The 72089-nt window shown below is 46.2% G+C and overlaps 1 protein-coding gene and 2 non-coding genes across 3 annotated transcripts; 2 read left to right on the forward strand and 1 right to left on the reverse strand.

Moving 5' to 3' along the window:
- Positions 1-20689: 20689 nt before the first annotated feature.
- LOC140208775 (U2 spliceosomal RNA) lies at positions 20690-20872 on the reverse strand. The gene has a single exon (XR_011888930.1). It is a non-coding gene; the product is annotated as a U2 spliceosomal RNA (small nuclear RNA).
- Positions 20873-26390: 5518 nt separating this feature from the next.
- On the forward strand, positions 26391-26581 carry LOC140208795 (U2 spliceosomal RNA). The gene has a single exon (XR_011888941.1). It is a non-coding gene; the product is annotated as a U2 spliceosomal RNA (small nuclear RNA).
- Positions 26582-34599: 8018 nt separating this feature from the next.
- LOC140208680 (uncharacterized) lies at positions 34600-38915 on the forward strand. The gene has a single exon (XM_072277538.1). It carries the CDS (start codon positions 35085-35087, stop codon positions 38724-38726), a length of 3642 nt encoding a protein of 1213 aa, XP_072133639.1. The 5' UTR covers positions 34600-35084; the 3' UTR covers positions 38727-38915.
- Positions 38916-72089: the final 33174 nt, after the last annotated feature.

Here is a 72089-nt window from a genome sequence, read left to right on the forward strand (position 1 = left end):
AGGACCATTACTTTCAGAACTGCATTTGGAGCCGGTTAGAAAATTTGAATTAGATGCAGACGAAACACAGCTTTTGTTAGTTTTACTGTTATCAATGACTTGTATGTTATCCTTGTTACACTCCTCAGCTTGTTTACGGAAGAAAGAAGTTAACATTGTTTGCTTAGAAGCCATAGGGTTGTTAGTGAGAAAAATTTACTTTTGTATCAGCGAGTAATCCACGGACCACCACAGATGTAGCCTTACTAATACGACTGAGTCAGAGCAGACAGCAGGGCCCACAGCGCTTAGCAGTGTTCCTAAGCAGGTATAAAAATAACAGAAATAAAGCAAGTAAGTTTTTTACACTTTTAGCTATCTACATTGGAACCAAGTAATCAAGTATGAAAAAAAACGTCTAATGAAGTTTTGCTAAAGCCACGAATATTGCTGAATATTAGTATCAAAAGTGGAAGGTTGGCAACTCTGCCTCGTACCGTTTCTCTCACAGAAATGTTTGGACAGGAAGTGTATCTGTGAGTGTCGATACTCACAATATCCTCACACGTCGGGTACTACATGGTTAGACCTATACAGATTCTGTTTAGTCTTTAAATGTATAAAAAGTTAAAGAAGCTTGAATCTTTACATAAATTGTTGTCGTATCTATACGAATAAAAAATATCGTATTTGGAAGTGATAAATGTTAATAGGGGAGGAGGGCAACCATTTGGGAGGTTTGGAAATGCGTTTTGTCTCGTTTATTGCCTCACTAATTTACTCTTTTTCCTATCAACACGAAGAGACAAACAGCCTCTTTCCAATCAACTACAGTTGGTGGAGCTCAGCCAAGGGGTTGATGCGCTATTAATGACAGTTGAAATGATGTAAAACTAGCTTATAGCCTAGAAATTTTTTTTCCCCATTTGCCTTGTGAAAAAAACTAAATTCACTTTATCCAGGTGTAGAAGAAGATTTTGGATGATTACCTTGAATTCTTCATCAAAATCAGGCCGAAGATAAGCGAGCAGTGAATTTTTCTTTCATTATTTTCTGCTTTTAACCTTAGGTTTCGATGTTCATTCCTTGCTTAATACAGCTGCTACCTGGAATCCAATGGTACCCGTTGGAAAGAGCGGAAAAACACTCACACTTGTGTCCAGTCATCCCTCGGCTGGAGAGAGACTGAGGATCTGTGAAATGGCGGGAGGCTACAGCAGGGCATGCTGGGAAAACAACGGGTCGAGCGAGGACGAACTTCACAAATACCTCAATAAAAAACAGTCACAGCTCCAGGATTTCACCAAAAACGATCAAATATCCTATCCTAATGTTATTAGTGGTATTTTCCCCACCAATCACCACCCCCTATCCCCAACCCCCACCTCTGTAAAATTCCCCCTATTTAATATGCGGCCGCTGTTAAATTCCCCGCTTGTTCATTTTGACGTTTTTTTACCGAGGTGCCGGAGTGGTGCCCCGGTGAGCTCCGGCAGCACTGCACCCCTGTTTAGATCCAAGTAAAATGGACCCGGGGATCAAGCTGCCCGGGTTTGTGAGGTGTTGAGCCAGTATTTCTGGTCTGGGATCAAATGTTTGTTTCTGGAGTTCCTCTGGAAGCAATGCTGTTAACCTGAGGAGAGAATGAGTTTGTATTCCATCCCTCACAAGGACAGGCTGTGATTAAATGGGCTGTTCTGTGTTTGCACCAGCAGAAATAGACCTGGGGGGGTTTCAGTGTTCAAACTGTGTTTGGAAATTCCTCCACGCTGTCACTTGTCTGTCAGACAGTGGAAATCAAACAGAAACTCAACTTGCTGGAGATCTGCACTAAATTCTGAACCCATTCTGACAGAAGATTGTGAACCTGAATGGTTAAATTTGTTTCTCTCCCCACAGCAGTTCCTTTCCTGTTGAGCGACTCTGGTGATTCCAGTTTCTTTCTATTAAATTCACTCTGGGATGGTTTACATTTCCTGATTGTCTGTTGTACTTGGGAATGTGTTCAGTGCAGTTGTTGCTGACAAGGTTCACATGAATAATCTCAGGAATGATCGGTTTTATGTGTGAGGAGCATTTGATGGTTATGGGGCTGTGCTCAGTGGAGTTCAGACGGGGTGGTGAAAGGGGAGGTGGTTAAGTAAACCTACTGAATGCTGAGAAGCCTGGATACAGTGGACATGGAGAGGATGTTTCCATTAGACGGAGAGTCTGTGATCTGACAGCACAGTCTCAGAATAAAGACGCTTCCCTTTAAAACTGAGATGAGAAAAATTTCTTCAGCCAAAAGATGGCTGATCTGTGGAATTTGTTGCCACAGAGGGTGATTGGAGGCTGCCATTTGGGTATATTTAGGGCAGAGATTAATATATTCATCATTACTAAGTAGCTTCAGGGTTACAGGAGGAAGGCGGGAATATGGTGTTGGAATAAATCTCAGCCATGGTTGAGTGCTGGAGCAGACTCGATGGATGGAATCACCTAATTCTGTTCCTGCATCTTATATCTTAGCGATGACTGAACGATGACTCCTTCCTATCCCTCATCAGGTTTTGTGACGTGTCAGGGGCAGTTACAGATTTGTTCACTGAGATCATTAGATTTGTCTTCAATGTTTAGATTTCAGTGAGCAGAAATATTTTGTTCTCCTTTGTGTTGTTAACGTGCTTCATCATCTTTCATGTTAAAGTTAGACCTGCGGTGAGAGATTTATTGGAAGAAAAGCCCACAACTGGAAGAGAACCACGACTGAAGATGAGGGAACAGCAGCAAGTGACCCAGCCCGAGGACTGAGAGCACCAACTGGAGAGAACCCTTCTGACTCAGGGTTTCCATTGATTCAGTCCGGAGCAAGTTTGGTGAGTCTCATTTACTCAAACACTGGTCCTTTAGACATTACATATCTGTACAGAGTAAGGTAGGGAATAGTTATGGTGAGACTAAATGTGCCCAGAAATACCAGTTATGCCTCTGTCAGACCCAGTTGCAATCACTCCAGGTCTGGTAATGTACTGTCAGTATCCCAGCTCTTTAATCTCACTCACATTCCCTCAGTGTTTGCTCATTTGAAGAACTTGCATCTTATGAAGTAGCTTTTGGTCTGTTCTGAGTGTGGAGAGGGAAAGAGGGGTGTTTATATTACTATCTTGCAAAAAGAAGTAATTGTTTGACATTACTTGCTGCAAACTCACTCCCCATACCCTGTACATTCTCAACCAGATTATTGACATAGATGACAAGTAGCAATGGGTGTAACCCTGGGGAACTCCACGAGGCGCGGGCCTGGACTCCAATAACCAGCCTCCCATCATCACCATCTGCTTCCTGCCATCTAGCTGTTCCCAGACTCTGGACTCTGTGACAAACACAATGTTAGCAGCAAGATTAGACAGAGATTAATATAAAGAGAGATTTGTTGCTTCCTGGTGCGTGGAATGCACTGCCTGAGTCAGTGGTGGAGGCAGATACACTAGTGAAGTTTAAGAGACTACTAGCCAGGTATATGGAGGAATCTAAGGTGGGGGCTTATATGGGAGGCAGGGTTTGAGGGTCGGCACAACATTGTGGGCCGAAGGGCCTGTACTGTGCTGTACTATTCTATATTCTATATCAAGACAGAAACACCTCCTCCTCCGTCATCTGTATAGGGTCCATGATCGCATTGCTGTTTCGCCTCACTGTAAAGACGCTGTATGTCTCCTGAGTAAACATAAATGCAAAAAATCCATTTTAAATCTCCCCCACCTACGTCAGCTTCATGCATTAATGCCCTCTCTGCACTTCAAGAAGACCAATTTTGCCTTTTGGTATACTTTTGTTTTGAATATATTTGATGAAGGAGTTGGTGCTCTCCTTTTCATTATCTGCTGGAGCAAACTCGTGCCGTACTTCAGCCCTCTTGATTCCCTCCTTTAGTAACTCTTGAATTATTTATACTTATCAGTACCTCATTTGTTCTTTCCTGCCTATACTTGCTATGCACTCCTTCACCAGGGTCTCAATATCTGTCAAAACCCAAGGTTCCCTAAACATGTTAGCCCTGCCTTTTATTCTGTCAGCAACATTCAAACTCTGTACTGGTCGTCATTTATGCATTCCATCTCTGTACTCTTAAAATAGCAGTTTTGAAGGCCTCACACTTACCAAGCACAGATTTGCTCGAAAACAACCTGTTCCAATCCACGTTCACCAGATCCTTTCTGATACCATTAAAATTGGCCTTTTCTCCAATTTAGAACCAGACCTACCCATTTCCATAATGATCTTTAAACTAATGGTATTATGATCACTAGATCCAAAGTATTTACCTGCACAGACCTCTGTTACCTGCCCCGTCATGTACCCTAATAGTATTTCAGTCTATAGTTATGACCTCAATATATTGATCAAGGGAACTTCCTTGAACACATTTTACCAACGATATCCCAAACAGCCCTTTAAAGTATGGGTGTCCCGGTCAATAAGTGGAAAGTTACAACTATCTAGCATCATAACCTTCTAAGTTGCCTGTGATTTCTCAAACAATTTGATCCCCCAAATCCTATTGACTATTGGGCACTCTGTAATATAATCCCATCCCTTCCTTATTGTTCAGTTTCACCCATAAGGCCTCAGTGGATGAGCTTTCCAGTTTGTCCTGTATGAGCAATGCAGGGACATTTTCCCTAACTAGTGATGTCACTTGTCCTTCTTTAATCCCTGCCACTCAATCAAATTGTGTCTAACGCAACAGAACCCTGGAAGACTGAGCTGCCAGTCCTGCACCTCCTCCAATCAAATCACATTAATGCTTGCAATACTGTAATTCAATACGCTGATCCATGCTCTAAGCTCATCAGCCTTTCCTACAATACTCCTTGCAATGAAATAATACACATTTGGGAACATTTGTTTCACCATGTTCTTTCTTTAGACTCCTGACTTTTTATGTTGGATTAACAGCATCTTTCCCACACAACCACTCCACTATCCACTCTGGTTCTTCATCCCCTTGCAGCTCAAGTTTGACACCTCACCCCATCCCGATGCAGTGTTAACAACCCTTCCCGCAAGGGTATCAGTCCCCCTCCAGTTCGGATGCAAAACGATCATGTCTGTCCAGGTCCCATCTTCCTTGGAATCATCCAAACATCTGCAGCACTCCACAATGCACCATCTCATCAGCCACACGTTAGACTGTATTATATCCTATTTCAGGCCTCACTAGCATGTGGTATGGGTGGCAATCCTGAAGACACAACCCTGGATGTTGTGCACTTTAACCTATCACCTACATCCATGAACTCACCTTGCAGCACCTCTTCACCCTTCCTGCCCTGTCATTGGTGCCGACGTGAACCTTGACCTCTGCTCACACTACCCTTAAACATGTTTCAGACTGGATGCGAGATTTCCTCGACCATGGCAACACACCATCCAGAAATCTTGTTCTCATTAATAGTGATGGCAGTCACTGCTGCTTCCCGTCACTCACGGGCCACAGTGAAGAGATATGCAAAGTATGCATTAGCTATACAGGACCCTGGTCAGACCCCACTTGAGCTCAGCTCTGGTCACTTCACTACAGGAAGGATGTGGAAACTATAGAAAGGGTGCAGAGGAGATTTACAAGGATTGGGGAGCATGCCTAATGAGAATAGGTTAAGTGAACTCAGCCTTTTCTCTTTGGAGCGGTGGAGGATGAGAGGTGACCTGATATGGGTGTATAAGATGATGAGAGGCATTGATCGTGTGGGTAGTCAGAGGCTTTTTCCCAGAGCTGAAATGGCTAGCACGAGAGGGCACAGATTTAAGGTGCTTGTAACTACAGAGGAGATGTTTTTTTACGCAGAGTGGTGAGTGCATGGAACTGTAGTGGAGACGGATATGAAGGGGTGTTTTAAGAGACTTCTGGATACATGGAGCTTAGAAAACTAGAGGGCTATGGGTAACCTTAGGTAATTTCTAATGTAAGTACATGTTCAGCACAGCATTGTGGGCTGAAGGGCCTGTATTGTGCTATAGGTTTTCAATGTTTCTATGTTTCTAAAGTTCACCTGCTATTTCTTTGTCTTCCATTACTAGCTCACCAATATCATTTTCCAGTGGACCAATATCAACTCTCAACTCCATTTTTTCTTTTTATGTAACTGAACAAAAACATTTCTTATCCTGCTTGATATTATTGTCTAGTCTCACCTCATATTTCATCTTTTCCCTTCTTATAGCTTTTTTAGTTGCCTTTTGTTAGATTTTAAAAGGTTTCCAATCATCCAACTTCCCACTCAGTTTTGCTTCCATATTGACACTCACTCACTCACGGACTAATCACAGGACACACAAAAGGTGAACAGTATAGATCACCAGCATTTCATCCGAAGTTGCACTGGTGATGTTGCCTAGCTGGGTAACGAAACATCTGCAAGTGAACAAGCCAGCTCGGCGAGCCACTAAACAGGATCTGGGTTATTACACAACACCCAATCTAAGCGAGCCTTTCCCCAAGTAGGCTCAAGCACAATCGCAATAAATCCCCTGTCCTGCGACCCGACACCTTAAGTATGCTTGATTTTCCCATTGCCCTTGCATATTGAAGTTCGTCAGTACAAATGTGTCATTACCCTTATTACATGCCTTTTCCCTTTGCAACTCAAACCCACATCTTGGCGACTATTTGGAGGCCTGTATATGATTCCCATAATGTGCTTTGTTACCCCTGTAATTTCTTATCTCCACCCACAAAGAGCCAACGTCCTCTGACTTTATGTCCCCTTTTTCTGAAGGTGTAATTCCATCTCGAAAACATAGCCAATGTCTTCCTGCCTGTCCTTTCGAAACAAAGTATATCCTTTGATGTTAAACTCCCAAACAAGATCTTCTTTCAGCCACAACTCAGTAATGGCCACAACGTCGTACCAACCAAAATCGAATTTTGCCTCTGTGGTACAATTTAACACTTGGCTGTGTCCACATTTAAACCTGCTGGCTCATCTTCAGCTCTATCATACTGGTTTCCATTGCCCTGTCATATTAGTTTGAAACACTCCCAACAGCTCCAGTAAATTCGCCTGCAAGAATATCGGACCCTGCTGGAATCCCTGCCCCTTGCTGTATTCTTCGGCCACACACTTATCTGCCACCTCATTCTATTCCTATCCCCACTGTCGGGTGGCACAGGCAGTGATCCCGACATTACTACCTTTGAGTTCCTGCTTCTCAGCTTCCTTCCTAACTCCCTGTGTTTTGTTTTCCAGACCTCTTCCCTGTTCTCTTCCTATATCATTGGTACCAATATTTATCATGACTCGTGACCTTTCCTTTTCAGGATATTATGGACGTGTCCAGTAACGTTTCGGACCCTGGCTCCTGAGAGGCAAAGTAGCATCGGTGTCTCCTTTTTGAGTCCACAGAATCGCTTACCTCTCCTGCTGACTATAGAGTCCCGTATTACTGCTGACATCCTCTTCAGATTTCTGCTGTTCCGTGCAACATCCGGGAGTTGCCTGAGTTCATGTCCCAGCTCCTTGGAGCATAGGATACCGCAGAGGTGTGGTGGGGCTTATTGCCTGAGTTCATGTACTAGCTCCTCAGAGCAGAGGAGACTGTAGAGGTGTGGTGAGGGTGTATTGCCTGAGTTAATGTAACAGTTCCTCGGAGAAGAAGAGACTGTAGACTACTGCGGGGTGTGTTACATCGTGACTGGCTGAGCTTGGAAAAGGAAATGGAAATAATGTTCCTTTTCTGTGGCTCAGTACTGACAGTTTCAACCTAAAGAAGTGTCGAGAGTATCCGCTCCATTATGAGAAAGTAAAAGTCAGTAGAGCAAGTAAATTGCCCCCCGACCCCCACTGTTACCCTCTGCGGTGTTGCCCAGTTCAGCAGAAGCTGAGCAGTGAAAGCGGTGAAACCAGCCGCTCCACACAACACTCTCCTCTCCAGAATCACGTGTGCACTTGGTGCTCGCTGGAACACCGGGGAATCTGCAAACTACGAACAGAGGGGAGAGCGGAGGCTTTAACAGCGAATCTGAATCAGATCAGAAATGTTTCGGGGCCATCGTTCATCTTCAGACGCTCTTATCTCTGATCTCCCAATTTCACCCAAACAGTGTCATTAACAATTTTTTTTTATTGGGGTAAATACGTGAGTGTTCAGTGTTCATCAGATCAGGCATTGACCACCTATTTCTGTCCATCCTAAGATGTTCAGCAGAAACACAGGGAGACTCTGCGGGCACAAACTGAAACACTGAGAGTGAACACGATCCTGATGAGGGAGAAGGTGAAGGTTTTCCAGCTGGTTGATCGATACGCTGAGCTCACGGTCATTTCTACTGTTCGAGATCGGAGACTGGTGGAACATGAGCTGCTGGCAAGAGGCAGAGACCACGAGGAGTGCAGAGAGGAACATCTCCGCGGACAGCTGGAGAAAATCGGGATTGCTCATCTGTTTGAGAATAGTTACTCACATAGTTTTTGGGACAAAATGAAAAGATTCTTCACACAATCAACTTCGGGATGTTCAGCAGCAGTGGCCGGAGTCCCAGGGATCGGGAAAACAACAATGGTACAAAAGATTGTTTATGACTGGGTCACGGGGAAAATATACCAACAATTCCAGTTTGCCTTCAGTTTCAAATTCTGGGATTTAAACTCCATTAATTGCAGAATAAACTTGAAAGAACTGATTCTGCATCAATATCCGTATTTTGGGAATGCCCTGAGAGAGGTCTGGAAGAACCCAGAGGGATTGCTGTTTATATTCGATGGATTGGATGAATTCAAGCACAGAATCGATTTTGCTGACAGTCGGAGAGATACAGAACCCAAGCACCAGTGCCCAGATCCTGAATTCAAGTGCAAGGTGTCTGACATTGTGTACAGTTTAATCCAGCACAAGCTGCTCCCAGGGTGTTCAGTGCTGGTGACCACACGTCCCACTGCGTTACATCTATTGGAAAAGGCGGAGATCGGTGTCTGGGCTGAAATCCTGGGATTTGTTGGTGAGGAACGGAAGGAATATTTCATCAGGTATTTTGAAGATCAGACGGTAGCGGCAGCAACCCCTCCTACTGCTGGATCCTCGCTCTGGCATTAAGTCCCTTCTTCACACAAAGAGTCAGGGACCCAGAGCGAATTCCCAAGACCATCACCCAACTATATTCCTACTATATTTACAACATCCTGAAAAACCATGGTCGTGAGATTGACAGTCCCCTGATGTGTTGCTCAGGGTTGGTCAGATGGCCTTCAGAGGAGTGCTCGAGAAGAAGATTGTGTTTACAGGTGGAGATTTGATCAACTACAATCTGCAGCCTTCCCAGTTCCTGATGGAGCTTTTGGAGAGAGAGGATTCTGCCCGGAGCGCGGTGTACACATTTCCCACACCTCACCATCCAAGAGTTTGTAACTGCAGTAGCACAGTTCCTGAATCCACATCCCGGGGATATCCTGTAAAGGGATTTGGGTAAAACTGTAGTGAATCAGATTGTGAAGAATTGTGACAAGTGACCAGGGGATCGGTCAGTAATTCCCCAAGGACAGGAGGGTTCTGTGGTTCCTTGTGAAGGGATGTTGGAGACTTCATCAGATCAGTGAACAACGGCCATTGGTTTAATGGTAGTAAATCACAGGAATGGCCGTGTTTCTCACTGACTGTGACACGTCCATTGACAATGTTCCTTCTCAGTTGTACAAGGCCTTGGTGAGACCGCACCTGGAGTATTGTGTGCAGTTTTGGTCCCCTAATCTGAGGAAAGACATCCTTGCCATAGAGGGAGTACAAAGAAGGTTCACCAGATTGATTCCTGGGATGGCAGGACTTTCATATGAAGAAAGAATGGATGAACTGGGCTTGTACTCGTTGGAATTTAGAAGATTGAGGGGGGATCTGATTGAAACATATAAGATCCTAAAGGGATTGGACAGGCTAGATGCAGGAAGATTGTTCCCGATGTTGGGGAAGTCCAGAACGAGGGGTCACAGTTTGAGGATAGAGGGGAAGCCTTTTAGGACCGAGATTAGGAAAAACTTCTTCACACAGAGAGTGGTGAATCTGTGGAATTCTCTGCCACAGGAAACAGTTGAGGCCAGTTCATTGGCTATATTTAAGAGGGAGTTAGATATGGCCCTTGTGGCTACGGGGGTCAGGGGGTATGGAGGGAAGGCTGGGGCGGTGTTCTGAGTTGGATGATCAGCCATGATCATAATAAATGGTGGTGCAGGCTCGAAGGGCCGAATGGCCTACTCCTGCACCTATTTTCTATGTTTCTATGGTTCACTGTTACCGACACTGACTGCAGCAGGTGGGTCAGAGATTCACACCCGCTTCCCAGTGAGAAGGAGATAAATACCATTGTGAGATTGTCCTCCCTGCCCTTCCCCGTGTGTGACTTTTCTCACTACCAGATACCGTGAGCGCATCTCTTCTGGAACTCTTTTCAGTCTCACCCCTCCCGTACAATCTTTTTCTGTAACCCCTCATCTTGTATGATTATCGTTTCCCCCCGAGTCCTCCTGTGAGACAACTCATCCCTATCCCCCTTCCTCCTGTGGGATCTTTTCCCCAATCCCTTCCTCCTGTTGGATGTCTTCCCCATCCCCCTTCCTCCTGTGGGATCTCTCTTCCCCATCCCCCTTCATCTTGTGGGATCTCTCTTCTCCTCCCCCTTCCTCATGTGGGATCTCTCTTCCCCATCCCCCTTCATCCTGTGGGATCTCTCTTCCCCATCCCCCTTCATCCTGTGGGATCTCTCTTCTCCTCCCCCTTCCTCATGTGGGATCTCTCTTCCCCATCCCTCTTCATCCTGTGGGATCTCTCTTCCCCATCCCCTTCCTCCTGCTGGATCTCTCTTCCCCATCCGCCTACCTCCTGCAGGATCTCTCTTCCCCATCTGCCTTCCTCCCGCAGGATCTCGCTTCCTCATCCGCCAACCTCCTGCAGGTTCTATCTTCCTATCCTTTTGCTTGGCTGGAGTCCCACCACTATCTCCCATCGACACTTTCCCATTCACAAATCTTCCTCACTGGGGGACTTACTTCCATCCTTCAATTCTTGCAGGTAGGTTTGCTGGAGAGGCTCCAGTAGATTTAAACGAGATACAAGTGGCGAGGGGAACCAAAGTGTAGGAACAGATGTAGGGGAGAAGGAAGAAAAAGGAGATAGTAAAGTTGTTTGCACCGTTAGTGATAAACAGAGAGATAGAGGTGGAAAATTTCTTAAATGCATTTATTTTAATGCTAGGAGCATTGTAAGAAAGGTGGATGAGCCTAGAGCATGGATTGATACCTGGAAGTATGATGTTGTAGCTATTAGTGAAACATGGTTGCAGGAGGGGTTTGTTTGGCAACTAAATATCCCTGCATTTCATTGCTTCAGGTGTGCTAGAATCAGAGGGACAAGAGGGGAAGGTGTTGCTTTGCTTGTCAGAGAAAATATTACAGCAGTGCTCTGGCAGGATAGATTAGAGGGCTCGTCTAGGGAGGCTATTTGGGTGGAACTGACGAATCGGAACGGTGTAGTAACACTTATAGGGGTGTATTCTAGACCACCAAATGGGGAGCAAGAATTGAAGGAGCTAATTTGTAAGGAGATAGCAGATATTTGTAGTAAGCACACGGTTGAGAGTGTGGGAGATTTTAATTTTCCACACGTAGACTGGGAAGCCCAGACTGTAAAAGGGCTAGGTGGTTTGGAGTTAGTAAAATGTGTGCAGGATAGTTTTTTGCAGCAACACATAGAGGTACCAGCTAGAGAAGGAGCAGTGCTGGATTTCCTGTTAGGGAATGAGATAGGGCAGGTGACGAAGGTATGTGTTTGGGAGCAATTCGGGTCCAGTGATCACAATGCCATTAGTTTCAATATAATTATGGAGAAGGATAGGTCTGGACCGAGGGTTGAGATTTTTGATAGGAGAAAGGCTAACTTTAAGGAGATGCGAAAGGATTTAGAAGGAGTGGACTGGGACAATTTGTTTTATGGGAAGGATGTAATAGAGAAATGGAGGTCATTTTAAGGTGAAATTTTGAGGGTACAGAATCTTTATGTTCCTGTCAGGTTGAAAGGAAAGGTTAAAAGTTTGAGAGAACCATGGTTTTCAAGGGATATTGGAAACTTGGTTTGGAAAAAGAAAGATATCTACAATAAATATAGGCAGCATGGAGTAAATGAGGTGCTCGAGGAATATAAAGAAGGTAAAAAGAATCTTGAGAAAGAAATTAGAAAAGCTAGAAGAAGATACGAGGTTGTTTTGGCAAGTAAGGTGAAAATAAATCCAAAGTAAATGCAAAGGGTTTCTACCGTTATATTAATAGCAAAAGGACAGTAAGGGATAAAATTGGTCCCTTAGAGAATCAGAGTGGGCAGCTATGTATGGAGCCAAAAGAGATGGGGGAGATTTTGACCAATTTCTTTTCTTCAGTATTCACTAAGGAGAGGATATTGAATTGTGTATGGTAAGGGAAACAAAGAGGGTAGTTATGGAAACTATGATAATTAAAGAAGAGCAAGTACTGGAGCTTTTAAGGAATATAAAAGTGGATAAGTCTCCAGGTTCTGACAGGATATTCCCTAGGACCTTAAGGGAAGTTAGTGTGGAAATAGCAGGGGCTCTGACAGAAATATTTCAAATGTCATTAGAAACGGGGATGGTGCCGGAGAATTGGAGTATTGCTATATATGGTATATATAATTATCTGGATAGACAGGGTCTGATTAGGAACAGTCAACATGGATTTGTGCATGGAAAGTAATGTTTGACAAATCTTATTGAATTTTTTGAAGAGGTTGCTAGGAAAGTTGACAAAGGTAAAGCGGTGGATGTTGTCTATATGGGCTTCAGTAAGGCCTTTGACAAGGTTCCACACGGAAGGTTAGTTAGGAAGGTTCAATCGTTAGGTATTAATATTGAAGTAGTAAAATGGATTCAGCAGTGGCTGGATGGGAGACGCCAGAGAGTAGTGGTGGATAAATGTTTGTCAGATTGGAGGCCGGTGACTAGCGGTGTGTCTCAGGGATCTGTACTGGGTCCAGTGTTGTTTGGCATATACATTAATGATCTGGATGATGGGGTGGTAAATTGGATGAGTAAATATGCAGATGATACTAAGATCGGTGGAGTTGTGGATAATGAAGTAGGTTTTCAAAGCTTGCAGAGAGATTTAGGCCAGTTAGAAGAGTGGGCTGAAAGATGGCAGATGGAGTTTAATGCTGATAAATGTGAGGTACAACATTTTGGTAGGACTAATCAAAATAGGACATACATGGTAAATGGTTGGGCATTGAAGAATGCTGTAGAACAGAGGGATCTGGGAATAATGGTGCGTAGTTCCCTGAAGGTGGAATCTCATGTGGATAGGGTGGTGAAGAAAGCTTTTGGTTTGCTGGCCTTTATTAATCAGAGCATTGAGTACAGGAGTTGGGATGTAATGTTGAAATTGTACAAGGCATTGGTAAGGCCAAATTTGGAGTATTGTGTACAGTTCTGGTCACTGAATTATAGGAAAGATGTCAATAAAATTGAGAGAGTACAGAGAAGATTTACTAGAATGTTACCGGGGTTTCATCACCTAAGTTACAGAGAAAGGTTGAACAAGTTGGGTCTTTACTCTTTGAAGCGTAGAAGGTTGAGGGGGGACTTGATAGAGGTATTTAAAATTATGAGGGGGATAGATAGAGTTGACGCGGATAGGCTTTTTCCATTGAAATTGGGGGAGATTCAAACTAGAGGACATGAGTTGAGAGTTAAAGGGCAAAAGTTTAGGGGTAACATGAGGGGGAACTTCTTTACTCAGAGAGTGGTAGCTGTGTGGAACGAGCTTCCAGCAGAAGTGGTTGAGGCAGGTTCGATGTTGTCATTTAAAGTAAAATTGGATAGCTATATGGACAGGAAAGGAATGGAGCGTTACGGGCTGAGTGCGGGTCAGTGGGACTAGGTGAGAGTAAGCATTTGGCATGGACTAGAAGGGCCGAGATGGCCTGTTTCCGTGCTGTAATTGTTATATATCGTTATATGGTTAACCCTACCCCTCTGGAGTCTCTCACATCAGAAACATTTCTCTCATCGGGAAATGAGGCAGAATATGTGGAGTTCACAGGGTCACATCGACAGACTAAATTACCGACATTCGGTGAATACCCTGGAGCTGGGCAGTGAGGGACATTGATAATGATGGGAACTCCGATCAGTGATTTACCGAAGGGTTTAATGTTTCCTGAAATATTCGAGTGAGAGAAATTCCCTCAGACCCACAGTTTGAATCACTTTGTTGATCAACTTGTTTGTTTGTGTTCAGACTTGGGAGGAATAAACTGGGAGATTCAGGAGTGAAACTGGTGTCTGCGGCTCTGAGGAACCCGGAGTGTAAAATACAGAAACTGTGGTAAGTACCAGACTGTGGGAGATTGTGTTTACAGTCACTGGGTGTCTGACACTGAACATTAATGTGATCAGTAATTGTGTTGCTGATAAACACTGGGGATTTGTACTGTCTCCTGTCTCTCTGTGTCCTTCACCCTCACTCTCTCTCATCTCCAGGCTGGACAGTGTCGGTCTCACAGATTCTAGTGCCGAGGATCTCATCTCCACTCTCAGTACAAACCCATCACTGACGGAGCTAGACCTGAGTGGCAATAAACTGGGAGATTCAGGAGTGAAACTGGTGTCTGCGGCTCTGAGGAACCCGGAGTGTAAAATACAGAAACTCTGGTAAGTACAAGACTGTGGGAGATTGTGTTTACAGTCACTGAGTGTGTGACACTGAACAATAATGTGATCAGTAATTTCTTTATTAACCTTTTTATTGATTTAAAAGTATAAATACAGTAAAGAGGAGAATTAGTTCAAGTATATATATCAGTAACAATATAAACCAAGATTAAGATAGACATTGTCAAAGTCATAGATATTAAACTAGTATAATATATAATAAAAGAAAATGAAAATAACAATTCTCCTCTTAACCAGTTTATGAAGAGAAAGGAAAAAACATTGGGTTTTAAATGAAAAGGGAAAAAAAACACTACACTATAACAAAACAAAAAAAGGGGGACTCTGCATCTCATTTTGAGGATACGACCCAAAAAGAGAGAGAGAGAAAGACTTTCTGATCAAATCTAAAACTTCGATTAAAAAAAGATTGTAAGAGTAATAAATCAAATTAAATGAAAATATTGGATAAAAGGTCACCATATTTGCTCAAATTTAAAGGATGTATCAAATGTCCGACTTCTTATTTTCTCTAAACTTAAACAGGACATAATGGAGGAGAGCCAATAAATGACTGTAGGTGGATTAGAATCCTTCCACTCCAATAAAGTGGCTCTCCCAGCCGGTAAGGTCGAAACGGCTATCATACATCGAGCGGAAACAAGAATATTTCGTAAGCAAATTAGGTTGTAGATCCAGATCCAAGACTTTTGATAGTGTTTTAAAAACATCTCTGCAAAAGTTATCTGGCTTTATACAAGACCAATACGTATGAGTTAAAGCGTCCAGCTCAATATTACATCTGTCACAAGTAGGATTAATACTGGAGAAAATATGCGCTGGTTTATCCTTTGACACATGGGCCCGATGCGCTACCTTGAACCGTATCAAGGAACGACAGGCACAAATAGATGAGTTGTTAACCAAATGAAAAGTTTTACTCCATTGATTATCTGAAAATGACTCTTGAAGAGCGTTTAATTTTATCATCAGATATCATTCGTGAACTCAATAACCGTTTATAGATTAAGCTAACAACCTTTTTTGAAATGGACTCTCCAGGAGGCGCTCATGGTGTGAGGTACATTTTGGCTTCGCTCCATTCCCTTTACTTCTTTTACCCGTAACCACCCTTATTTAATCTGTTTATACCTACACTAATAGGTTTATAACACAAATATATCTTTGAACTTTGATTTTAACTCGCTGGAAATGTGAACCAGAGGACGAGAAGTTAAAAATGGGAAAGACTCCAACAGCAACGGGAAAAAAAAGATGGCGATCCTAAAGCATCTAAGCAAATACCAATAACTTTTGAAATAATGTCGAATCTTCTAGATGAAAAACTTAATCAAAGATTTGCTGTGTTTGAAGAAGTTTTGAAGATGATTCAAGATGATATTAGATCGTTTAGATGTGAAATTGATCAACAGCAAACTAGAATTTCAGAACTGGATGCTGCCCGTTGGCAGAGGACAAAAGATTGAAGCCCTGGAAAAAAATCTGGCTTCAACATCCCATGTTGGAACGTTATAAATCCAAGATTATTGATCTCGAAGATCGATCCCGATGACAGAACTTGCGGATAATCGGGCTTCCCAAAGATATCGAGATGGCCGATCCTACCAAATACTTTTCTCAATTTTTAATGGATATGTTTGGTTCAGAGGTTTTGGAGGCCCCTCCATTGCTCGATCGCGTGCACCGTACATTGCGCCCCAAACCTTCCAGAGAATTTAAACTGAGACCCATTATTATTCTGTTCCATTATGCTCACATGAAGGATCGTGTGGTACGAGCTGCGTAGCGGAAAGATATGATCGAATTTCAAAGTTTCAAATTTTGCCTCGTTGAAGATTTCAGTCCTGAAGTTCTGAGGGAATGGATAGCTTTTAAACCACAGATGTCAGAATTTTATCAAAAAGGCCTTAACCAGCGTTGCTGTTTCCAGCACGTTTGAAAATAGTTCTTGCCGATAACTCTCGTCGTCTGTTTAAATCTCCGGATGAAGCTCAGTTTTCTTGACAATCAGCGTTCCTCTGCTCCGGACTAATTAACGGACTGTTGTTTATTCTCTTTGTTCTTACATGCTGGTTTTCTCAGTAGATCCAGATCCAAAACTTTTGATAGTGTTTTCAAAACATCTCTCCAAAAGCTTACAGCTTTGGATTTTTATAATCTGAGGGCTTTTGCCCTGGGTTTGTAGGGTAGGTATTTTTCGTATTTTCGGATAAGTTTTCTTTCTTTACTGATTCTGTATTTCATTTATTCTTTTTTACTTTTTATTTTTCTTTCTTTGAAACTTTATAGGCCTATATCCTTGCTAAATGTGGATTCCAAGGTATTTTCAAAATTACTGGCAACTAGACTGGAGAAAGTATTGCCTCCAATTATTTCTGTTGACCAGACTGGATTTATTAAAAATCATTATTCCTTCTTTAATATTAGGAGATCAATGAATATTGTTTATACTTCTTCATCCAGAACTCCAGAATGTGTCATTTCACTGGACACTGAGAAAGCTTTTGACAGAGTCGAATGGACATATTTGTTTAATTCGCTTGAGAAATTCAATTTTAGTCCGATATTTATATCTTGGATTAAACTGATATACCTTACCCCCTTCGGCATTTACCAATAATCAAAGATCTCCCTTTTTTCAGTTATTTCCTGGTACTCGGCAGGGTTGCCCTCTTTGTCCATTATTATTTGATATCGCCCTGGAACCTTTAGCTATTGCTATTCATGACTCTCCTAATATATTTGGCATTACCCGCAGGAATGAGATACACAAACTATCACTATATGCAGATGATTAATTATTATATATCTCTAACCCTGAGAAATCCATTCCGGCAGTTTTAGCTCTGCTTCCTCAGTTGAGTAACTTTTCCGGTTACAAATTGATTAATAAGAAGCATAAGGACTTATTGAAGTTCAATTTTTTTTCCTAAATCCTTTTTTAATACTGTTGATTCCAAAAGTTCCTCTTATATATGGCAGAATAAAAATCTCAGATTAAGTAAAAAATACTTACGTAGAACATAGACATAGAACATAGAATAGTACAGCACAGTACAGGCCCTTCGGCCCACAATGTTGTGCCGACCCTCAAACCCTGCCTCCCATGTAAGCCCCCCATCTTAGATTCCTCCAGATACCTGTCTAGTAGTCTCTTAAACTTCACTAGTGTATCTGCCTCCACCACTGACTCAGGCAGTGCATTCCATGTACCAACCACTCTCTGAGTAAAATACCTTCCTCTAATATTCCCCTTGAACTTCCCACCCCTTACTTTAAAGCCATGTCCTCTTGTATTGAGCAGTGGTGCCCTGGGGAAGAGGCGCTGTCTATCCACTCTATCTATTCCTATTATCCTCTACACCTCTATCATGTCTCCTCTCATCCTCCTTCTCTCCAAAGAGTAAAGCCCTAGCTCCCTTAATCTCTGATCATAATGCATACTTTCTAAACCAGGCAGCATCCTGGTAAATCTCCTCTGTACCCTTTCCAATGCTTCCACATCCTTCCTTTCGTGAGGTGACCAGAACTGGACACAGTACTCCAAGTGTGGCCTAACCAGAGTTTTATAGAGCTGCATCATTACATAGCGATTCTTAAACTCTATCCCTCGACTTATGAAAGCTAACACTCCATAAGCTTTCTTAACTACCCTATCCACCTGTGAGGCAACTTTCAGGGATCTGTGGACATGCACCCCGAGATCCCTCTGCTCCTCCACACTACCAAGTATCCTGCCATTTACTTTGTACTCTGCTTTGGAGTTTGTCCTTCCAAACTGTACCATCTCACACTTCTCCGGGTTGAACTCCATCTGCCACTTCTCAGCCCACTTCTGCATCCTATCAATGTCTCTCTGCAATCTTTGACAATCCTCTACACTATCTACAACACCACCAACCTTTGTGTCGTCTGCAAACTTGCCAACCCACCCTTCTACCCCCACATCCAGGTCGTTAATAAAAATCACAAAAAGCAGAGGTCCCAGAACAGATCCTTGTGGGACACCACTAGTCACAATCCTCCAATCTGAATGTCCTCCCTCTACCACCACCCTCTGCCTTCTGCAGGCAAGCCAATTCTGAATCCACCTGGCCAAACTTCCCTGGATCCCATGCCTTCTAACTTTCTGAATAAGCCTACCGCGTGGATCCTTGTCAAATGTCTTACTAAAATCCATATAGATCACATCCACTGCACTACCCTCATCTATATGCCTGGTCACCACCTCAAATAACTCTATCAGGCTTGTTAGACACGATCTGCCCTTCACAAAGCCATGCTGAATGTCCCTGATCAGACCATGATTCTCTAAATGCCTATAGATCCTATCTCTAAGAATCTTTTCCAACAGCTTTCCCACCACAGACGTAAGGCTCACTGGTCTATAATTACCCAAACTCCCTACTACCTTTTTTGGATGGGGGACATTTTGGCCAATTCCCTGCCCTCCCCTTTAATGGCTGCACGCCAGGTTTAATTCCCAACCGTTCTAACGGAACTGGCTCCAGCCTGAAGCTGTCTGTCGTTCGGAGCGTTCCCACAGTGATTAATTTCCGCCTCCTGTCCAGTGGCACAGCTTCCAGTGGATGTGCGGGTTTGAGACTCCCCCACGAGACCCCGGGGAATTAGACAGGAAGAGCCCGGGGGCCGGGGCTCAGTCTGGGACACTGGTGTCCCGGGGCGGGATTATCCCGGGAGAGAATCCTTTTGCTCCCTTTGCTGAGGACGGTGCATTCGGCAGGTCTGGCTGATATAATGATGTTAAATTGACAAATACCTCGGCAGTGACCCTGGATCTGCAGCGATCTCAGACACGGCCCTGAAGTGTGATTTTATAATCATCGGTTCCCCGATGCAGAGTGACGGTGAGAAACGGGACTGATTATTCAACCAGTCTCTCATTGTCACCGGTCAGTTAATTGTGTGTGATTCTGAGTGAGTCGGGAGCAGCTTATTTATCCCTGCACACGAGCAGCTCACACATTGTTTAATTTACATTTGTCATGATGAAATCAATAAACCACTGTAATTTCCTGTCTTGGTGTCGGACTCGAGTCTCACTAGAGGAGAAACAGTACCCTGGGGTTACTGCTGCCCACCGCACCCGGTGAACTGCAATAATGGTGTCAGCTCCTCACACTGGTACGGTAGCGTCTCAGCTCCAGGCTGAGGGATGTCAGTCTGATAGTGTCTGGTCCCCAGGATCTGTTCACTCCCCATCCCGGCTGACCACCGCATCCTCTCACGCCAGATACTCGCACTATCCTGATCCCCACCTTCCTGCGTGCTTTCTTGCTCTCAGTCAAAAACAATAAAGGAGATTGGAAGCTCATATACTGTATAATATCAGACCCACGTCCACCAAGGTCGCAAACAGAAGGGAACAGAAGCAATCAACACGGGCTGAAGCTCCCTCTTTACAGACCTGGCACACAAACCCGGGGCCAGACAGAGTCAAGCTTCCTCCGCACAGACCCAGCTCACACCCCCACAATCAAAGCATCTCATAATCTTATACACCTCTATCAGGCCACCTCTCATCCTCTGTTGCTCCAAGGAGAAAAGGCCAAGTTCACTCAACCTATTCTCATAAGGCATGCTCCCCAATCCAGGCAATATCCTTGTAAATCTCCTCTGCACCCTCCCCATGGTTTCCATATCCTTCCTGTAGTGAAGCGACCAGATCTGAGCCAGTACTCCAAGTGGGGTCTGACCAGTGTCTATATAGCTGCAACATTACCTCTCGGCTCCTAAATTCAATGCCACGATTGATGAAGGCCAATATACCGTACACCTTCTTAACCACGGAGTCAACCTGCACAGCTGCTTTGAGCATCCTGTGGACTCGGAGCTCAAGAACCCTCTGATGCTCCACACTGCCAGGAGTCTTACCATTAACACTACCTGTAAAAGTACAACGAAGGAATAGGGAAAAAGCCTAAGAAGGTTAATGCGTACGGATAACTGCATTCTACTCTTTATTTGTTGTTTAATCTCCCCGAGGGGAGGTGCAGCATTCCGAGGGGCACTGCAATACTGGGTCGATGCACGGAGTGGACGAAGGAAGCCCCTATTCCATCTTCCTGTTCCAAAAATCAATGTAATATATGGTCCCAGATAAGGGACGCATCAGATTTTAAACTGATAAGAACTGATTTTTTTGAAAAATATACTTTATTCAGAAATATTACAAAATAAAATTATTTGCAAAAAACATTTGTTGACCCTAAGTCCTTATAGAATAAATAAAGTTATTTACAATAAATCATGTGTTTACTCTGTCCTTATTCAAAATAAAGATGTTTACAATAAATCATTCATTGACTCTCATTCCTTTACTGATGTTCCATTACAGTCTATACCTTTCCACATTTCCAGCCACTCCATCTTGGATCCCCAGACGAATCTGAAGACAGCCCGGGTGATTTCCGAGCTGCAGGAGCGGGGGACGGGCCAGACCTGCGCCAAGTACAGCAGCCCTGAGAGCACCTCACACTTGATGACCAGGTTCTTGCCCGTTATCGACAGGGAGCGCCCTCCCCACAGTCCCAGTTTCTGTTTCACCTTGGCAGTCCGCTCCTGCCAGTTCTTGTTGCACGCCTCAGCCCCTCCGAACCAGATCCCCAACACCTTCACGTGGTCAGACCTGATGGTGAAGGGGACGCTGGATTGGTCGGACCAGTTGCCAAAGAGCATGGCATCGCTCTTCGTGCGGTTGACCCTGGCCCCCGACGCTAGCTCGAACTGTTCGCAGGTGCCAATCAACCTGCGAACTGACCTCGGATCAGAGCAGAAGAGGGTGACGTCGTCCATGTACAGGGAGGTTTTCACTTGGGTCCCTCCACTGCCTGGCAGCATCACCCCTCTTATGCCCTCATCCCTCCTGATGGCTTCGGCAAAGGGTTCAATGCAGCAAACAAGACAGGGGAGAGAGGTTTCCCACCCATTGACCTGGACTGCACTGCAGATGTCTGTGTCGAGCAGTCTGATCTGATTCCGGATTCCCTCCCCAAAACCAATTTTGGAGAGCACATCCGCCATGTACGTGTGCGATATCCTGTCGAAGACTTTCTCCTGGTCCAAGCTGACCAGGCAGGCGTTCACCCCCGTCCTGCACATCGGCGATGGTGTCCCTCAGCAGCGTGAGGCTGTCTGAGATCTTCCTGCCCGGTACAGCACAGGTTTGGTCCGGGTGGATCACCTGTCCCAGAGCAGACTCGACCCTGTTGGCAATGGCCTTCAACAGGATCTTGTAGTCCACATTCAGGAGAGATGGGTCTCCAATTCCTGATGTCCTCCCTTTCCCCCTTCTGCTTGTAGATGAGGGTGATCGTGCCCTTCCTCATGGACTCTGACATACTGCCGGCCAGAAGCATAGCGTTGTACACTTCCAGCAGGTCTGGGCCCATCCAGTTCCACAGAGCCGAGTACAACTTAGCCGGTAAGCCGTCGCCTCCGGGAGTCTTACCCGACCCAAAGGAATGGATGGAGCCTGTCAACTCGACCAGAGTCAGTGGCTGATCCAGACTCTCCCGCTTGCCGTCGCCTAAGACCTGCGTGATAGATGACAGGAAGTTGCGGGAGGCTGTGGATTCTGTGGACTTTTCATCGTACAGACCGGCATAGAAGGACCTGCAGATCCTCAGTATGTCATTCTACGAGGACACGACTGAGCCGTCCTCTTCCTTAAGGTTGAGGATCACAGAGCTCCCCTTGTGCACCTTCTGGAAGAAGAAGCCTGAGCACGTCTCGTCCTGCTCCACGGTTTGGACCCTTGATCGGTAGATGATCTTGGAGGATTCAGCGGCAAGGTGCTGGGCTTTCGGGCTCTTCACCTCTCGCAGTTCCTCCCCGACATCCACCCCCTTCGACTGCAGAAGGAGGAGTTACTGCAACTCTGTCTGGAGTTTACGCAGTTCCATATAACCATATAACAATTACAGCACGGAAAGAGGCCATCTTGGCCCTTCTAGTCCACGCTGAACTCTTACTCTCACCTAGTCCCACCGACCTGCACTCAGCCCATAACCTTCCATTCCTTTCCTGTCCAATTTAACTTTAAATGACAACCTCAAACCTGCCTCGACCAGTTCCCTCTGCTCCTGGCTTGCTTTCTGGATACCCTTGCGTATGAAGAACTTCTTGATGTTCTCCTTGGTGGCTTCCCACCAGAGAACTGGGGAATCAAAGGTTTTCAAGGTTTTCCAACCTGTGTACTCCTCCTCTAGTCCTACTTGTAGCAGAAAGAGTGAAGATGTATCAATTAGTCGGCCAGGCAGCATCTCTAGGGAGAGGTACAGTCGACGTTTCAGGCCGAGACCCTTCCTTCAGTTAGTCCTGACGAGGGGTCTCGGCCTGAAACGTCGACTGTACCTCTTCCTGGAGATGCTGCCTGGCCTGCTGCGTTCACCAGCAACTTTGATGTGTGTTGCTTGAATTTCCAGCATCTGCAGAATTCCTCGTGTTTGTGCATCAGTTAGTGATCTCCAAACTGAGTTGGGTCTCACTGATGTAGAGGAGGCTACACTGGGAGGAAGAGTGATTATGAAAGAGGTGTAGGGATAGATGTAACACTTATTGTGGTTGCAGGGTGTTTGGCAGACGAGAGTCACAGCGAGAGTGATCCCTGTGATAAATGGAGACGGACGTGGAGAGGAAGATGTGCCTGGTGGTGAGATCCTGGTGGAGATAGTGGAAATTGCAGAGAATATGTTGAATGCAGAGCTTCAGTGAATGGCAGATGCAGAAAAGGTAATCCTATCGTTATTATGTCGTGGAGGGGACATGGGGAGAGGGCAGACGTGCAGGAAATGGAGGAGTTACGGGTGAGTTCTGTATTGATTGCAGTGGGCAGGAAACCCCTTTATTGATTGAAAAAAAGATTTCTTGGATGTCCTAGCATGAAAAACCTCCTCATAAAATCAGATGCAGCAGAGACAAAGAAACTGAGAGAAGGGAATAGTATCCTTGAAAGTGACAGTGTGAGCAGAGTTTCCATAGGTCCATTTAATGTCAGAAAGTAACTGTTGTGGACAAGGTAACTGTGGGAGTCAGTAGGTTTGTTAAAGAGGCCAGAAGGTAATCCGTTTCTGGAGACAGAGAGAGACAGATCAGGAAAGGGGAGTGAGATCATGAAAATGGACCAAGCAAATTTGAGAGAGGGGGTGTATGTTGGTGGGAAAGTTGACAAATCTGACGACAACATGAGGAAATCTGCAGATGCTGGAATTTTAAGCAACACACATAAAAGTTGCTGGTGAACGCAGCAGGCCAGGCAGCATCTCTAGGAAGAGGTACAGTCGACGTTTCAGACCGAGACCCTTCGTCAGGGCTCACTCCAGACTAAGTCTGACGAGCTCCACACGGGAGCTGGAAACAGCATCAATGACGTCATCAATGTGGTGGAGAAAGTTTTACCTGTCTACCTTTGAACGCTCCAAAAACAGCCCAAAATTTTAAAACAACACCAAATTACTTCACTATACTCAATGCGGCACTAGCCAAAGGGCAGATTACAAATCATTTCCTTACTCAATGAGAAAGGTTCAATCTTCTTCCATGGTGTCAGGTAGTTTCTTTGCATCCCAATCGCAGTACTCTTGGCAACTCACAGCAGGCTGGTCCCAGGGTAACTCTGTAACCCAAAATCATAGTCATACTTTATTGATCCTGGGGGAAATTGGTTTTCATTACAGTTGCACCATAAATAATAATAAAACCATAAATAGTTAAATAGTAATATGTAAATTATGCGAGGAAATAAGTCCAGGACCAGCCTATTGGTTCAGGGTGTCTGACCCTCCAGGGGAGGAGTTGTAAAGTTTGATGGCCACAGGCAGGAATGACGCTCTGTACTGCATCTCGGTGGAATGAGTCTCTGGCTGAATGTACTCCTGTGCCCAACCAGTACATCATGTAGTGGATGGGAGACATTGTCCAAGATAGCATGCAACTTGGACAGCATCCTCTCTTCAGACACCACCGTCAGAGAGTCCAGTTCCATCCCCACAACATCACTGGCCTTACGAATGAGTTTGTTGATTCTGTTCACACAAAATAATCTGCAGATGCTGGGGTTGTTGATTCTGTCGGTGTCTGCTACCCTCAGCCTGCTGCCTCAGAACACAACAGCAAACATGATAGCACTGGCCACCATAGACCCGTAGAACATGCATCATAAAGACCTGTGGCTAGTACATTCTGCCCAGGAGATGTGCCCTGGCACTGAAGAGCAATCTCCCTGTTCAATCACAGCTACACTACCATTTAAAAGAAAATGATTAAAATAAATTTGAGAAACTTCAGCCTTGCAAACAGCCAAGCTTTAAAGTTCCCAAACCACAGCGGGAGAAAGGCAAAGAAGTCAGAATGTTACAGTGCTGGTTATTTAACATTCTGTAATCTACAACTTAGTATTCTTCTATCACACCAATAGTGTTGAACGAATAGAGTTCACTGCATAGGGTTATTGAAACGCTAATCTGTGGCTGGTCCTGCAAAAAAAAAAATTGCTCCCCAGGGATGGACGAAAGGAACTGGGAGAATAATATAACGACGGAATGGCAATCTTTTGAAATAAAATAGGTGCTGGGAATACTTGCCACTTCAGTCAGCATTTTGCAGAGAAATAGAGCAAATGTGTCAGGTTAATGGTTCTTAGAACTGATGAAAGATCACTGCCATGATTAAGAATCACATCTGAATCATTAACTGCTTCTTTACAGAATGCTGCATTACCACCAAATCCTTTTTGGCATTTTATGCCTCTTTTCCCCAGATTTCCACCTTTTTTTTTCCTCCTTGGAGACGTAGTAAGTGATACAAGCCATAGGTTGGAGAATGTTGTTAAATGCTGGATGGAGCTGGACAAACTTAGGCAAATACGGAATGTTCATAATTACTTCCGGTATTTGGCTGGTGGGATACGGCAGAAAGGCCTTCGGATGTCAGGAAAGTAGTATACCCACATTCTCCCGATTATCGCCGATTTGTTAATGGAACCAGTTCTGGTCAACAAGTTTTCTTTACCAATGAAGTCCAGCCGGACGGTTAGATTATTTTCTGTGGAAATAATCCATTGACTGCAATGCTGTTATTTGCCACATGCCAGCGCACACTTAAATATTGTCCGAGTTGCAACCCTACCCCCTCCCTTTCATCCGACTCTATCCCGTCCCTCTCCCCGACCAACTCAACTACCCATCGTCCCCCATCAAACGACCTCACTTACCCCATTTACAACCCTCTCCTTCTTCGCAATCCCCAGCCATCGCTTCCACCCGATGTTCCTAGCCACCCTCCTCCCGTTTCCAGAGGACCCCTCCCCAATCACCTGCCCCGCCAGGCTCGCCAAACTTCGCTTCTCTCGCTGCAACGCCTTCCGTAAACGTCATCACGCTTGTAATGACATCAGACGCTAGAGGGCGGGCAGAACAGCTGAGGAGGAGGAGTTTGCATACAAACCAGGGCCGCCTCTCTCATTTGGTTGGCGGAATATCCGCTATTTTACATGATCAGCTGTATTCCGAAAGAGATTTCGCGACAAGGGAGAAAAATACAACTTATGTCAAAGACTGAGCGAAATTACACCAAACCTACTTCAAAAGTTGAAGAGACGTAGGATAAATCGGTGTCCTGTAGACAGTCGGTCCAACTTAATAGAGGGAAGACTAGCAAGATCCGAAAGGGTCCGGACATTTGTGGTATCGCTTCTCGGTCTTTTGGCTAAGATCAAGTGTAGTATCTGTTCTTATCAGTTTAATATCTGATACGTCCCTTATCTGGGGACCATATATTATATTGATTTTTGGAACAGGGAGATGGAATAGGGGCTTGCTCCGTCCACTCCGCGCATCGACCCGGTATTGCAGTGCCTCCGGGAACGGTGCACCTCCCCTCGGGGAAACTAACAACAACTGAAAAATAGAATCCGGTTGTCTCCATGCTTCCTGTTTCTGCCCCGTACTTTTCGCAGGCTACATTTGTTTTTAATGAGGGGACACAGCAGCTCCAAGGCAACCATGGGAAAATGGCAACAGAAACAGCACGCACACAATTTACAGCAGTCGTGGATAAAGTCAGGTCGGCAGGAAAACACACGCAGACGATTAATAACGAACGTGGGAATAAAGTACACACACACACATCCAAGGGAAAAGTCAATACGATGCCCGAGCCCCTTCACTGTACAGGCACGGCTCAATGCTATCAGGGACAATCACCAACCCTATTCAATGCACAGCTTACCAACAATTTCCTCCAGCGCTGTTCCACGGTTCTCAGCCTGGAATGAAGCAGAGTGGTCCCTCGGAAATGGCAAAGAGAGCGTCCAGCCCTTTTCATGCAGGAAGGCTGAAGTGCCCGGCCCAGGTAATTCACAGGAACGCTAACGGCTCGGTGCCGGCAGGGTTAAGCTGATTACAAGGCCGGTGGTTAGGTGTGCAGTGATGGGCGAGGAGGGGTCAATCCTTGATTGGCAGGGGGCGTGTCTTCTGACCAGGCGTGGGCAGTGCTGTCACGTGACAGTCAGCACAGTCCACCCCTCGGCAGCCTCGCCACTCGCCAGGCGTTACCGCAGTGAAAAGGAAAGGAATACATCTTACTCTATTTATAAGGTGAACGCTATATCTGACTATACAGAACTAAAGAAAGACAGACGTGCTCATAAAAATTTGGCAGACAACATAATATACACACAGCGATGATAAATAACGAGAATGAGTGCAATCGCCCAGTTGCCCACCACCCCACCGCCACAAAGCTCCTTCCACAGGGTGCAGAGGTCAGGGTTGGGGATCCATGTCCATGTACAGCTGCCTGCGCGTAAAACGGGGAGGGCTTGTCTCCAGCCCTTGCCTCTGCCCCCACTACATCTATTCAAGGAGGGTGATACCATCCCGCACGGTCCTCCCGTTAGCTGGTGTCATGAGGGGCAGGATCACTGACTATATCGGGGTGCGCGGTGGTGACCAGGTATCCTGCGACGGTACCGGTCACCCGGGTGTTTTATAAAAAATTACGGTCGCAGGCTCCCTGGTAGATGCCGTTGACCAGCGCCCACTCTCTAACAACCCGGGTGCCCTGACTGACCGTACCCCATTGCGGGCGCCAGTGTAGATCCCACTCCAGGAGGGTGGGGTATCGGACCCTCACAGCGGTCACCACCCGATCCCACAGGGTAGAGCCTACCCGGATCTTCGGCTGCGGCGCCCGTGGGGCGTTGTTGATCAGACAGGCTCCCCGGGGCGCTCGCCTCTTGATCAGAGAGGCTCATGTTGGGGCCCCCCTCATCCCACAGCCGGAGCAGCCCCGCGGCCAGGTGCTCGCAACGTGGGTCCAACTGCTCGGGCCAGTCCACCGGTTTACCGTGGTCCGCCAGGCCTCAAATCCCTCTCTCGTCGGTCCAGCCGGGAATCCTACGCTCGGTGCCTGTACTGGCCATTTTGCTCCTGTTCCAGAACACTTTCCCCACGCAGCGCCAGTGAGGAAACAGATTCTGCAGGTCTCAAAGTCAAGGGCTCTGGGCTCACAGTCTGGGTAGTGAAGGATTTTATTTACAGAAGGCAAACGGGGGAAAATGGCAACGGAAGCAACACGCGCACAACTTACAGTAGTCGGATCAGCAATAAATCACATTAAATCGCGTGGGGACAAAGTATACAACCACCCTTGACTTTGTGCAGGCGCGGCTCTTCTGCTTAGGGACAATATCCACACTCCCAACCCTATTCAAAGCACAACTCACGGACAGCATGGTGGTCCCTCGGAGGTCGCACAAAAGAGAGAGGGTCATGCACACGTGGGCTGCTTTATAGGTCTGGAAGGTCCAGCCCAGGTGATTCACAGGGAAGCCAATGGCTCGGTGCCAGCAGGGTTAAACTGATTACAAAGGCCAATTACCCGAGGCCAAGTACAAGGCTAATTAACGAGGCCAATGGTGAGGTGTGCATTGATGGGCGAGGCGGGGTCAAACCTTGATTGGCAGGTGACGTGTTTCCGGCCAGGTAAATGGGCAGAGCCGTCACGTGACAGTCCCGACCCCCCCCCCCCCGTCCAGATGCCAACTGCGTTTCATTGGCTTTGTATCTGGAGTCGGCACAATGACAAAGCTGCGTCCGGTCTGATCTAATCACTCAATTCAGACCCAAACAGGAAATGTGCAGGTTTCATTTAAACCCCTCCATGTGTATGAACACTAATTACTATTCACATTCCTCCAGCCTCACTGGACAGGAAACATCAAGTGAGAAACAGCAGGAGGTGGCCATTCAGCCCCTCTAACCATCAACAAGATGACGGCTGCTCTCCCATCTCAGCCACATGTTTCTGCCCGATCCTCATTTCCTCGATCCCTTCGGTCTCCACACATCTGCCGGCCTCTGTTTTATGTGAGGATGATCACTGAGTCTTCACCGGCCTCTGTGGTGGGGATTTACAGACATTCACCACCCTCAGAGTGGAGACATTTCCCCTCATCTCAGTCCTGGACAGTCCACCCCCTTTTTCAGAGACTGGGATCCCTGGTTCAGCCGGTAATGATGTTGTGCATTTCAATGTGTTCACCTCTCAGTCCTCGATTCTCTAAATGAAAGGGTTATCACATTTGATCTTTCTTCATATGATGACCCCACCACTCCAGGGATCAGTCTGGTGAATCTTCATTGCACTCTCCATAACAAATACTCTCTAACCTCTTTGTTAATCCTCTATGGAATTAATTTCCATCTTCTGCAGCCCCGTGTTGCCCCAACCACTCACCTCCCACCCCGTCACTATTTCCACCTTCCCACCTCCCCCTCACCTGGATCCACCTCTCACTCCCCAGCTCTTGCCCCATCCCCACCCCTCACCTCTTTTCTCGGACTATTTCCCGTCCACTCTCAGTCCAGAGGGAGGGTCTCGGCCCGAAATGTTGACGGTCCATTTCCCTCCACAGATGCTGCCCGACCCACTGAGTTCCTCCGGCAGTTTGTTCTTTGGTCTGTGTGACCCGTGTTAGTGTGGGGAGCGGGATTTTACACCATATTCCCGGTACAGTCTCAACAAAACACAAATAATTGTCACTTTGCCCGGACCATTGGCCCCGCTTGCAGGGCAACAGTCTGCCGGTGTTTGCCCCCCAATGTGGTGAATCGCCACCACCGTGGGCTCAGACATTTCCACAGATGAGCCCCTCCTGTCCCCACCGGGACAAACATCCTGTCCGCCCCCTCTCTCACCGTCTTCATCCTCTCCCTCCCCGGGGAACCGGCATCAAACCGACGGGCCGAGCGGTCTCCTCCTACCTCTCAGCGACACATCAGACTCCGGCCGCAGGAGACGCTTCACAAACGCCCCAACTTCCCTCGGAGGGAAATGGAAATAAATCAGAAAGCGGACATTTACTTTGACGGTTGTCCCGCCGTGACGGAAAGTTCGGGAGACGGTGTCAGCGGGGGTAACGCCCTCTCGGCTGCTCCGCCTCCGCTATTGGTTGGAAGCAGTGATTGACATTGCTTCTCACCAATGGGAATAGCACAGCGCGTGACTCCTCTGTTGACAGCGGTGGGGGGGGCTGGTCACGTGATTAGTAGCCCGGCCGTTAAACCGACCAAGCTCGAGCTCACCAGCGCGCGGGGCACAAAAGGCCCCGGATGATCGGTTGAGGTGAGAAGGGATCTCCGGGTTGGGGGTCTCACCGGGCGGCGTTTTCAACACCGACTTCGGGTAGTTGCTGTGACTCCGGACTCCGTGACCCGCAATCCCGGGACAGTCCTGCTCTCTTCCCTCTCTCTCAGCCCCACCATCCGTACACGGGCCCCGGGGAGCTTCCGGCTGATGAGGGAATGGGAACCGATGGGTCTCTCAGACAGAGCTGAGCTCCAGCTGTCTAAATGCAAGGATCGGGAACTCGGAGAAAGGGAACAAAATCTTTTACATCAGCTGTTGTGAAAATCACCTTTGTTCTGCCTCCAGTCACAAACAAGAGAAAATCTGCAGATGCTGGAAATCCGAGCAACACACACAAATTGCTGGAGGAACTCAGCATTAGTACTCTTTTCCATAGATGCTGCCTGGCCTGCTGAGTTCCCCCAGCATTTTGTGTCTGTTGCTTGTTCCACCTCCTCTTGTTCTGGACTTTCTACCCGTGAGAACATGTTTTGTCCCACTCTCTCTGGGTACATAATGATATCAAACACCTTTGTCCTGGGCAACAAGTAGCTTTCACATCACAAATGTGCCAGACTCCAATGAGACAGACTACTGCCCTTCCCTTCATATTCATTGGCATTGCCATCACTGAGTTCACCACCGTCAGTCACCTGGGGGAGGGTTCAGGGGAAATATTTATGTACAATACAGAAACTGGTGTTACCTGTGTGTATTGTGGTGATGCAAAAGTTGCTGGAGAATTTACAAGTGGGAAGAAATGGAGTGATATTTGGAAATCTGAGTTTTTAAAGCGTAATTTAGCAAGCAAACCACATATGGACAATGTGCAAAAGCTCTGGCGAGAAAATCCTTCATTATCCGTTACAGGCCTGCTACATAGGTTGTGTGAGAGTGCAGATGAACTTAATCAAACCCAGAGGAGATCAAAGTTCTTATCGAGAGTGATTTGCTAGCTGTTAAAATGAATATCTCTCTATATAAAATTCACTGTGCACATGTTGTCACTGGGTAAAAAAATGCAGAGTACAAGCTTTATGTGCACACCCATCATTACAAATTAGAGGGTACATTGGTGGGAAGGTGAGGAGACCTCCAGTGTCCCTGATGCCCTCACCTACAAGATGTGCATCCAGCTGCAGCTTGTAACCCTGCACTTTAAGGGGTTGGAACTGAGATGGATGATTTCCGGATCATCCAGGAGTTGGAGGGGGTGATAGATATGACACGAAGAGAGGTGAGTTACACCCAAGGTGCAGGACACAGGAAACTGGGTGAGAGTCAGGAAGGAGAATGAGGTTAAATAGCCATCGCAGAGGAATCTTGTGTCCATCCCACACAACAACAGGTGGATCCACTTTAGAAACTGTTGGGGGGATTACTGACAGAGGAAAGTCAAAGGGGTGAGAGGGGACTCGTTAGTGAGGGGAACAGAACAAGAGGGGACTAATATCCCAGTGGTGAGGCTCGCTAGTGCTAGTGTGGGGAGAGGGTGATGTGGTTAAAATATGTTGGAGGGGGAATGGGAACCAGAATGACAGAACAGATAGTGGGGAGGGTGAATTGAATTGAATTGACTTTATTACATACATCCTTCATATTCATGAGGAGTAGAAGTCTATACGTTACGTCTCTGACTAAATATGCAATGTGTAATTTATAGTAATTTATAATAAATAGTTTGTACATAGGACAGTCAATATACCATAGAAATGCAATTGTATCAGCATGAATTAATCAGTCTGATGGCCTGGTGGAAGATGATGTCCCGGAGCCTGTTGGTCCTTTTGTTGTGGTACCGTTTCCTGGATGGGAGCAGCAGGAACAGTTTGTGGTTGTGGTGAATTGGGACTCCAATATCCATTGGGCCCTTTTTACACACCTGTCTCTGTAAATAACCTGAATAGTGGGGAGTTCACATCTACAGATGCGCTGGGCTGTCCGCACCACTCTCTGCAGGTTCCTGTGATTAAGGGAAGTACAGTTCCCATACCAGGCAGTGATGCAGCCAGTCGGGATGCTCTCAATTATGTCCTTGTAGAAAGTTCTTAGGATTTGGGGCCCCATCCCAAACTTCTTCAACCGTCTGAGGTGAAAGAGGTGCTGGTGTGCTTTTTTCACAACACAGCCGGTATGTACAGACCATGTGAGATCCTCGGAGATGTTTATGCCGAGGAACTTAAAGCTGTTCACCCTCTCAACCCCAGATCCATTGATGTCACTAGAGGTTAGCCTGTCTCCATTCCTCCTGCCGTCCACAATCTGCTCCTTTGTTTTTGTGACAACGAGGGAGAGTTTGTTTTTTTGACACCAGTCAGATGTTGTTCAGACCTCAGACAGAGTCAGCAATCAAATGGTTGAGCATGGAGCGATGAATGTGCTGAGCTGTGTATATCACAATGCAAGAAGCATCGTAGGAAAGCCAGATGAGCTCAGGACAGGGAATTATGATATTGTAGCCATTATTGGGACTTGGTTGCACTCAACAGTCTGAGAGATTTAGAGGAACAAATTTGTAGAGAGATTGCAGACCATGCCAAGAAACAAAGGTGTGATTTTAACTTTCCATATATTGACTGGGACTCCCATACTGTAAAAGATGTCAAGGGGGTAGAGGTTGCCAAATGTGCCCTTAATCAGTTCGTAGAATTCCCGACATAGAAGTGTGCAATGAGCTGTTAGGAAATGATCCAGGGCTGATGATCGAAATTAGTGATGATAATGCCATGAGATTCAAAGTAAATATGGCAAAAGAGAGGTCTGCACTACGGGTTGAGATTCTAAATTGGAGAAAGGTCAATTTTGATGGTATCAGAAAGGATCTGACAAGTGTGGTTTGGGACAGGCTGTTTTCTGGCAAAGGAGTACTTGGTAAGTGGGAGGCCTTCAGAAGTGAAATTCTGAGGGTGTAGAGTTTGTACATGCCTGCCAAAATAAAAGTTGAAAGGTAACTGGTGCAGGGAACCTTGGTTTTCAAGAGATATTGAGTCTCCGGATATTTTGTTCCTCTAAATGCCTCAGACTGTTGGGTGCTACCAAGACTCATTAATGACTACAATATCATAATTCCACCCCCCGAGCTCATCCGACCTCTTGTTTTAGTTGTCTTCTGCAGGTTTCTAAAATTTTCCCAATAGTTTTTGCTCTTTTGTTTGCCCTCTCTATGGCTTTTATGTTAGCTTTGGCTTCTCATTTCAGCCATGGTTGTTTCCTCCTGCCTTTCCAATGCTTCCACTTCTTTGGGATGTATCGATCACTCAGCTCCTGAATTGCTCCCAGAAACTCCAGCCATTGCTGCTCCATTGTCACTCCTACCTTTTCCCTTCCAAACAAGTTTGTCCAGCTTCTCTGTCATAGAAACATGGAGAAGTTCGAACAGAAACAGGCTATTTGGCCCATCTAGTCAATGCCAAAAAAAACATTTGAGCTGTCTAATGCAACTACCTGCACTGGGACCATCGTCCTCCATACCCCTACCATCCAGGCTCCCATCCAGACTTCTTTTATATGGTGAAAATGAGCTCATATTCACCACTTGTGCTGACACTCTCACGACCATTTCAGTAAAGAGCTTTTCCAAATGTTTCTGTTTAATTTTCACCTTCCCCACTTACCCATGACCTCTGGTTGTCATCCCACCCAACCTCAGTGGGAAAAGCTGCTTGCATTTACCCTGTCTATACCCTCATAATTTTGTATACTTCTTTCCAATCCTCAAAGCAATGTGTACTTTCCTTGTTTATGTTTAGAGCCTTTTTTAGATGTATAAGATGATGAGGGGCATTGATCATGTGGAGAGCCAGAGGTTTTTTTCCCAGGGCTGAAATGGCTAACGCGAGGGGGCATAGTTTTAGGTGCTTGGAAATAGATACCGAGGGGATGTCAGGGGTAAGTTTTTCACACAGAGAGTGGTGGGTGTGTGGAATTCACTGCCGGCTATTTGTGTGAGAGTGTACCAGTTACTGTGGGGCTAGGCACCCATGCAGCTCAGTGGGAACAGGGAATAATACCAATGGAGAGAGTCAAACTGAGTCAGGTCACAGATTGGAGATGGCAGAAATGCCGCATTCTTAGAGAGACAGGAAGAGCATCAGAGAATTTGATGATCATTCCAGATACCAGCTCTGTACCCAGTTAGAAGATGATTTCTCTCTCCAGCTTGGGTTGAACTTTACTGTAGCAGTGTGATGCCAGAATACACTTTGACAACTCAAGTGACCTCATCTGAAAGGTTTTCCAACACTGATTGATGGATTTTGTAAATCTTTTTACAGGTTAAAAATGACAAGGAATTTGTCTACTGGACTCTCGAACAGAACACGCCAGTTTTGCTGTCTCCGTCCAGATATTTAATAGTCATAGTCATACTTATTGATCCCGGGGGAAATTGGTTTTCGTTACAGTTGCACCATACAACTGAAGAAGTGGAACAAGGCATTCACTCAATCATCCCTCCTGCTCAGATGATGGGGAGTGATTCTCTGGATCATCAGACCGATTGGCATTCCCGTCATTTTACACAGAGGGGAATCCATTCATCTGATCATACTGTGGGAATGGATTCAATCGGTCATCTCAACTGAAGGTACATCAGCAAGTACACACTGGGACAAGGCCATTCACCTGTTCTGTGTGTGAGAAGGGATTCAGTCGGTCTTTCCATCTGTGGACACACCAGTCAGTTCACCCTGGGCAGGGGCTGGTCATCGGCTGAACTTGTTGGGAAGAATTCACTCGATCATCTGACCTAATGTCTCACCAGCGAGTTCACACCGGGGAGCAGCCGTTCACCTGCTCGGACTGCGGGAAGGAATTCACTTGCTCATCTAAATTGAAGGTACATCAGCGAGTACACACTGGAGAGAGGCCATTCACCTGCTCAGACTGTGGGAAGGGATTCACTCAATCATACAATCTGCTGACACACCAGCGAGTTCACACTGGGGAGAGACCGTTCACCTGCTCAGACTGCGGGAAGGGATTCACTTGCTCATCTAAACTGAAGGTGCATCAGCGAGTTCACACAGGGGAGAGGCCATTCATCTGCTCAGACTGTGGGAAGGGATTCACTTGGTCAACCGATCTGCTGACACACCAGTCAGTTCACTCTGGGGAGAGACCATTCACCTGCTCAGTCTGTGGGAAGGGATTCACTTGCTCATCTCAACTGAAGGTGCATCAGCGAGTTCACACTGGGGAGAGGCCGTTCACCTGCTCAGACTGTGGGAAGGGATTCACTTGCTCATCTAAACTGAAGGTACATCAGCGAGTTCACACTGGGGAGAGGCCATTCATCTGCTCAGATTGTGGGAAGGGATTCACTTGCTCATCTAAACTGAAGGTACATCAGCGAGTTCACGCTAGGGAGAGGCCGTTCACCTGCTCAGTCTGTGGGAAGGGATTCACATGCTCATCTCAACTGAAAGTGCATCAGCGAGTTCACACTGGGGAGAAGCCGTTCACCTGCTCAGACTGTGGGAAGGGATTCACATGCTCATCTCAACTGAAGGTGCATCAGAGAGTTCACACTGGGGAGAGGCCGTTCACCTGCTCAGACTGTGGGAAGGGATTCACTGGATCATCCCAACTGAAGGTACATCAGCGTGTTCACACTGGGGAGAAGCCGTTCACCTGCTCAGTCTGTGGGAAGGGATTCACTACATCATCTGAACTGAAAATACATCAGAGAGTTCACACTGGGGAGAGGCCGTTCACCTGCTCAGACTGTGGGAAGGGATTCACATGCTCATCTCAACTGAAGGTGCATCAGAGAGTTCACACTGGGGAAAGGCCGTTCACCTGCTCAGACTGTGGGAAGGGATTCACTGGATCATCTAAGCTGAAGTTGCATCAACGACTTCACACTGGGGAGAGGCCATTCACCTGCTCAGACTGTGGGAAGGGATTCACTCAGGCATCTGAACTGAAAGTACATCAGCGAGTTCACACTGGGGAGAGGCCGTTCACCTGCTCAGAATGTGGAAGGGGATTCACTCGGTCATCCCAACTGCTGGTACACAAGTCAGTTCACACTGGTGAGAGGCCGTTCACCTGCTCAGTCTGTGGGAAGGGATTCACTCAGTCATCTCAACTGAAAGTACATCAGCGAGTTCACACTGGGGAGAGGCCGTTCACCTGCTCAGAATGTGGAAGGGGATTCACTGTGTCATCCGAACTGTTGATACACAAGTCAGTTCACACTGAGGAGAGGCTGTTCACCTGCTCAGTCTGTGGGAAGGGATTCACTTGCTCATCTCAACTGAAGGTGCATCAGCGAGTTCACACTGGGGAGAGGCCGTTCACCTGCTCAGACTGTGGGAAGGGATTCACTTGCTCATCTAAACTGAAGGTACATCAGCGAGTTCACACTGGGGAGAGGCCATTCATCTGCTCAGATTGTGGGAAGGGATTCACTTGCTCATCTAAACTGAAGGTACATCAGCGAGTTCACGCTAGGGAGAGGCCGTTCACCTGCTCAGTCTGTGGGAAGGGATTCACATGCTCATCTCAACTGAAAGTGCATCAGCGAGTTCACACTGGGGAGAAGCCGTTCACCTGCTCAGACTGTGGGAAGGGATTCACATGCTCATCTCAACTGAAGGTGCATCAGAGAGTTCACACTGGGGAGAGGCCGTTCACCTGCTCAGACTGTGGGAAGGGATTCACTGGATCATCCCAACTGAAGGTACATCAGCGTGTTCACACTGGGGAGAAGCCGTTCACCTGCTCAGTCTGTGGGAAGGGATTCACTACATCATCTGAACTGAAAATACATCAGAGAGTTCACACTGGGGAGAGGCCGTTCACCTGCTCAGACTGTGGGAAGGGATTCACATGCTCATCTCAACTGAAGGTGCATCAGAGAGTTCACACTGGGGAAAGGCCGTTCACCTGCTCAGACTGTGGGAAGGGATTCACTGGATCATCTAAGCTGAAGTTGCATCAACGACTTCACACTGGGGAGAGGCCATTCACCTGCTCAGACTGTGGGAAGGGATTCACTCAGGCATCTGAACTGAAAGTACATCAGCGAGTTCACACTGGGGAGAGGCTGTTCACCTGCTCAGAATGTGGAAGGGGATTCACTCGGTCATCCCAACTGCTGGTACACAAGTCAGTTCACACTGGTGAGAGGCCGTTCACCTGCTCAGTCTGTGGGAAGGGATTCACTCAGTCATCTCAACTGAAAGTACATCAGCGAGTTCACACTGGGGAGAGGCCGTTCACCTGCTCAGAATGTGGAAGGGGATTCACTGTGTCATCCGAACTGTTGATACACAAGTCAGTTCACACTGAGGAGAGGCCGTTCACCTGCTCAGTCTGTGGGAAAGGATTCACTTGCTCATCTCAACTGAAGGTGCATCAGCGAGTTCACACTGGGGAGAGGCCGTTCACCTGCTCAGACTGTGGGAAGGGATTCACTCGGTCATCCCAACTGAAAGTACATCAGCGAGTTCACACTGGAGAGAGGCCATTCACCTGTTCAGATTGTGGGAAGGGATTCACTTGCTCATCTAAACTGAAGGTACATCAGCGAGTTCACACTGGGGAGAGGCCGTTCACTTGCTCAGTCTGTGGGAAGGGATTCACTCAGTCATCTCAACTGAAGGTACATCAGAGAGTTCACACTGGGGAGAGGCCGTTCACCTGCTCAGACTGCGGGAAGGGATTCCCTCGGTCATCCAGCCTACTGGTACACATGTCAGTTCACACTGGGGAGAAGCCGTTCACCTGTTCAGACTGTGGGAAGGGATTCACTCAGTCATCCAGCCTACTGGTACACATGTCAGTTCACACTGGGGAGAGGCCGTTCACCTGTTCAGACTGTGGGAAGGGATTCACTCAGTCATCTCAACTGAAAGTACATCAGCGAGTTCACACTGGGGAGAGGCCATTCACCTGTTCAGACTGTGGGAAGGGATTCACACAGTCATCTCATCTGAAGGTACATCAGAGAGTACACACTGGGGAGAGGTCGTTCACCTGCTCTGTGTGTGGGGAGGGATTCACTCAGTCATCTGAACTGAAGGTACATCAGCATGTTCACACTGGGGAGAGACCATTCACCTGCTCAGACTGTGGGAAGGGATTCACTTGCTCATTCCACCTACAGAGACATCAGCGTGTTCACACTGGGGAGAGGCCATTCAACTGCTCAGAGTGTGGGAAAGGATTCACACAGTCATCTCATCTGAAGGTACATCAGCGTGTTCACACTGGGGAGAGGCCGTTCACCTGCTCTGTGTGTGGGGAGGGATTCACTTGCTCATTCCACCTACAGAGACATCAGCGAGTTCACACTGGGGAGTGGCCATTCACCTGCTCAGACTGTGGGAAGGGATTCACTTGGTCATCTCAACTGCAGAGACACCAGCAAGTTCACAATGGGTAGAGGCTGATCACCTGCTCAGACTTTGGGAAGAGATTCTGTCAGCCGTGTCAACCAAATGTGCATCATTGAGTTCACACTGGGGAGAGGTTGTTCACCTGCTGCGAATGTGGGAAGCGATTCACGCGGTCATCTAACCTTATCTAAGTCGCGCTTCGGCTGGCAGCGTAATATAGGCAGTGATAGCCCCCCAGCCCGCCCAACTTCAGAAATCTCGTTTGGGTGGATGCTGCATGATGTGTCCCCTGTTACAAATCAGTACCCTGTGTGACAGGGTCCTGAATTACCCCTATGAACTGTGTTCGATTACCCCTATTAACTGTGCTTTTGAAAAGAGAGAGAGAGTTATTTAACATCGATAGCTTGTTTTGAAAGAGAGAGAGACAAAGACTAACTGTGGGACTGTCACTTTAAGGCATGAGAAAGAACTCGTTAACTTCAGGCATTCTGCTGAGTTGGAGAAAGCACCGAGCAGCTCGTAAGTTGCAATTGTAACCGAAGGCGGTATTATTTAATGGACACTTGATGTCATGATTTTTGGCAGGTTGTTGACACTTTCTTCAAGGATTTTTGCCTGCTTGGATTTCTTTCACAGGGAGAGGATAGAAGAGTTATTTGAATGATAGTTGACGCTCAGCACGGGAAGATGAAATAGGTCAGATGATAGACCTCAGACACATGTTTGGACACTGAATGAGCATTGTTGTGCCTGCAGGTAAAGTGGGTTTTGGAGGATCGATCAGGCAGATCGATCCATCGCTCTTGCAGTGGAAAGAGGAAAAGGGTTGACTCGTGGGGAGTTGTCCATGTGTCCACCCTTGCCTGGGGGATAGCTCCACCACAGAAAACCGGTCCCCTTTGTTAAAGTCACAGTCGGTGACTTTTAAAGGATTTCAAAGGACAACGAGAAGATCAACGTCATCAGCTCACCTGAAGACTCAAATCTCTCCCCCTCTCTCTCTCCATCACTACTCAACTCAATACCATGAACTGAACTGAACTGAACTTTACTCATCATCGTAAGACTGTATCTTTTTACCCCTAGACTTAAAGAAGCTTGGTTTTTCATACATATATATTCCACACTTACTTTTATGTAATCATTACTAACCTGTTTGATTTATCTACATTTATATTATTGTATTGCGTAGTTACTAATAAATATTATTAGTTTATAGCAATACTGGACTTCAAAGTGTTTTCCATCTCTGCTGGTTCTTTATTCCCGTCATGGGCTACGTGTACAAAATTGGGGCTCGTCCGGGATATGAACCCTGGACCTCTTGCAAAATTGGGGCCTGCATCAGTGTCATGAACAAAATTGGTTGGGAGGCTTGTTTGAATTGATTGGGGAAAATCTCGTTTTATTTGGTTGTGTGGAGATACAGCAGAAATGGATGTTAGTATTGAGGATGAGCTTCAGCTTCTGTTGGAAAAATTAAGAATGGAGCATGAATTGAAATTAAAACAGCTCAAGAGAGGCTAGAAAGGCAGCAAGATGTAGACAAGAGGCAGCAAGACAGAGAGAAGGGTAGAAAAACAGAGAGAAGAGGCAGAAAGACAGAGACAGCCGAGATGGAGATATGGCAATGTGAAGATCAGGTGGCAGACGACAAACAGAAGCGGTTCAAGCTGGAAAAGATAGGGAAGTTGCAGCAAAGAGGTTTAGTGTTGGACCCTGATGATTTTTACAGCTCGGAAGGGCTTGTTTTGTGTGATGAATTGAAAAGTTGTGTTCTTGATGATGTAAGGTCATACCCTGATGCAGAGGATGCCGCTACCCTGCAGGGGTTTGATAAGAAAGCAGACGAAGAAGTTTTAACCCACGAGGTTGAGTTTACACCCAAAAAGAGTTTGCCAGAGAATAGCTGGGAGGTTCGGGGTGACCTTGAATTTGAAACTGGGACAAGTGATGACAGCCCAGAAGAGGCAGCTGTCCCGATTTAATGTGTTCAGGTTGTGGAAGTACCTGTGAATTCACAGGGTTCTGAACCTTATGTTGAAGCTCAGTTAAAATCTGAGGTGCCTGACTTGGTTGAAAAGGAATGCAGTTTTTGTGTGTCAGATGATCTTGGTTCAGTGAATAAGGGGTTAACCTTGGTACCGGTGGAATGTGAGGATTCTCAGTTACTTGTATTAGACCGTGGTTTAAAGGCTGGTGAAGAAGTGGGTTCTGGTGAGGTCAGTGTTGCTGAAAATAATGGGAAAAGTGCTGTTCCTGGACTTTTGGATAAAGTGCTGGAAAAGTTTGGGCAACACACATCAAAGTTGCTGGTGAACGCAGCAGGCCAGGCAGCATCTGTAGGAAGAGGTGCAGTCGACGTTTCAGGCCGAGACCCTTCGTCAGGACTAACTGAAGGAAGAGTTAGTAAGAGATTTGAAAGTGGGAGGGGGAGGGGGAGATCCAAAATGATAGGAGAAGACAGGAGGGGGAGGGATGGAGCCAAGAGCTGGACAGGTGATTGGCAAAAGGGATACGAGGCTGGAGAAGGCGGAGTATCATGGGATGGAAGGCCTTGGAAGAAAGAAAAGGGAAGGGGAGCACCAGAGGAAGATGGAGAACAGGCAAGGAGTATTTGTGATAGGGAAAGAGAGAATAAATAAATAAATAGATAGATAGATAGCAAACCACATCAAAGTTGCTGGTGAACGCAGCAGGCCAGGCAGCATCTGTAGGAAGAGGTGCAGTCGACGTTTCAGGCCGACACCGTTCGTCAGGACTAACTGAAGGAAGAGAGAGTAAGGGATTTGAAAGTGGGAGGGGGAGGGGGAGATCCAAAATGATAGGAGAAGACAGGAGGGGGAGGGATGGAGCCAAGAGCTGGACAGGTGATTGGCAAAAGGGATATGAGAGGATCATGGGACAGGAGGTCCGGGAAGAAAGACAAGGGGGGGGAGGGGGAATCATCAGGTTGGAGGCATGAACATCGACTTCTCTAACTTCTGCTAAGGCCCCACCTCCCCCTCGTACCCCATCTGTTACTTATTTTTATGCACACATTCTTTCTCTCACTCTCCTTTTTCTCCCTCTGTCCCTCTGAATATACCTCTTGCCCATCCTCTGGGTTCCCCCCCCGGCTTTCTTCCCGGACCTCCTGTCCCATGATCCTCTCGTATGCCCTTTTGCCTATCACCTGTCCAGCTCTTGGCTCCATCCCTCCCCCTCCTGTCTTCTCCTATTATTTTGGATCTCCCCCTCCCCCTCTCAAATCCCTTACTCTCCCTTCCTTCAGTTAGTCCTGACGAAGGGACTCGGCCTGAAACGTCGACTGTACCTCTTCCTACAGATGCTGCCTGGCCTGCTGCGTTCACCAGCAACTTTGATGTGTGTTGCTTGAATTTCCAGCATCTGCAGAACTCCTGTTGTTTGCGGAAAAGTTTGGATTGGTTGCGTGACCTTTGACCCTGCTTGCAGGACAAAGGCCTGCCGAGCAAGGATGTGCTACTCTGGAATTTTGTTTGGATACTTCAGCACCTGCAAGCTAATTCAGTGTAATGTTATGGAGATAAGTCGGAGAAATTTGATGAACGGATTGTTTGGTCTCTTCCATAATGTATACATGGTTCTCATAAGCCTGATGATGGTGCTGAGTTTAGTAAACAATGGAGACATGTTGACAGCTCTCCACGATAAGAGTGTTTCAGCAATTCAGCTGATGAGCAGAGCTGCTGTTGAGGCCTACGGTAGGAAAACCAGAGGTTTAAATTATAACGATGTATCACAGACTTTTCTACCTTCCAGATTTCGGCAGGACTTTGAGAGTAAGGTGTATGGGAAAGACTTGTCTTTATTGAGGAAGGTATTTACAGAGAACAGAAGGGAGATTCTGGAATGGTGGCTTTAAGGGAGATAGCTCTCATAGGAGAAGAGGTTCAGAGAGAGTCAGTGGGATATTACCATAAAGATGGGGTGTTGATGAGGAGGTGGAGACCAGCCACTGTGCCTGCAAGTCACATGATGGTTCTGAAAGTTTACAGGGCTGAAATTTTAAACATGGCTTACAGTGTGCCTTTAGGTGCACCTCATGGAGTGAGAAAGACAGTGAACAGGATTATGAAGGAATTTTACTGGCCTAGTTCAAGGAAGGATGTTGTGAATTTTTACAGGATTTGCCATACCTGTCATGTGGAGGGGAAATCTAATCAGGTTATTCAGGTAACACTACTTAAACCGGTATCTGCTTTTAGTGAATCTTTTTCCTGGGGTCATACTGGATTGTGTAGGCCCATTGCAAAAGACTGCAGCTGGTCATCAGTATGTGTTAACAATCATGTGTGCTGTGTCTAGGTCCCCTGAAGTAGTGTCTTTTGAAAACACCCTGGCCAAGACTGTGGTAACAGCATTCAGTAAGTTCTTCACTGGTAGGTCTGCCCAAAGAAATTCAATTTGATTTAAAAAGGGTTGTAAGTTTACTTTGAGAACATTGCAGGGGATAGCTACAGAATTAGAAGCTAAGCACATGGTGTCATCTACAGATGTAAGAGTCCAAGGGAGCCTTGGAACGGCTCAACTCAACTCTTAAGACGATGATTAAAACATATTGTGTGAGAAATGGGAAAAATTGGGATGAAGGGGTTCCCCTCCTCTTATTTATTGTTGGAGATTCGATTCAGAAGGCTTTGGAGGGTAGTTTGTTGAAACCTGTATTGAGTTACAGGCCAAAAGGACGTTTGACCCTACTCAGAGAACTATGGTCTGATTGAGAAAAATCCGTCAGTGTGTTTAAGTTGTTTTAAAATTCTGGGAAAATTTAGTAAGCTTTGTGTCCTTGCAAAGGAAAGTTTACAAAATGGTCGAATTAAAATAAAACACTTGTTTGCTAGAATTGCAGCTGGGAGAATTGTTATGGAACAAAATGGAGTCATGGAATCTGATAATGGAGTGGAAAAACATGTTTACCCACTGAATCTATTCTCACTCAGATGTCAGAATTCCATTGTTTTGGAAAATATGACTGATAAGGTCCATCAGTTGGACCCTAGACCACAACAACTAGCGAAAGGACTAATTGGCATTTTGAAATAGAGCACAGGTGCAGTGCATCATGTCATTGTGAATTCAGCCCAGCCCATGAAATGGTACCTTTACAGAGAGAACTTTCAAGAAAGGAAAATGGTTGAAGAAATTAGAAATAGGAAAGAACAAGGACAGAGAATGAATGACTGTATTGATAGAGTGGGGAAGGCTAAATACCTTTTAAAGTTTGACTTGTTAAAAGAATACTGGGGTGTTCCCTTAACAGAGAGGGCTAAAGAGAAATCAGCATTTGGGACATTTCAAAGAATGATCAATTCTGTGATTAGAGGTTTAGTAAACACAGGGGCTTATATCAGTGATTTATTGGTCTTGAATGACACGTGGGAAGAGCAGATTGCAGCTGTAGAAAAACTGTTTGACAGATTTTCCAAGGCCAGTCTTACTGTGAACCTCACTAAAAGTGAGTTTGGCCATGTTACAGTTGTTTGTACATGTCTGTGTTATACGTTGGGCCGAGGCCACTTGGCTCCCGGACAGGCCAAGGTCCAAGCTATTGCTGAAGTTCCTGTAAAACTGTATCGTTTTACTGCTAGAATGAAAGAAGCTTGGTTTTTCATACATATATATTCCACACTTACTTTTACGTAATCATTACTCACCTGTTAGATTTATCTACATTTATAATACTGTATTGCATAGTTACAGATAAATATTATGAGTTTCCAACAATACTGGACTTCAAAGTGTTTTCCATCTCTGCTGGTTCTTCATTTCCATCACAGAATACGTGACAGCTGAAATAACAAAGAGTACACAATGTACAATGAAATGATTGAGCTTTACAATTCTCACTTTGACTGTATGGTTACCAAAGTCAAGAGAAAAAGGACCCACTCTCTCCATTCAGTATTGAACATCACTCATATCTGTGCAAGACACTGGCAGCAATATGGAGCTCGCAGAGGTCAGTGGTCAGAATGTGTAAAGTTACATTACTCGGGAGAAGGTTCTTGGGAAACAGAGATGGTCTGAAGGTAAATAGGTCACCTGGACCAGATGGTGCACACCCCAGGGATCTGAAAGAGGTGGCTGAAAAGATGTGGATGCATTAGCAATGATCTTTGGAGAATCGTTAAGGAAATTAGATCCTAAGAAGTTTTTTCCTTCACTACTCTCCCTCTCCCAGTTACACCTATCACCTACCACTTCTTCCACCCCTCCAACCCCCACACTTCTTCCTCTGACATCTCATCTTTTTTTTACCCAGTTCTGATGAAGGGTCTCGGCTCGAAACGTCGACTGTTTACTATTTACCATATATGCTGCCTGGCCTCCTAGGTTCCTCTAGCATTTTGTCTATGTGTTGCTTGGATTTCCAGCATCCACAGATTTTCTCCTATTTTTCATAAAAACAAAAGTGGGTCATATAATAAAGCAAGAAAATGGTGGGAAGTTAGAGGATTGAAAAGCTTTTACATACCCAACAGGAGACAACTAAAAAAAACACACAGGGGAGACAAGGTGAAACATTAAGGTAAGTGAGCCAATAATATCAAGTATCAAAAGCCTTTCAGATATATTAAGAGTAAAAGAGAGGCAAGAATTCATATTGTACCGCTGGAAGATGATGCTGGCGATTTTGTAATCGAGCAAAGAAACAGCGGTTGAATGTGATAAGTGTTTTGTGTCAATCTTCACTGTGTAAGACAGTATAAGACAATAAGACATAGGAGCAGAATTAGGCCATTCAGCCCCATCGAGTCTGCTCTGCCATTCTATCATGGCTGATCCCGGTTCTCACTCAACCCCATGCACCTGCCTCCTCGGCACATCCTGTAATGCCCTGACTGATCAGCAAACTATTAGCTTCTGCCTGAAATTTACCCACAGAGTTGGCCCCCACCGCCGTCTGTGTCAGAGAATTCCACAGATTCACTGCTCTCTGACTGAATAAAATCCTCCTTAATTATTCTAAAAGGTCGCTCCTCAGTTTTGAGGCTGTGCCCTCTGTTATGGCTACCCCCACCATACGAAAAGTCCTCTCCTCATCCACCCCATCGAGACCTTTCCACATTCGGTGGGTTTCAGTGAGATTTAACACCCCCTCCCCACCCGCGTTTATTAAACATAGGTCAGTGCAGGAGTACAGGACCAAGGCTGGCAAACGCTCCTCATATCTTAACCCCTTCATTCCCGGAATCATCTTCTTGAATATCCTCTGTACTCTCTCCAATGACAACACACCTTTTCTGAGATATGGGTCCCCAGTAGCCTAAGTGCGGCCTAAGTAGTGTTTTAAGTATCAGCATTACCTTCCTGCTTGTATATTCTACTTCACTTTAAATAAATGCCAGCATTGCGTTTGCCTCCTTTACCACAGACTCAACCTGTAAATTAACCTTCTGGGAGTCTTGCCCGAGGGCTCATATTTCCTTCTGTACTTCTGTTGTTTGAACCTTCTCCCCAATCAGATAATAGTTCACTGTTGTTCCTTTTGCCAAAATGCATTATCGTACATCTCCCAATATTGCATTCCATCTGCCACTTTTTTTGCCCATTCTACAAATTTGTCTTTATCCTGCTGCAATCACATTGCTTCCTCAGCACTACCAACGCCTCCACCTATCTTTGTATCATCCGCAAACCTTGCCACAAAGCCATCAATTCCATTATCCAAATCATTGACAAACAATGTGAAAAGTAGCAGACCGATTACTGATCCCTGAAGACCACTAGTCACTGCTAGCCAACTAGGAAAGGCTCTTTTTATTCCCACTCGCTGCCTCTTGGCTTTCCGCCATTCCTCTATCCATGCCAGTATTTCTTCTGAAGTTTATCCTGTTATGCGGTCTCATGTGTGACACCTTATCAGATGCCTTCTGAAAATCCAGGTAAAAGATGTACACTGCCTCTCGTTTGTCCATTCTGCTTATGACTTCTTCGAAGAACTCTAACAGATTTGCCAGGCAAGGTTTCTCTGTGCAGAAGCTGTGCTGGCTTTGACTGATTTTATCATTAGTCTCCTAGTACCCCAAAACCTCATCTGTTACAATAGATGCAAACGCTTTCCCAGCACTGAGGTGAGGCTAACCGGACTATAATTTTCTTTCTTTTGCCTTCCTCCCTTCTCAAAGAGTGAATTGATATTTGCAATCTTCCTGTGCTCTGGGACCATGCCAGAATCAAGTGATTCTTGACAGGTCATGAGCAATGCATCTGTTATCTCTTCAGCAACCTTTCTCAGGACTCTGGGATGTAGTCCATCTGGTCCAGGTGACTGATCCACTTTAACAACCTGGGAACCTAGCACGTTTTACTTTGTAATAGTAATGGCACTCACTCCTGCTCCCTGACACTCACGGATCTCTGGCACACTGCTAGTGTCTTCCACAGAGAAGACGACGCAAAGTCCCATCAAGTTCATCTACCATCTCGTCCCCATTTCCACCCCATCAGCATCATTTTCCAGTGGTCCAATATAAACACGTTTTTTATCATGGTTTATATTATTGTCTAGTTTGCTCTCATATTTCACCTTTCCCCTTCATAGAGCTTTTTTCTTGGTTTCCTGTTGTTGGATTTTAAAAGCTACCCAATTATCAAACTTGCTACTCACCTTTGCTACCTTATGTGCACTTTCCTTGACTTTCATACCGTCCTTAACTTCTTTTGTCAGCCACGGTAGCCTAGCCCCGCTGTTTGAGAACTAATTCCACAGGACATATCCAGTACATTATGAACCATTCTCAGAAACATCAGCCATTTCTGCCCTGGCGTCATCCCCACCAGGATCCTTCTCCAATCCACCTGGGGAATCGCCTCTCTCATGCCTCTGTAATCAGGAGATCAGGAGATCAAAGGACAGAATACACCCTCCCCCCCTTCCATATACATGGAGAGGTAGTGGAAAATGTGGAAAACCTAAAGTTCCTTGGAGTTATGTTGTCAAAACAGCTGACACGGACCACCAACACCTCGCTGCTTGTTAATAAGGCACAACAAAGACTCTTCTTCCTCAGAAAGCTGAAACAGGCCAAACTCCCACAAAAGCTGTCACTTAACTTCTGCAGAAGCACAATTGAAACCACCCTGACCAGCAGCGCCACCGTGTGGTATGCTGGCTCCTCAGTCACTGAGCAACGGGACCTGCATCACGTGGAGAAGGCGGCCCAGCGGATTGTCAGGATGGAGCTCCCGGGACTTGACACCATCTATTCCAGCAGACTCAGGAGGAAAGCAATCAGCATAACCAGAGACACCACACACCCCGGCCACTGCCTGTTTGACCTGCTGCCGTCCTGCAAAAGGTTCGGGACACTAAAAGCCAGAACAAACAGACTGAGGAACAGCTTCTATCCCAGAGCGGTGGCCTCCATCACACCACTCCCACAGAACAATGACTGAAACTGTGAGCACACACATGCACACATTCTTGTGCATTACTGTGACATTCTGGTGCTGGTGTAATTTATTTTCTGTTACTTATCTATTTAATATTGTTTTTCTATTACTGTCTTGTTTTTATCTACTGTTTATTTAATTGCCTGAGAGGAAGCCAAACAGAGTTTCATTTTACCCATGTATAATGACAATAAATATCATTCAATTCAATTCAATTCCCTTTATTCTATTGCGATTCTACGCATCTGACCTATGCTTCTCCCTCACAAATTGCAGGAGGAATTCAATCATATTATGATCACTGCCTTCTAATGGTTCCTTTACATTAACCTCCCTAATAAGATCTGGGTTGTCACACGACACCCAATCTAAGATAGCAGTTCCCCGAGTAGGCTCAACCATCAGCTGCTCTAAAAAGCCATTTCATAAGCATTCAATACATTCCCTCTCTTGCAATCTCACACCAATCTGACTTTCTCAATCCTCCTGCAGATTGAAGTTCCCTAAGATAATTGTGTCTTTAAATTTATTACGTTCAGGAGTATCTGGGGCAGAAGTGAGGATACATGCTTTTACCAAGGAGAGAAGGTGTTTTGGAAGCTGAAAGGCCTGAGGGTAGATTGGACTCCTGGACCAGAAGGTGAATACCCCAGGATTCAAAAAGAGGTAGCTGAAGGGATTGTGAAGGCATTAGAGTCATAGAACACCACAACACAGGAAAATACCATTCGGCCAATCTAGTCTGTGCCAAAGCATTAATTGCCGAGTTCCAACAACTTCCACCTCCTCCTCGTACCCCATCCATTATTTATTTTTATACACACATTCTTTCTCTCACTCTCCTTCTTCTCCCTCTGTCCCTCTGACTATACCCCTTGCCTATCCTCTGGTTTTCCGCCCCACGCCCTTTTCCTTCTCCCTGGGCCTCCTGTCCCATGATCCTCTCATATCCACTTTGCCACTCACCTGTCCAGCTCTTGGCTCCATCCCTCCCCCTCCTGTCTTCTCCTACATTTTGGATCTCCCCCGCCCCCTCCCACTTTGAAATGTCTTACTAACTCTTCCTTCAGTTAGTCCTGACGAAGGGTCTTGGCCTGAAATGTCAACCGTACCTCTTCCTAGAGATGCTGCCTGGCCTGCTGCATTCACCAGCAACTTTGATGTGTGTTGCTTGAATTTCCAGCATCTGCAGAATTCCTGTTGTAAGTGTGAGGTGCTTCATCTTGGTAGGTCAAATATGACGGCAGAATATAGCATTAATGGTAAGACTCTTAGCAGTGAGGAGGATAAGAGGGATCTTGGAGTCCGAGTCCATAGGACACTCAAAGCTGCTACGCAGGTTGACTCTGTGGTTAAGGCATAGTGTGCATTGGCCTCCTGTGGGACTGAGTTTAAGAGCCGAGAGGTAATGTTGCAGATATATAGGACCCTGGTGAGACCCCAGTTGGAATAATTTGCTAAATTCAGGTTGCCTCACTACTGGAAGGATGTGGAAACCATGGACAGGGTGCACAGTGGATATACAAGCATGTTGCCTGGATTGGGGAGCATGCCTTATGAGAATAGGTTGAGTGAACTCGGCCTTTTCTCCTTGGAGCGATGGAGGACGAGACGTGACCTGATAGAGGTGTATAAGATGATGAGAGGCATTGATTGTGTAGATAGTCAGAGGCTTTTTCCAGGGCTGAAATGGCTAATACGAGAGGGCACAGTTTTAAGGTGCTTGGGAGTAGGTACAGAGGAGATATCAGGGGTAAGTTTTTTACGCAGTGAGTAGTGGGTGCGTGGAATGGGCTGCCAGCGGTGGTGGTTGAGTTGGAAACAATAGGGTCTTTTAAAAGTCTCCTGGATAGGTACATGGAGCTTAGAAATCTGGAGGACGATAGGTAAGCCTAGGTAGTTCTAGGGTAAGAACATGTTCAGCTGAGCTTTGTGGGCTGAAGGGCCTGTATTGTGTTGTAGGTTTTCTATGTTTCTAAGGGGCTGCACGTGAGGCTGCTGAACAAGATCACAGCTCATGGAATTACAGGAAGGATACTTGTATGGGTTGAAGATTGCCTGACTGACAAGGGAGAAAGAGTCAGAATAATGTGGAGAATTCTGTTTTGCTGTCGCTAACTAATGGTGTTCCATAGGGGTCAGTATAGAGACCACATCTTTTCATATTAAATCTGAATGATATGGATGACGGAATTGATACCTTGGTGATGAACTTTGCAGTTGATACAAAGATAGGTACGGGACAGGTAGTTTAGAGCAAAGCCGGAGTCTGCAGAAGGACTTTGATAGGTTTGGAGAACAGACAATGAAGTAGCAGATGAAATACAGTGTATGCAAATGTCCGGTCATGTACAATTGGTAGAAAGAATAAAGACGGAGAGAAAAAAAATAAATGGGAGAAAATACAAAAATCAGAAATAGGTACTTGGGAGTCCGTGAGCAGGAGCCCCTGAAGGTTTGCTTGCAGATTGAGTTGATTAAGGATGACAACTGTAATGTTCGCATATAAGAGCAAGGATGTGACACTGTAGCTTTATAACACATTGGTCAGATCGCTCTTGGCGTATTGTGACCAGTTTCCGACCTCCTGTCTGAGAAAAAGATGTGCTCGTATTGGAGCGCGTCCGGAGAAGGTTCACAAGAATGATTCCAGGAATGACAGGGTTAATGTATGAGGAGCGTTAGACGGCTTTGACCCTGTACTCACTGGCCTAGACCAAAGAGAGGGGATCTCATTGAAACCTATCAAATATTGAAAGGCCTGGACAGAGTGGCTATGAAGAAGATGCACCCTACGCTGTGTGAGTCTGGGACCAGAGGCCGTGGCCTCAATGTACAGAGCATCCACTGAGAGCAGAGAATTTCTGTTGTCAGGGAGTGGTTAATCTTTGGAATTCATTGCCACAGAATTCATCGGCAGAGGCCAAGTCAGTTAGTGTATTTTAAATGGATGTTCAAGGATTAAGGGGAGAAGGCAGGAGAATGGAGTTGAGAGAGAGAATCAATTGGACATGAAGGAATGGTGGGGCAGACTCGATTGGCTGAGCAGCCTCTGTCTCACATCTCGTGGCTCATGTTCTGAAGAAGAGTCTAGTGAGGTTGCATTAGGGTTAGGGTATTGTTAGGGTATCCGCGCCTGGACTATTGTATTCAGTTTTGGTCGTTCTGTTGTAGGAGAGAGGACGTCAAGCTGGAATGAGTGCAGGAGAGATTTACGAGAATGGTGCCAGTACTCGAGGGACTGAGTTCTGGAGAGAGGCTGGGCAGGTTGGGACTTCACACCTTGAACTGCAGGAGATTGAGGCTGACATGATGCAGGTGTCCCAGACCCTGAGTGTACAGAACTGGGGAACGTGCGCAGTCCTTTTCCCCACTTTTGTGGAATTAACAACCAGACGGCACCGGTTCAAGGTGAGAGAGGATTGATTTAATAGGGATGTCAGGGGAAGATTATTAATCCACTCTCCCTTCTGGTTCATCGTTTAATTAACTCGATGAGTCCACTCTCAGGTTAAAGGAGCAACACCTCATATTACATCCAGGTAGTTTACAACCCGATGGCATGAACATCAACATCTTTAACTTCTACCTCTTCCTTTTCCTTTCATCAACACACACGCCCATCTCCTCCATTCTGTCTCCCCACTTCTCTCTTCTCCACTGTGGATCATCTCCCCCGGTTCTTCTTTTACTTCCTTTTTTCCCCATGCTCCACTCTTCTATCCTATCAGATTCCTTCTTTTCAGTCCTTTGCATTTTCCACCTCCCACCATCTCACATCATCGCCCACCTCCCCACCCACTCACCTTCACTCTTATCTGACTTCACCTATCATCTACCAGCTTGGACTCTCCACTCCCCGCACCATCTTGTTCCAGCTTCTCCCCACTTCCAGTCTTGATGAAGGGTCTCGGCAGGAAATCTCTGTTTTGATTTATCCCCCTCTATAGAAGCTATCTGACCTCCTGACTTCCTCCAACATTTTGTGTTTGTTACTCTGCATCTCCAACACCTGCAGAATCTCATCGGGACAGAGTGCAGAATGCAGAGACTACATCGGGTCTCACTAATGTCGAGGAGGACACACCTGGAAAACTGGAAACAGGAGATGACCCCAACAGGCACAATGTTGAAAAGTTGCCTCATGTGGAAGGACTGTTTGGGACCCTGACTGGTGGTGGGGAGGGTGGTTTGGGGCAGGTCTGGCACTTCATCCACTTGCAGAGTTGGCTTCCAGCCCCCTACACCCCTCCATATCGCTGCAAACCTCTCCCTCTTGTGGACAACACTGCCACCCGGTGGTGATTTGCCACAATAACAGGAGCCCCTGATTTGTGGACTCCATTGTCACCGGGTGGCGCTCTGCCACAAAAACGCTGCAGACTGCTGAAATGTTTATTCAAGATTGTTTAATTCCATTTCCAGCAGGCACATGTAAACGAGATTGAAATAATTATTACTCCGGCTCCAATGCAATACAACAACACAACAGTAAAAACGTATAACCATAGCTTATATACTGTGCACTGATTGATTGGATGTCTATAAATTGACACTCAGCAGAGGATGTCTGCAAATAAGATGAGAGACAGGAAATGATAAAGTAGAGGTGTTTGGTGGTGTGGAATGGGTGGGTAAGTTGGGTAGAGATATTTATCAGCCTTACTGCTTGGGGAAAGTAGCTGTCCCAGAGGCTGGTAGTCCTGGTGAGGATGCTGCATAGTCTACCCAGATGGGAGTGGGATAAACAGTCCATGAGTGGGATGGGTGGAGGTTGATTATGAAAATCAGGCTGGTGTTTGATCTCAAGAGAGGGAATTTGGGAAATACCAATGGAATGCCTTTTTGAACAGCTTGTAATTGTGCCCATTAGGGAAAAGTTAATTTTGGATTGGGTGTTGTGTAATCAACCAGATTTGATTATGAAGCTTATGGTAAAGGAAACGTGGACTTGGTGATCATAACGTGTTAGAATTCACTCTGCACTTTGAGAGGGGAAAGGTACAAGAAGATGCATCATTATTAGTGGAGTGAGGGGAACTACGGAGGCATGGGAGAAGAGCTCACCAAAGTTGATTGGAAGGGGACACTAGCATGGATGATGGCAGAATAGTAATGGCTGGAGTTGCTCAACTTGACAGCCTCAGGGTTGAAGAGAAACACATAATATTCCACCTGCATAGCTCCAACCTGAAGGCATGAATATCAATTTCTTCTTCCAGTTTAAAAAAAACTGCCCATAGCCTTTCCTTCTACTCTTCACCCTGGCCATTCACCATTAGTTATGTAAATATGATGCTACCATTCATTACGAGAGGTCTATCCATAAGGATATATTGTTGAGATGTTTTCAGGCAATGGTTAAACTACACGGACTATTATGAGCAATGTAGGGACTCAGCTCAGGAAAAATGTGCCGGAATTGGACAAAGTCAAATGGATGTACCAATTTAACTTCCCGACTGGCCTCAAACTTATCACCAGAGTCTTACGCTAGACCCCTTTGCTGCAATCTCTCTATCTTTTCCAGCTCAAACATCCTCTACCTTTCTGCTTCCTCCCTGTTTTTCTGCCTCTTCTCTCTGTTTTCTTGCCTGTCCAGCCTCAAACTGCCTCTGCCTTTTCACAGCCTCCATCTTTAATTTTGCTAACTTGTACGGGAGCCCAAGCTCACTAGGTTTACTTTCAGGAAACACCTCGAACTCCTCCACTTTAACCACACCCTCAGATACATAATGTTCAGCTATTATCCTCTGCATCTGTGACCTCCTCATTGTCAATTTCACCTTAGCAAATTTTAACCTTTTAGCAATACTCAACAACTCAATCCTTCTGGTGTCTTTTAGTGCCTCAAAGGTTGATGCTTCCAGACATTCATCAACATCCATTGCTGCTGATTTTCCACACACAAATAAATCAAAAGGGATTTCCCCAATGAAATCGGTAATTAATCAATACGCCTCCAAATCTGTTCCTATCCAGGATGCAGGCCCAAATTTTGTTATGAACCATAACACTTTAGAAATGAGTCAGCAGCAATAGACTGCACCTGGAGTCTGTTTTTGACGTTAAATCCACTATCTTTATTAGTATCTACTAACAATATAGTAATTTAAGCAAAATAAAAAAAAGTTAAGTGTTATGTGTACTTGTGTGTAAATGTAACTCCCAAACTATTGAGCTCAGGGGAAACAAGGCTTGGAGTCTTGAGATGGTGAACTATGAAAGTTCAGTTCAACCACAGAATAGTTGAGGAGAGAGAGATATTTGTAATCCAGGGTAAATGTCGAGAGAAGGCAATAACGTTGAATTCCACAGCATCCATGGTAGTAAAACGAGAGAACAGTCGCTGTAGATTTTATCCGTCATCGTTCCAAATCCACATACAAATTATCACCAAAAGTGACTTGTCACAAGGAGTATTGTCTTCAAGTGAATTTCCACACCACACCCAGGCAAGGGTTAACACATAAGTGGTCTTCACAGGATACCCCAAATTCGATCCACTCCTGTGGATCAAATGAGGTGACAACCACACATTCGCTGAATCGATGATTAACCCAGCCTTGTGGGCAGAGGAAAGTTCGAAACAGTGACCCTTGGCCACTAGTTCCCTTGTTTCGATCTTTCCATTTATCCTCCTTCATCTCCATCTGACTCTGAGTGTCTGTGTCCTCGGATAAAACTAAACAAGCTGTGAGCGATGTAAACAAGCTGAAAGTCAGACTGATTCACCTTCTTAATCTCTCTCTCTCTCTCTCTCTCTCTCAAAATGACAGTCCACAGAAAATGAAACCTAGGGATTCATAACAACGGCCACTCCCCAGTGTGAACTGACTGGTGTGCCAGTAGTTGGGATGACTGAATGAATCCTTTCCCACATTCTGAGCAGTTGAACAGCTTTGCCCCAGTGTGATCTTGCTGATGTCTCTGCAGGTTGGATGACTGAGTGAATCCCTTCCCACAGACTGAGCAGGTGAATGGCCTCTCTCCTGTGTGAACTCGCTGATGTACCAGTAGGGTGGATGACCAAGTGAATCCTTTCTCACATTCTGAGCAGTTGAACGGCTTCTCCCTAGTGTGAACTCGTTGATGTCTCTGTAGGTTGGATGACTGAGTGAATCCTTTCCCACATTTGGAGCAGGTGAACGGCTTCTCCCCAGTGTGAACTCGCTGATGACTCTGTAGGGAGGATAACTGAGTGAATCTCTTCCCACAGACTGAGCAGTTGAACGGCTTCTCCCTAGTGTGAACTCATTGATGTCTCGGTAGGTTGGATGACTGAGTGAATCCTTTCCCACAGACTGAGCAGGTGAATGGCTTCTCCCTACTGTGAACACGCTGATGTCTCTGTAGGTGGGATAACTGAGTGAATCTCTTCCCACAGACAGAGCAGGTGAATGGCTTCACCCTGGTGTGAACTCGCTGATGACTCTGTAGGTGGGATGACTGAGTGAATCCTTTCCCACATTCGGAGCAGGTGAACAGCCCCGTGTGAACTCGCTGATGTCTCTGTAGGTTGGATGACTGAGTGTATCTGTTCCCACATTCTGAACAAGAGAACGGCTTCTCCCCAGTGTGAACTTGTTGATGTCTCTGTAGTTCGGATGAATGAGTGAATCCCTTCCCACAGTCTGAGCAGGTGAATGGCCAATCTCCTGTGTGAACTGACTGGTGTGCCAGTAGGTGGGATGACTGAGTGAATCCTTTCCCACATTCGGAGCAGGTGAATGGCTTCTCCCCAGTGTGAACTCGCTGATGACTCTGTAGGTGCGATGACCGAGCGAATCTCTTCCCACATTCTGAGCAGGTAAATGGCTTCTTCCCAGTGTGAACTTGCTGGTGTCTCCGTAGGTGGGATGACTGAGTGAATCCCTTCCCAGAGTCTGAGCAGGTGAACGTCCACTCCCCAGTGTGAACTCGCTGGTGAGACATTAGGTTAGATGACTAAGTGAATCCTTACCCAGAAATTCAGCAGATGACCAGCCCCTGCCCAGTGTGAACTGACTGGTATGTCCACAGGTGAGACGACTGACTGAATCCTTTCTCACACACAGAACAGGTGAAAGGCCTTGCCCAGTGTGAACTTGCTGATGTACTTTCGATTGAGATGACCGAGTGAATCGATTCCCACTGTTTGAGCAGGTGAACGGCCTTTCTCCTGTGTAGAATGACGACTGTGCCAGTCTGTCAGATGATCAAGTGAATCCCTCCCAACAGTCTGAGCAGGAAGGATGGTCGATTGAATCCCTTGCTCCACTTCTTAAATATCTAGACAGAGACAGCAAAACTGGCGTGTCGTGTTTGAGATTCCTGGAGACAAATTCCTTCTCGTTTTTAACCTGTAAAAAGATTTACAAAATCCATCAGTGGGTGTAGGACATTTCAGATGAGATTGCTTGAGTTGCCAAGGTTTGATCTGGTATCACACTGTTACACTGAGGTTCAACCCAAGTTGGACAGAGAAATCATCTTCTGACTGGGCACAGTGCTGGTATCTGGAATGACCATCAATTCCTTGATGCTCTTCCTGTCTCTATCAGAATGGGGCATTTCTGCCATCTCCAATTTGTTCCTTGGCTCAGTTTGACTCTCTCCATTGGTATTACTCCCTGTTCCTGCTGAGCAGCATGGGTGCCTGGCCCCACAGTAACTGAAACAGTATCAGGCAAATTGTCTTTCTTGACGTGCATCTGGGATTTTCTTTTATGTATTATTAACTTAAATTGCCACAGTTTTAACACCATATAAAAAATTCCTGCTGAGATGAATGGTTGGTCCACACAGCTGTGAAAAGGACTTAGTGTGAATTTTTGTATTATTTCAGGTTCTTTTCATAGTCATAGAAAATTACAACACAGAAACAAGCCCTTTGGGCCATCTAGTTTGTGCTGAACTATTTAAACTGCCCAATCCCACACCCCTACCATCCAGGTACCTATACAAACCTCTTAAATGTTGAAATTGAGCTCGCATGCACCACTTGTTCTGGCTGCTCATTCCACACACGGATGACCGTCTGTGTGAAGAAGTTTCCCCTCATGTTCCCCTTAACGTTTCACCTTTCACCCTTAACCCATGGCCACACCCATGGTGTGGTTGTCGTCCCACACCATCTCAGTGGTAAAAGCCAGCTTGCATTTACCCTATCTATACCCCTCATAATAGTGGTACTCCTCTATCAAATCTCCCCTCAATCTTCTATGTTCCAAGGAATAAAGTCCTGATCTGTTCAATCTTTCCTTATAACCCAAGTCCTCCAGACCTGACAACATCCTTGTGAATTTTCTCTGAACTCTTTCAACCTCTTTTACATCTTTCCTGTAGGTTGGTGACCAAAACTGCACACAATACTCCAAATTAGGCCTCACCATTGTCTTGTACAATGTCAACAAAACATCCATCTCCTGTACTCAGTACTTTGGTTCATGAAGGTCATTTTGCCAAAATCTTGCTTTCCGTCCCTATTTAACTGTGTCACCACTTTCAGTGAATTATGGACATGTATTCCCAGATCCCTTTCTTCTACAGCGTTACTCAGTAACCGACCATTCACTGTGTAAGACCCAGGTCCGACCAAAATGCAACACCTCACACTTGTCTCCATTAAATTCCATTTTTCATTTTTCCAGCTGATCCAGATCACACTGAAAGTTATATTTTTTCTTGCTTTCCACTACATCCACAGTCTTGGTGTCATCCTCAAATTTGCTGATCCAGCTAACCATGTTATCATCAAATTACTGATATAGATGACAAACAACAACAGATCCCTCACCGATCCCTGTGGCACACCACTAGTCACAAGCCTCCAGTCAGAGAGGCAACCATCTGCTACCACACACTGGCTTCTCCCAAAGACAGTGTCTCATCCAATTTACTGTCTCATCTTGAATGCTGAGTGACTGAACCTTGGTGACCAACCTCCGATATGAGACTTTGTCAAGTGCGTTGCTAAAGTCCATGTAGACAACATCCACTGCCTTGCCTTCATCCACTTTCCAGATTGCATCCTCGAGAGACTCTATAGGATTGGTTGGACATGACCTACTATGCACAAAGCCATCCTGCCTATCCTTAATCAGTCCACATCTATCCAAATACTTATATATCCGGTTCCTGCACACACGTTCCAATAACTTTCCCACTGCTGATGTCAAGCTCACCAATTTATAATTTCCTAGTTTATTTTTAGAGCCTTTCTTGAACAGTGGAACAACATTGGCTGTCCTGCAATCCGTCACCTGTCCATCACCTGTCTCTAAGGATCATTTAAATATCTGTCCTTCTGCCCCGACAATTTCTGCACTTGTCTGCCGCAGAGTCCCACGGAACAACTTGTCAGGCCCTGGGGGTTTTTCCACGCTAATTTGCCCTAAGACAGCAAACACCTCCACCTCTGTAATCTGTACAGGGTCCATGAAGTTGATGCTGCTTTGCCTCACTTCTATAGACTCTGTGACCATCTCCTGAGTAAATACGGATGCAGAAAATATCTCCCCCATCTATTTTGTCTCCTCATATCGATTACCATTCTGACCTTCCAGAGAATTAATTTTTCCCCTTGGCATCTTTTCGCACTTAACATATCTGCAGAATCCATGAGGATTCTCCTTCACCTTGTCTGCTGGGGCAACCTCATGCCTTCTTTTACTTCTTTCATAAGTGTTCACCTGAATTTCCTGTACTTCATAAGTACCCCATTTGTTCCTATCTGCCTGTACCTGGTATGCACCTCCTTTTTATTGATCTGGGAGATGAAAGCCAAAGGGGTGATAGAGCTGCATGGTGGGAGGTGGAGCTGGGGGAGGGTAAAACTAAAGTTGCAGGGGGAATGGGGGCCTGAATAACAGAACAGAGAGTGGAGGGGTTGTGGAGACAGTTGTTGTTCAGTCCTCAGACAAAGTCAGGAATGAAAAAGTTGAGCATGGTGCAGTGAATATGCTGAGCCCTGTATATTTCAATACAGGGAGCAGCATAGGAAAGGCGGATGTGTTCAGGGCATGGATCAACACCTGGAATTATGACACTAGATCTGGCAACTGTGGACTGGGACAGGCTGCTTTATGGCAAAGGTGTGCTTGGTAAGTGGGAGGCCTTCAAAGCGACATTTTGAAAGTACAAAGCCGGTATGTGCCTGTCAGAATAAAGGGTAAAGATAGAAACTGTAGGGAACCTTGGTTTGCAAGAGATATCCAGACCCTGGTGAAGCACAAAACAGAGTTGCATAATAGGGGTAGGCAGGTAAGTTCTTATGGAGTATAAAAAATGCAAGAGGACACATAAGAAATAAATCAGGAAGGCTAAAAGAAAGCATGAGATTGCCCTCGCAGAAAAGAGGAAGGATAATCCTCAGGGATTCTAGAGATAGATCAAGAGCAAAAGGATTGCAAGGCATCAAGTTGGTCCTCTAGAAGACCAGAATGGCAATCCACGTGCGGAACCAAAGCATGTTTTTCATCTCTATTTACTCAGGAGATGGACACAGGGTCTACAGGCTCTAAACATGAACAAGGAAATTATACCTTGCTTTGAGGATTTGTTGGAAGTGTACAAAAGTATGAGGGTATAGATAGGGTAAATGCAAGCAGTTTTTTTTACCACTGATGTTGGGCGGGACGACAACCAGAGGTCATGGGTAAGTGACTTCCCCATTTATACAACAAATACAATACAGCACAATACAGGCCCTTCAGCCCACAATGCTGTGCCGAACGCTACTTACTTTAGAAATTTCCTGGAGTTCCCCATAGCCCTGTATTTTTCTACGCACCATGTACCTATCCAGGAGCCTCTTAAAAGACCCTATTGTGTCCGGCTTCATCACAGTCGCCGGCAGCCCATTCCACGCACTCACCACTCTGTGTAAAAAAAACTCACCCCTTGAGGTGATATCACGTGTCAGGACGTGACTGGACAGAGTTCTGAGCATGAGCAGAAATGAAGACTGATCGAGAAGCATGGCAGTGTAAAACGTGGTTTTGTTGCTGTTAAGTTAAAGTTCAATTCTGCCAGAATATAATTTGTTATTAGTAACCCACGGTACGTATAAAGAACACAACACCCCTGACATCTCCCTCGTACCTACTTCCAAGCACCTTAAAACTGTGCCCTCTCTGCAGATTTTCTCTTGTTTGTGACTGGAGGCAGAACAAAGGTGATTTTCTCAACAGCTGATGTAAAAGATTTTGTTCCCTTTCTCCGAGTTCCCAATCCTTGCATTTAGACAGCTGGAGCTCAGCTCTGTCTGAGAGACCCATCGGTTCCCATTCCCTCATCAGCCGGAAGCTCCCCGGGGCCCGTGTACGGATGGTGGGGCTGAGAGAGAGGGAAGAGAGCAGGACTGTCCCGGGATTGTGGGTCACGGAGTCTGGAGTCACAGCAATTGTCCCGAAGTTGGTGTTGAACACCACCCAACCCCACCCTTCTCCCCTCCCCCTGCCCCCTCTCACCCCTCCCCCCTGCCCCCCCTCACCCTCTCTCCCTTCTGCCCTACCCCCGGAAACCCGCTCCCACCTTCCGCCGCTGTTCTGAGGCCTTTGTCTACTGCGCGCATGCGTGATATTCGAGAACGTCACAACGCTGACGCCTGCGCATTTGATCGGTGCTTCGGCGACGGCGAAATTTGTAACGCAGGGATTTATGGGCGATCACGGTTCCATTAAAAGTTTCTGGAAGCACCAGTTCCATGTCCGTAGCTCAGTTTTTTTTTGGTGCGCATAGAAAATTCAGCAGCTGTTTTAACGCAGAAAGCGGTTCACGTAAAGAATATAGTCAATATCAACGTGTATCTAATGCCAAAGGACAATCCTCTTACAAATGTAGATATAAAACACAAGAGATTCTACAACTGCTGGAAATACAGTACAAAGACGCACACGCACAAAATGCTGGAAGAACTCTGCAGTTCAGACAGCTACAAAGCAGAGGAGTACACAGTCTAGACATGCTGAAGGGGCTCAGCATAAACGTTGTCTATTTATTCCTCTCCGCATTTGCAGCCAGATCTGTTGATTTCCTCCAGTATTTTGCAGAAATTAACCACCTTTTTTTTTTAAACTGTTTCAAAATGTTTCTGATCTCTCATTTGCAGCCACATCCTACCGGTCTGATTCCTCTTCCTGCTCGTCCTGGTAAACTCTAGGTCCCATCTCTTTCAGGAGCCCCAAAGCCCTGACTCAGGCTGATTACTCTTTGGTTTCTGACTCTGCTCCATCGAAGATTCACTCGCTAGTCTGCAGTCAGACTTTAGAGGCGCATTGCAACAACCCAGCTGTCTGAGACACAGTCCTTTGAAATGAGTGAAAATGATACAAAACGTTGAAAAGAGCGGGGAGGAAGGCGTTTAACCAACTTCATCCAGAGCCCTAAAGGACGTCAAAACCACAGTGAGCTCATTGTCTTATTCAGCCTGGAGAGAAGCATGCAGGAAATTCATGCAGGTGTGTAGGATGATGAGAGACATTGGTCGTGTGGATAGCCACAGGCTTGTTCCTAGGGCTTTAGTTTTAGATAATGAAGACACGCAGTCCTCTTTTATTGTCATTTAGTAATGCATGCATTAAGAAATGATACAATATTTTCTCCGGTGTGATATCACAAAAAACAGGACAGAACAAGACTGAAAAATCTAACAAAATCACATAATTATAACATATTGTTACAACAGTGCAACAATACCATAACTTGATGTCGAACAGTCCATGAGCACAGTAAAAAGTTCAAAGTCTCTCAAATGTCCCACATCTCACGCAGACGGAAGAAGGAAGAAAAACTCTCCCTGCCATGCCCGACCACAGTCCGACTCCGAGTCGTCCGAAAACTTCGAGCCTCCGATCAGCTATCCAACACCGAGTACCGAGTATTATCTCTATCCGAGCGATTCGACCTCAATCTCTGTCGCCAACAGCAGGCACAGCCGGGGATTTTGAGGCCTTCCCTCCGGAAGATTCACGATCGCGCAGTAACGAGAGCAGCGAACGGGCGTTTCAGAAATTACTCCAGGTGTTCCTCTGTACTTTCACGCCCCTCTCCATCAAATCAGAATTGTCCACGGCCCCTATTTCACGGATACGATATCATTTTTCACCGAAGGGCTGCGCACGCGCGGAACGCTGCACTCTCTCCTCCCGCCGAACCGGCTGAACACGAGGGGACAGAGTTTTAACTTGTTTGGAAGTAGGTACAGAGCAGATGTCGGAGCTAAGTGGTGTGTGTGTGGAATGCACAGCCAGCGACAGTGGTAGAGGCGGATACAATAGGGTCTTTTCAGAGACTCTTAGATATTACATAGATGTTAGATAGTACATGGAGTCTAGAAAAATAGAGGGCGATGCGGTAGGGTAATTATACGCAGTTTGCAGAGTAAGTTACATGGTCGGCACAACACTGCGGGCCGAAGGGCCTGTAAAGTGCCGTAGATTTCTATGATTCTATGAAATTCAAGGGAAATCCCTTCTCCCACGGTGGGGTGACCAGCTGCAACCTGTCATCACAGGGAGAGTGGGAGGGGAGCGGCAGGATTGTCCGAACTCGAACTCCCAATGGGATCGCACCCCTTCTCATTCACTACCATCATCCGCACCCCCGTGGACTCCATCCCTTCCCACCCACTCCCACCATTTGCACTCTCAATGAGCTCTCTTTCCGTTCATTTCCAACGGGACTGCGACGCTGGGAACTGGAGGGGTTGCTGAAATCCCCGTTTGCAAGAACCCAGGGCACCATCAGCGACACGAAACAGCTTACCAGCAAAGTCACCGTGACCACACTCACGGTGAGAGAGAGAGGGGAGCGGGGAGAGGTTGGAGAAGGAGATGTTGGGAGGAACTCGGCCGGTAGAGTAGAGAGAGGGATAGACCGAGAGGCAGAGAGGGGGGATAGCGGGAGATCGAGAGATACAGTAGATGCGTGGCGAGATGGAAGGTGAGAGAGAAGGGAGAGAGAGAGGGTGAGAAGTGAGGGAGAGAATGCTGGGACAGAGATAGAGGAAGAGGGATGGGGAGACGGAGGAAGAATGGGATTAAAAGGCAGAGGGAGAGATGGAGGTGAGAGTGAAGTGGTCCGGTAAACTGGTGGAATATTGTCAAGATGGCTTCGCCTAAAAGCATAGAGGGTGGAGAGATGTCCAATCCACAGGACGACTGTTTATTGGTGTGTCATGTGACATCACGGGACTGGTCGATTGATCAGTTAACTTTGGGACAACTAATTCTGTCCGTGTGATAGTGTTCATTGTGTCCGGGTGACTACGAGTACAGGAGGCCTATTCGGCTGCAGATGACACGATAAACGTTCTTTAATTGTAACAGTGGCATGGGTACAGCTCAGACATTGTTTGTAATTTTGCTGATAACACAACTGTTGCAGGCAGAATCTCAGAGGGTGACGAGGAGCGGGACAGGAGTGAGACAGATCGGCAGGTTGAGTGACGTCACAACAACAGCCCAGCATCAACGTCATCGGAACCAGTGAACTGATCGTGGATTCAGGAAGTAGACGTGGGGAGAGGCGGAGAGGCTTCCGCTGTGAGATGCTGCTGGTGAAGCTCGGTGACCACTTAGCGGCGGCAAACAAAACAAAAAAAACAACTAAATACGTTATTAATATTTTTTTTCTGGTTAACGATCGCTGCCAACAAAACCCTCTAACTTTCCATTCGGAGCTGAGCTATTGGACCGCCTGTATGTACTGGAATTTTCCCGGTGTGATCTGAAAGCTCGAAAGCGCTGGACGCTGCTGCCTTGAAAGCCGAATCCAGCCGTCGGGGTCCGGGTCGGAGATCCGAGGACGAGCCAATTACCGGCGCGGACTTAGAGGCGATTCGATATGGCGGAACAGAGGCGAGCGGAGGCGAGGCACAGCCCGGCCCCGTGCCCGACAGCGAGGACCGATCCGATATTTGATCGATGTTAAAGGGCGACCGAATTGGAAAGTTCGGAACGAGCGGAATCGAGGCGGTGAGGCCAGGCCCGAGAGAGTAACGAAGCAGCAGGGCCCGGGTCCGAAAGCGAGGAACGACGCGATGTTTGCATGTTTTCAACGACGGGCCAGATCGAACGATGGACGGGACGCTTCGGCTCGGTGCTCCGCGACGTTTTCTCGGCGCTACGTACAACAGAGGCAGGGGCATGTTGTTGAATCGGTTGTTGCAATACCTGGCTTCCTGTCCGTGGAGGGACTCAATTTTCCGAACTTCAGTTCTGAATGTTATTTGGTGAAGTTTATCGTTTGCAGCTTTGGTATTTTTGTATTTTTCTCTCTGCACATCGGGTGTTTGACGATTTTCTTTCTTAACCAGTTCTATTGGTTTTCCTTGTTTTGTGGTTATTTGTAAGGAGACGAATCTAAATGTTGAAAAAGTATAATAAATGCACTTTGAATTTTGAACTGCAAACAGGGACGTCTTCCTCGACGGGTCAGCAGAGGAAAGGCCGAGGAGCTTCCATTTCCCGTGGGTCCACAGCTCTGTAGATGATGAGTTGGAGATGAAGAATTGATGCAATTACGGAAAGGTTTGAGAAGATTAGTGATGTACCTCGGACAGTGTGCGGGCTGTTGCATCCGGTCAGGTGTGGAGGCGCTAATGCAGAAGATCGGAAAAAGCCACAACGCGTTGTAAAGTCAATCAGCTCCAGCAAAGGCATCAGGCTCCCCACCACATTCAAAAAGCAATGTCTGAAGAAGATGGCATCCATCATTAAGGACCCTCAGGATCCAGAACACTTTGCATTGCTGGCATCAGTAAGGAGGTACCTGGTCACAAGACACACCCTGAACGTTTCACCAACACATGATCGCACAATGCATACAGCAACATGGCATCGTAGGCACTCGGTTGTGCCCACGTTTTAGTCGATTCCAAGATCAATCTGACCCTTTCCGACTACATCGCCCTCATCTTTCCCATTCATCCACCCGCCTATCTGAGAGTCTGTGGAATGTCCATAACGGAAATGACGCCACGCCGCTGATTACAGAGCGTCACACGTACACACCCCTCAGTGTGTAAAAGAAATGCCTCCGCCATCACCACAATACTTCCATGTATTCGCCATTTCCGCCTGGGAAACATGCAGTATCTCTTGCTGTACAATCGACCGCTGTCTCTTATCATTGTGTACACCTTCCCAACGTCACAGCTCATTTTCTGTCCTCCTAAAGCAAAACCCTAGCTCTGTCAACCACTCTTCATAATCCTGGTGTCATCGCAGTGAAACTCCTCCGCTCCATCTCTAACGATTCGACATCCTTCCTATAATGTGACCACCGGTACAGAACAGAAGACAGGAAGTGCGGATTCAGCAGGGTTTTCTAAGGCTACAAAATTATCTCACGGCTCTTACCCTCATTCCCCCGTCTAATGAAGACCACCGCAGCCTCTGCCTTCTGCGGCCAAACCAATTCTGAATCCACACGGGTAATTTTCCCTGGAATTCGTGCCTCCTACCGTCCTGAATGAGCTTATCGTTCGGCGAACATATCATACTATAATCCATATTCACGACCTCCAGTCATCGGTTTTAATCAAATTGTCTCGCCAATTCCTCACGGTATTCAATCATCTTCGTGAGACATGTTCAGCTCTTCTGAAAGTCCTGTCGACTATCCCTAATCAGACTGTGCTTCGGCAAATCAATAGAATACAATGGAACTGTATTGTCATGGCTGAAGAGAACAAAATGGCGGCGCTGCTCCAGACCGCGCTAAACAGATATTTGCAATGCGTGCGGTCCGGATTCATTAAAGCAAGAAAGAAACTGTATTTACATACACAAATGATTTCAGTGACACTCAAAGGCCATTGGCAAGGCAGGGTGTTGCATTATTCAGCACAACAACGGCCCTCGGATGAAGATATTTCCGTCTAATAGCATGGCGAAGAGGTTTCCCTATCTCCTACCAGGTGGCAGGAAATTAACCAGACAGTGTCAGGGATCGGATGGGTTTTTACTGTTGCCGTGAGCATCCGGAGTTAGATTGTCTCCCAGTCCGGTAGTTGAGACCCGGTGATGATCGGAGCCGTCCTAATCAACCCTTTGAGTGGTTTGCAATCTGTCTCGCTGCATCTGGAGCACAGCACTGCCATTCCGTGTGTCAGTCTGCTCTCTACCGCACTTAAAATGTTGACCAGCTATTTCTGAGACAGATCAGCTCTCCCTAATCACCTCATATAGTATAGTCACTGTTGCGCTTTCGTTGCTGACGAGGTTTTGCTGATGGGCCGAGAGAACTCCTCGGTGATATTCATCCCCAAAAACCTGAACCTCTGAACACTCCCCATTACTTCACCATTTAGGGACAGTTGGGCTTGTTCGAGACGTCTTGCATTTTTGAAGTCGATTACCATTTCTATTGCCTTCTTAGTGCTGGTCGAAGTTTGAGGTTCACCCTCTCTATATGCAGATTCATCAGTGTTTGTGATGAGGCCAATCACTGTTGTGACCTCTGCGACTATGCTGACTGAGTTTGTAGCAGGAGCGGGAGGGCAGTCATGGGCGAAGAGAGAGAGTAGAGACGTGTCTCTGTACACGCCACTGCGGGGCGCCTGTGCTGGAGTTTTGGGGGTTTGATGCGCACTTGCTTAGTTTCACCGTTTGGGTACGATGACTGAGGAAGTCTAAGTTCCAATTACAGGCTGATGTGCCGAGACTTGTGGAGCTCCTGAACGTCATCTCCAGAAATTCCCCCCAAATTTGCCCGTCTCTGAAGTAAGAGTAGTTGGTCCATCATTCCCAGGGTTAATCCTGGTACCTTTCTTGAACAAAATAATGATATTTGTCAGAACCTCCCACCGTCTAATACTTCGCACCTATTTCTGTGGGCAGCGAGGACGCACATGTCATCACCAAAGCCGAGGCAATCTCTTCTCACGCATCCATCAGTAACATGTGCGATATTCCTTTCGGTCTCGGGGTCTTATCTATCCTCACGCTCTTCAAAATCTCCAATGCATCTTCCTTCGAAACCTTGACATATTCCAGCATATCAGGCTGTTCACGCTGCCCCCACATTCATCAAGTTTCCTCTGGGATTCTTACTCTGTGGTCTACGGAGTCCTGGCTGAATAGTGCTGGTCCGCGGCATCTGATCTGTCGGGAAGCTCTGCACTGGTGAATACTGAAGCAAAGCGTTCATTACTGACTCCACTACCGCCCCCGTCTCCAGGCACATGTTTCGTTCCTCTTGTATCCTTCATCGTCTCTACACTCTCGTCGTCCTGGTTCTCCTCCTCGCCAATACACACTCCTAACACTTATGTCCACAGTTTGGCTCCTTCTTGGCGACCTCGTAACTCTCCAGAACCCTCTCTGATGATCTCTGCTTCTTAAGCCTTAAGCATGCTTCTTTCTTCCTCGGGAATGGATGCTCCACATCTCGTCACAGCCGTGACCCCTTCGAGTTAGCGTCCTTTCCCCACCTCAGCGGGACAAACCTGCCCAGAACGCCAAGCAAGGGCACCCGGAACAACCTGCACATTTCTGTTGGGCATTTCCCTGAACACATCCGTTCCTGGTTTACATCCCCAGGTTCCTGCCTCATAGCGTCATGATGGGTACTCCCGCAAATTAAACACGTCCCAATACTTTCTGCTCATATCCTTGTCCATGGCTCTGTAAAAGTTCAGGGAGTTGTCGTCAGTATCTCCAAAATACTCGCTAAGCCTCGCATATCTTAGTTGAGCTTATTCTCTTCAAGCATCGGCTTTCTAAATTATTTCTAAACTTTTCTAAATTAAACAATACTACGTCACTGTTTGCATTCTTTTAGCGCTCCCTCTCTTGTTTATTTATTTATTGTTTATTTCGGTGCTTTTGGACGTATTGCACTGTACACACATTTCACGACATTTACTGGAGACAGTAAACGTGATGCTGGTTGCGATTCTGATGATGGAAATGAGGAGCCAGTGGTGATCCATAATATGCGCCGCCATTTACTGAGACCTTATTCGGAGCCGGAAAAGCCGATGCACATTCGGTATCGGGAATATTTGTCACAGATGTGATTATAGAGATTTTTAACCTTCAATGTCAAAAAGCAGGGACTACTTAAATACATTTCGTGTTGCCCTTGTCAATCACGCCCGCACAACGGGCTGCTGAGTTCACTGTGACTGAAGAAGTATGGACAAATTTGGAGTAAGGTGATGGAATCCGTGTGGTCTGCAATTAGATTGGGCAAATAACGCAGACTGTGCAGGCCCGCTGTAATGTTCATATAATGTGGGGTTGGTTTCAGGATAAATTGTGAGATCGCTCAGAGCTAACATTTGCTTTGAGAGATATGAAGCGAGATATCATACAATTAATATCAAATAAAATGAATGTGAAGGCAACAATAGAAGTAGATACGAGAAAATCTGCAGATGCTGGAAATTCAAGCAACATACATAAAATGCTGGTGGAACGCAGCGTTTTGTGTGTGTTAATATAAGCAGGTGATAGGTCATGACTGGCATTTCAATCTGGAGTGCGGGGAACAGCTTTAAAAACTTTCTGATTGTCTACTTTACTAGACGGTGTTATGGACTGAGCTTTAAGTATTCCCCGCGGTGCCGAGAGAACACAGCAATAGAAACGGCGCCTTGTTTGTTAACTGACTGTAACTAACTCGAGTTATTGTGCAACCTCTGTCTTTTTTCACCGGGGTATAGATTAATGTATAAAAGGGCAGCGAGGTCAGAACGCAGGCGAGTGGCTCTCAGTGCTAGCAGTGCGGTGCATTTTGTACAACACCCGAAAATGGCTCTACCAACAATCCGGCATGTGACGATTGTATTTTACCTTATTCTCGCAGCTTTCGGTGTTCCGGGTAAGTCGACACATCCTCTGTCTGAGATGTTAGGGTCGGACTTCTATTAACAGTCATTTCACTGGGTGTTGTTTCCCGGCGAAACCGCCCCAGCGCGGAGACACGGCAGACTACCGCTGCTGAACGGTTCGTCTCCGCTCCACACGCTGATGCAGGGTCAAGTTCACTGTCACCCCGACCCCCCCATCCCGCCCCCAGAGTTCATCGTAGACGATGCTGCTGAAATTCAGGGAGATCAGTCCTCTCCGCTGTTCACCACTGTCAGCGTAAATCTGATACCGGCATTGTTGCAGATTGAAATATATTTTGTGACCTAACTTTTGGTGAAGGAGCAGTAGAACAGGACGATTTGTGGGAGCGTTGCGGATTGTACCAACTGCCACCGTAGCTGAATTTTCTCTCTCACTGTCACTCTCTCTCATCTCTCTCTCTCTCCCTCTCGCACAATCTCTCTTGTTCTGTCTCTCTGTGTCTCTCTCTTTCTCTCTTCCTCTCTCTCTCTCTCTCTCTCTCGCTCACTCACTCTCTCCCTCTCCTTCCCTCCCCGCTTTGTGGATTTCCGATCAAACCTTTCATTAGATGTCTTACCCGAACCAGTTGGGAATTATAGTAAATATAGCTAGCACAAGAATGGGGTGCCCACCTGGAGATTTGAATTAGTTTCTCCCTATCGCACCTTTAAGATGATAACGAATGTGATCAAAAATGGCGGATATATCCAAGTGGAAGAACTTATTTATTGATAGACGTTTCTGAAATTATTCGAGTTTAAGCTAGATTGCGTACAAGCGACACTGAACGAGTCAGTGAAGTCCGATTCTGTTCGCCGGGCCCTGCGCTCATTCATTGACTAAACGGAGGGAACGAGTGCATCGGTTTCACCCTGGGGCTGATGACCGACAGCGGGCACGGCCCCACTTACTCCGGGCTAGGACCGGCTCAATAATAACGAGAGTTCCGTTGAGTGGATTCTGTCGCTGCACATCAGCCGATCCTCCTACAGCCACTGTGTTCAGCTCTGTCACGGCTCTCATTCCCTACGGCTGGTGTCTGAATGGGGCTTCGAGGGTAAAGGCCATTGAAATGACGATCCCACGGGTAGGGAAAGTAGGGCGCAAGGGAGGTATGGGAGAAGACGGTGATCTCCCCTATTTTTCTGGGTTGCGATGGCGAATGAGCAGCAGTGCTGCCCCCTCTCGGTTACATCGCCAAGGTGACATCGAGAGCACGTCACCAGCAACTTAACCAGGAGCAGTGCTGCCCCCTCTCGGTTACATCGCCAAGGTGACATCGAGAGCACGTCACCAGCAACTTAACCAGGAGCAGTGCTGCCCCCTGTCGGTTACATCGCCAAGGTGACATCGAGAGCACGTCACCAGCAACTTAACCAGGAGCAGTGCTGCCCCCTCTCGGTTACATCGCCAAGGTGACATCGGGAGCACGTCACCAGCAACTTAACCAGGAGCAAATGCGCAGTTCGAATGCAAACTGTTTTAGTTCACTGAATGAGGAGTTTTTATTCTCTCTTGGAACATATTTACCCGGTAATTTTGCCGATCACAGTCGGATTAGTATTTTCACATTGGATTCCGAGAACGTTTCTCCTCGCCCTGTTTGTAACTCACAATTTGTGACTCTTTCCCTAGCGAACCTATTGACAATGGTGGTCCTCTTCCGAGGGAATTGTGGCCTTTCCAAATGTATATCGCTCTACATGGCTTTCATGGCAATGGCAGATTTCCTGGTGATGATCGTCTCTGTAATTGTGTATCATATCGTCATGTACCAGTTTCCATTCTCCTTCCTGTCCTACACATCCGCCTGTAAGGTCGTCCTGTACTTCAATTCGACCTGCCTGCAAACCTCGGTCTGGTACACTGTCCTGTTCACAGCCGATCGGTTTGTAGCGATCTGTTGTCAGAAGCTTAAAACGAAATATTGCACGGTGAGGACAGCTGTTGCTGGCATTATAACCGTGCCGCTCCTGATGCATTTACAGAGCGTCCCGTATCTATTTCAGTATAAACCTGAGCGTGTAATTAACGGTATTCAATGGGGCTGTCAGTCGAGCTCATGGTTCATTACGTCTCTTGTGGGCGTCGCATTCTCCTTTCTGCAGAGTATTTTAACGGTTATATTACCTTTTGTTCTAATAACCCTGTTTAACTGTCTGACGGTAAGGCGCATTTTATTAGCCAGTAAAGTGCGCCGCGGACTGCGCGGTCAAGGCAGTCAAACACAGAAGGATCCGGAGATGGAAGGCCGCCGGAAATCCATCATTTTACTCTTTAGTGTGTCCGGCAGTTTCATTCTGTTGTGGCTGTCGGTCACTGTGATCTTTCAGATCACCCGACTCGCAGGAACCGCGCATTACGACGGCGATTACACCGACTCTGCCTATGTCGCCACTGAAGCCGGCTACATGATCATGTATCTGAGTTCCTGCACGAACGCCTGCATTTATACAGCGACCCAGACTAAGTTTAGAGAGGAAATGCGGCTGGTGTTAAAATACCCTTGGACTTTATTTTTAAAATTGGTTAAAAAACACAGGTAAAGCAAAGCACATATTCCTAAAGTCGAATGTTCATTAACTACTAATTCTCCGCATCGGGAATCTGTTATTGGGTCGTGATGTATATCTGGGTTTTATGTGTTTCAGTGTAATGTGTCCCGCTATTAAATTGACTTGAAATAAAATATAACTCCATTTCCGTGCAGGAGCGACCTTGACAGCCGTGACGTCACCAACAATCCTGGTATCCGATCGCTCAGTTGATTTCAGTCACTCGTTGCGTTTGACAGCTGCGTTGACACTCAGGGCTCATTTGACCGCAGGGTAACTCGGGTAAAGGTGGAGTCATCGGAATGACTTTTACACTGGCAGTGCAGATTCGCTGCGGTCAGCGCTGTGACAGAGCTGCCTTCTTGTAGATTGCAGTGGGGAATCAATATTGCATAGATTCTGCCCCAGCTCGACTATGGCGACCTATGCCAATCCCCAGAGCCATAATCGAGCCCGTATCCCTCTCTACCTTTGTTAACCAAAGTTTATCCAGACACGTTTCCATTATTTTATTATCACATGCATCCAGCACGTCTGCTGTAGACATAACCACGCCGCACTGGGCGAAAAAAAAAAAGAAATGTCTTCAGATCTGTGTCTGGATGTG

This window comes from Mobula birostris, chromosome 13, assembly GCF_030028105.1.
Source record: "Mobula birostris isolate sMobBir1 chromosome 13, sMobBir1.hap1, whole genome shotgun sequence".
NCBI lineage: Eukaryota > Metazoa > Chordata > Chondrichthyes > Myliobatiformes > Myliobatidae > Mobula > Mobula birostris.

Excerpts from the sequence above, each read along its gene's own strand:
- LOC140208680 (XM_072277538.1), top strand. The coding sequence starts at position 35,085 with ATGTCTCACCAGCGAGTTCACACCGGGGAGCAGCCGTTCACCTGCTCG.